We start from the raw sequence: 59,565 nt of genomic DNA on the forward strand, positions 1-59,565 counted from the left end.
AATTCTCATTAAGTATGTTAAAACATTTACAAATGTAAGCAAAATATCTCAAAATCATTTCTTTCTATAGGTTTAATTAAGCATTTTAAACCTCAAAAATTTCCAGAAGAAAAAATCAAAATTGTATTCAGAACAGAAAAGGAAATGTAACTCCGTAACTTTTATATGCAGATGAAAAGATTACAACAGTGAAAGGTAAAGGTGCAGGAACAAGTCACCCATTTACTCCAAATTTCTCAGAAGAGAGAGAAAAAAGTGGTTAAAGTGAGCAGAAAAACTTCAACCCCCTTTAATGACCCAAAAGGAATAAGGGAAAGAAGGGGAGGGGAATGCACAGAAGCATTCACAGGTATCACTGGGGGCATTTCATACACACACTCATGGTAAAAATGAGCAGACACTCACTCTCCCTGCCTTTCCTGCTTCCCTCCAAAGAATGACCAAGAAGGAAGAGGAGGGAAATACACGCAGGCAATCACAGGTCTTTGGATCCCTTCATTTATCACTCCCTGGGGCATTGGGGACACACACTCACATTCATACTGCAATCAGACCTTTACTTTACTTTACTTTTATTCATATTTCTTCATATTTATAGACCGCCCCCTCTCCCAAAAGGGACTCGGGGCGGTGACCTTCATGCTTGCTCATGCCAACCAATCATTATAAGTATTTCAGGGAACTTTTTTACAAGCCAATGAGCTCCATTTTGTACTATTATTAGAGGAACTCACCCTCCCTTCACATTTGGAAATGGTAACACACATACATACACACACATACCATTAAACAACCTTGCAACTTACTGTTTCTTTGTATGAAAGGGAATCAAAGTACATTCATACCAACTTTTACCATCAACATACTCACATTTGCACTGCAATCAGACTGCTTCTGTAAATTAATTTTACATACAAAAATCCTATTTCATTCTTTCTTCATGCAAAGCAATCATTAAAATTATTTCAGGGAGCTGTACACTAGCCAATGAGCTCCATTTTCTATTATTAAGGGATCTCGACTTCCCTCCAGGTCTGGAAATGGTTACACACACACACTTACAAGCACAGATACCATGGAACAACACTTTCAGGCCTGGGGGAGGTCCTGTCCCTTTAAATCTTCAATTTTCTTTCCTTGGGGAACATGTGGCTCATTCTCCAAGCATGGGAAAACTCAGAGAACAGCTTAAATCCTAACTACTCTCCCCTTCCCCACAGCTTCAAGCCCAAGCTTACTTATTTTGCCAGCTGGTCAAACATATCACAATCAATTCAATGCCATTCAATTCTACATGTTATTAGTATAGATGCACACCTAAGAATTTTAACAGATATTACATCAAATTAATCAAGTCCAATTACCTAGGTCTTCCCATTCAGACAGGCTTTACCTTTTTATTACCTGCTAAATGTCTTACTTTTGCTCGAAGTTATGCCCGTTGTTCTATCTTCTTAAGCACTAGATTGTTAATATCTGTCTCTGCCCTGGGGTGTTCCATTTCTAATTTGGATCTGCCAGCGAGACGCTGGCTAATTTTTAAAGATCCAAACTCTTCTATCTTGATCTCCCAGCGAGCGCGGGCATATTTTTAAATATCATGATGTATAGAGACAATGTATAGAGATGTTTGTCCACACATTGTTTGCATTCAGCCAGGGTTCTAGGTTAGACCTCCCAGCACATGCTGGCATATTTTTAAAGATCCAGCTATATGGAGACTTTCATTAACACATCGTTTGCATCTGGGTGGGGCTCTTGATTCATCTGATGGTGGCCAGAAATCAGCAATTTTGTTGACAAAATCTAAATCAAAACTGCCTTCTGGAAGCCAGGTTTCTACTTTAGGACCAAGAGAGTAGGTTGGCCAGATAAATGTGCAAAGGGTTTTTACTGAGGTTGAAGGCAAACCTTTAGTAGGAATTTCCTTCATCTCATACATGCACACACAAGGCAACACTCTCCTCCTCCCCCCCAAAGGGAAAAAAAATCTATACTTACCTGAAGAGTAAAATCTTCCAGGGCTGAAAGACATGAGAACAAGGTTCCCTCCCCCACAGAAAAGGCATTGTTGGAGGATTAGAGGTAAAGAGGGAGGGGGAGATAGCTTGTAGGCAGAGTTTGAAAAATAAAACCATCAGTTATTAAACAGATAAACTGATAACATTATAGGGATATCACAGATGAGAAATGGGATCTGGATTCACATGCTTCAGGAAAGAGATGAACAAGTAAAATCATTTAAACACACAATAACTGCAAGGATGAAACTTTTCTTATAAATGAACTTATACACATCCTAGTCATTTCCAGCACAAATCTGTTAAATTAGGGAAGGCACAAATCTTAACAAACCACGTGGTTGCATAGAAGACAGAGAAAGAGACAAACAGACAAGAGAAAAAAAGAAACTCCAACATTTTCCCTTTTCTTTTAAGTACCTTTATGTAGCCAAATTAGTTTTCCTGTATCATCTTTCAGCCAGTGACGTGTGGTGAGGTTTATGGCTGGTGAGGCTGGTGACGTCATCAGGAAGGCGGGGAATGGGACCACGTGTGCAGGAGGCTGACGCTGCCTCAGCCTCTTGCACACGTGGTCCCTTTCCCCGCCTTCCTGAGTTAACATGAAGGGGACCGCGGAGCGTCAGCCGCGGTCCCCTTCATGTTGACTCAGGAAGGCAGGGAATCGGACCACGTGTGCCTTTTCCCTTTCCCTTTTTTTTCTTTTCATGATGAGAGCAGTGAGGCTCTGCCTCCCCTGCCTCCCCTGACCGCACGTCCCTGCTTTCAGCAAAGCCTATTTGCCACACAGTTTCCTTGCTCTCTATACCAACCAAGATAGGCATGTGCCTGGCATCCCAGGCTTCAAGAAAATCTCCAAGGGAAATTCCTGTCACCCACCAGCTAATGCTTCCCATGACCCTTTACATGTAGGGCTCACTTTGGCCTAGCCGGGTGACCCGCTGTAAGTTTTCGGAAGAAAAAAAAATTCCAGGAAGGACTTTGATTCCCTCAATGAAGTATTCGGCCCCTTTCCTCGTAGGGAATTCTGCTAAGGTTTTCTGGATCCAAAAAGGTGATCCGGGGAGGACCTCTGCCCCTCTGTAGTTAGTATCAGCACCTCCTTCTCTCTTTAAGCACAATGAGCCTTTGCTTTTTTGCTTTCATAGGACAAAAGCAACAACAACAACAACAAAAATTTCCATTTTCACTTTTCCATCCATTTTCACACACACTCTTCTTTCCCTAACAGAAGGTCCTGTGCTCTGGCCTGACCCTAATACTTTCCAGCTCTCTTGGTAAAACACACAGAGGAACCAAGATCCAGCTGTGATTGGGAGAAAGATTTCATCATCACTCACGCACATGCAGGCATACACACATTTCCACACTTTGCCATGCTTTAAAATTAAATTTTAAAGAATTAAAATTTAGAGGTACTCACCTTCTTTCCAGGCAGCCTTTGAGCTCAAACTCAAAACCCCTTTAAAACCTAGATCCAAATGGCTAAGGCCAAGATAAAGTCCACCCACAGACTCAATGGGGTCTGTGCCGGCATGGGAGGCTTACCTGGGCCATATCCATTGGTTAGGCTAGCTTGGAGTCCCATCTGTGGGTCGCCAATTGATGAAAGAAATGTCCTTCTGGGTTCGGCTCCAAGTGGGGAAAAAGACACTGGAGACATGGAGGCTGCTTGGAAAGATGGTTTTAATGATGGACAGGACCACATGGCTTGAGTCCTGAACAGAAAAGGTGATCACATGCTTCAATGTTGGTGGAGAAGAAGAGAAGGGAGGACTGAGATGCTGAGTCCCTGGTTTTATGCCCTCTCTGGCCTTTGATCTTGAGCTTGTCTTCTAATTGGTTGTCAGACTCCCATGGGGCCATGTAGGGGAAACTCTCTAGGCTGCATTTTGAATCCAGGTTTGGTGAGTTCTCAGATGCCATGTGGCGAGTTGGCTAAAGGGCCAATATTATCATGCCTTAATCCCATCCCCCTGGAGCTGAAGGGGAGAACTCTTTATTATGTAAAGGGACTGGCTTGGCCACCTTAATGGCCCATTGACAAAGTGGGTGGAGGCAGGAAGGTACAGAGAGCTATTCTCTTTTTAAATATGTTTCTTCCTTTTCACATCTAGGGAAATGTAATATTCTGCCTTTTCAATATTTCCTAGGATATTTCATTTTTCTGGGAGAGGGCTGGGTGATAACTTTCCACAGAGGACAATGGAGAATGGAGAACTACAAAGGCTAAACATGAATGCCGATGCAGAAGGCTGTATAACTATTTTATATTGTTATGTTTGTCTTGTTTTTTCGTTTTTGTTGTCTTTTTTCCTCTGTTTTTAAAGGTAAAAATGTTTAATAAAAACTATTTAAAAAACAAAACAAAATGTTTTGTATGTTTTGTATGTTCACATATAAAAACAGATTTTCAATCATACCACTATAATTCCCACTTTGACATTTTTGACCCCAGCTCGTGGATACTCTGATGTTAAATCTTTGGCTTTCTTTCACAGCCCCACCCCCTGAATGAATAATCTATTCTCAAGGCACAAAAAGTGTGTGAGGCCTTTCTACCACCCACAGTTTGGATATGCTTTTCTCTCCCTTCAATAACATCTACCCACAAAGTGTTTTCATAGGACTTTATTTGAAAGGTAGATTCCAGTAAAAATCCATGCATTTGTTTGTTGCTATTATGACAGACAGACAAGTGTTTTCGTTGTTAATGTTTCTTTTGTTTTTCCCTTCAGCTATGAGTTTCTCTGTGTAGCACACTCACTGGAGTTTTGCAAGTGTTCCTGTTCTTGTATTCCGAACACTTCTTAAAAAAAATACGAAACCCACTTTATACAGAAAAACTTGGAACAGATGATACTTTCCCACCGAATAGTGTCCCCTTTCTCTTTCCACATTTTAAATGTCCTTCTTTCTGAAGAGTTTTTTTTAAAACGATATCATTGTCACAAAAAAATGGGAAAAAAATCTCACCCTTCTCTACATTTTCTAAGACCTGCCTCCGAACAAAGAATAATACATTTTCATTAAAACATATGAGGAAAAGAAATACTTCTTCTCCAAAGCCTAGAAGAAACAGTAAACAGTTCTAACTGTTTTTCAGATTCCCATAATATTAGCTACTGAAAAAACAAAGCATGTCCCTAATGAACATCTTGGCAAACTGTATTTCTATTACCCAAACAATAAATTGTTCAAAGGTTTTAGTTACTCTTCATGACAAGTGATTGATTGATAATATGCCATCAAGTTATTTTTTATTCCAAGCAACCACACAGATAGCTTTTCTCCATGACAATTTAACAGCATAATAGAATAACAAGAGTTGGAAGGGACTTTGGAGGTCTTCTAATCCAACCCCCTGCACAAGCAGGAAGCCCTATACCATTTCAGACAAATGGTTCTCCAATCTCTTTTTAGAATCCTCCATTGTTGGAGTACCCACAACTTCTGGAGGCAAGTTGTTCTATTGATTTAATTATTCTAACTTGTCTAATTTATCTCTAACCTGGTTCTTCAAATCTTTCAGTGGTGTCATGATGAGTAGCTGAGTTAAATCACTTTCTCTTCTGGCCTGGAATTCTGCATGAGTGGTCCCCAGAGTGGAAATCTTAAACTTGCTTACTAGGAAACAAACTCCATTAGATGTAGGGCTAATATAGTAAAGACAAATAGGACTTTTCTATTAATTCTGTAACCTGTGAATTCCAAAGCAAAATTCGGTGGCCAGAATGATACTAATTCACTGAACAACCAGACAGTAAACTTGCTTAGTCAAAATTCTACTGCTTCTAATTATACTTACTAACTAAGCAAGATTGCAACAGCCTTCGTGGGCTGCCTATGTAGTTTCCGCTGATTTGAATATTTAACATATTGAAGAATGTGGATCATTTGTTCTATAGTACTTCTCATTCATGGAAGAAGAAGTAAAATTCTGGTGATCCATCTTTTAATTTACATTTTCCAATCCATTTCCATATATATCAGATTACAGTTCTCCATTTTATTAATATCTATTTACCGAAACCTTCCCTGAGTCCGTGTTTTAGGGTCACTATAAAAAAATAAAAATAAAGTAAAAATAAAATAGTACCTATCTGGCACCTGACTGCCATAGGCTTTAATAATCTTGGTATAAACCAGCAACTTTCAGCTTTTGCTTTGTAGTCAGGATGTAGCCAAAATAAACTTTGGGTGAGAACATCACTAAGTGGAAGATGGGGTAGTGGTATATAAATTATACACTAGAGCAGTGCTTTTCAATCTTGGCAATTTTAAGTTCCACAGACTTCAATTCCCAGAATTCTCCAATCAGTAGGTTTGGCTGGGGAATTCTGGGAGTTGAAGTGTATGTATTTTAAAGTTGCCAAGGTTGAAAAACATTGCACTGGCCCTTATGGGAGCTCTGGGTGCTGCAATGGTATAACAAGGAGATGCAAGGTTGGCAGTGAGGATTTCCAGATTCAGGGAAAGCATCCACCAGCGAAGGAAATATGAGGGTAAGGAAGATCCTGTGTTTCACTACTGACCAAAAGTTTAATTAACCAAGTCCTATGAAACATCACAATAATTTCAATAGTCTCTTCATAAATATCTCTATGCGTATATTTGTGTCTGTGCACTTATAAATTTATCATATATGTAAAAAGTCTTCCTAGGAAGCTGATTCTGGGGTAGGTAGGACTGGGCAGAGATATAAACCATCTCTGTTTCTTTGTTTTAAAGTTCTTCCAGATGTAGAAAAGAAGATAATAACGCTAGGAAAAATCTGTCAGCCGTTCTACTGCAGCAGCCTTCTCCAACCAGCTTTCTTCCAGATGTGATGAATCATCAGATCTCCCATGATGTCGTCTGACAACCAGGGAACTACCGTTGATCATGTCTGGGGAAGGCTGCTCTGTGGGGTGGACAAGACAAACCACAGGACTAATAATTGGCAGAATGTCACTTCAATATGGACAAGGGGACAATTTTATAATACAGCAAGGATTCCCTCTTCTCCAGAGGCAGCTTCATCTCAGGAAAAGCTATGGCTCGGTCTTAAGAGTTGGGCCAAAGTCAAGGATAAAAAGGAAGGAAATATGGCAAAACTAGTGGATTCGAAATACTTCTGACAACCACTAGGGGGCAATAGGTCCATTTAGATTTTCAAAGCCACCCACCCACTTTTTTTTTTTTTTTTTACTTTTCTCCAGCACTGTTTGGCACAAACTTTTGTCAGCCCTTAATTAAACTGCAGTGGAAGAGAGGGTTTCCTTTTCCCTCTGGAGGAAACAACAAATCTCTTGATCCACACTGCAGCCCCAAATTTGGCACAGTATGCTGTGGAAGCCATTTGTAGGAGGCTTAGGAGTGGGGGCTGGGCCTTTGTCTATACTTGTCCCTTAGCAGGTTGTAGGAGAGGTCTTCACTTAGTGTGTGAGAAGAATTACCTTTCTTCCCAACGACTACAGAGCAAATAATCACAGCATTGCTTTTGGGTAGTCCAGGGTCAATTCTGGTTCTCCCCAGTGTGCCCGCTTGAAAGGACTGTGGTGTTTGAGTAATTTCTTGATCTGGGTAATAAGAATATGTGTGCCCCTTTCCTTAAAGCCCCTTGTTGAGCACAGCCCAACTCCTTCACCTCTGTTCCACTAAAATTGTGGTTTTGGATCCTGTGGTTGGGTGAATCAGAGGAAGTGGTTGGTTGAATGGATTGAGAAGGGAAGGAGAGGGAGGGGAGAGGAAAGGGAGGGGAGAGAATGAGAAGAGGGGATAAAGGAGGGGAGGAGAGAGAGAGGGATGGAAAGGAAAGACAGGTGGGAAGAGGGAGAAGAATAGAAAAGAGAGAAAGGAGGGGAGAGGATGAAGGAGCAAAGCAAAGCAAAGCAAGCGAGAAAAATGCTCACTGGATGGATGGATTTCTCGCTTCTCAACATTCTGACTTGCCTGATGTCCTCTGAACAGTTTTTTTTTCTTTCCCTTTTCTCCTTCCCATGCCCTCTCCTTTCTTAGGTCCATCCCTACACTGGCGTGGTCTTCCTGTTGAGTGTGTTGGTGTTGGAGGAGGCATCTTTACCCAGGGTACCAGTAGCTCCTGCTACCCCAGGCCCAGTCACCGTGACTGTCACTCCAGGCTCTTTGGGGAAGGTGTTGTGCAACTGTAAGAATCCTCCGCCAGTCCCGGAGGTCACCCCGGAGGTCGTTGCCCCTGTGGAGGCGGTCTCACTGGCACCGCCATAGAGGGAACTGACGTTGGCCTTGGACGGGTCCCTAGACAGTGTGTACATAGAGATGTCGGTGGAAGGGAAGCCCTTCAGGCCAACGGGGGAGGTTTCTCGAGACTGGGAGGGCTCAGTGGAGCGGGAGCTGGAACGTGACCGGCGACGGTATCGGAAACGGTAACTGGGCAGGCGTAAGATGGCTGAGGAGGAGGAAGAAGGGTTCTTCAAGAGTTCTGTGCGGCTTTTGCAATGGGCTTCGCGGTTCTTCTCAATGTATATGTTAACCGCCAGAACGCCAATCATCTCAGCCAGGATGAAAGAAAGGCCACCAAAATAGAAGGACCAGCCGTAAGAATAGTGGCTCTTCTTTTCATCGTCACGTCTTGTGCCGGGATCACCAGCATTGGCTGAGATGTAGACGATGACGCCGATGATGTTACTGAGGCCTGTATGTGAGAGAGAGAGGCAGAGACAGACACAGAGAGAGAGAGAGGGAGAGAGAGACTGAGAGCATCAGGGTTCCAAGTAACACCCCCAATGAAAACTCTGAGGCCTGAAATTCCTCAAAGTTCCATTTTATTAGAGATGTCATATTGGCACGTCTGGGAAAACCCAAATCTGAAAGTTTCCAGATTTTCCCCACCCAAAAGAAAGTTCAAGTCCCTGCCCAGCATCCACATGTCCACCACAGGATCCAATCAGGCACCCTCTAAAACTGGAAATGCCTCCCAGTCACCTCACCGCAGCTGCAGGGCAAAACAGCCTTGATTTTCGGAGAAAGAATGTTGTTATGGCTACAAATCACCCATGCTCTGTTTAATCCCCCCCTCCCAGTTTCCCGCAATAGAAAATGTGGCAGGCCAGAAGTCCCAAAGTTAAAAGACGGCTTCCAGGCCTGACAGGGAAGAGGTTGACGATGGACTGATTAAAAAAGAGAGAGCGAGAAAGAGGAAGAACCCTAAACAGGTAGTCTTTGACTTGCAACCATTTGTTTAGCAACCATTTGAGGTTACAATGGCATTTTTTAAAAAAAGACTTGCAACCAGTCTTTGCATTTACAACCATAGGTAGTCCTTGACTCACACCAATTCATTTAATGACCATTTGAATTTACAACGGCACTGGAAAAAAGTGACTTATGATAGTAGATTTTAGGAGGAGCTCCCCCCCACACACATTCTACCACTTCTTACAATACTAGATATTTATCAATTATTAATAGTAGATACTTCAGGTTTCTAGATCAGGCAGTGTTGGCCAATCTTTTCGTCACCGAGTGCCGAAACCAGAAGAGCAGCTGCTATTCTGGTTTCCGGCACGCACATGCATGCCGGCCAGCTGGTCTTTGTTCGTGTGGGAGCGCCGGAAACTGAAAGAGCAGCTGCCCGGTGTGCATGCGCCTGCCTGCCAGCTGCTCTTTCAGGTTCCAGTACATGCATGTGCGCCAGCCAGCTGGTCTCTGCGTGTGCATGAGTGCACCAGAGCCCAGAAGAGCAGCTAGCAAAGGTGCGCGTGCCCAGAGAGAGGACTCTGTGTGCCACCTCTGGCACGCTTGCCATAGGTTCACCATCACAGTTCTAGGTTCTATCATATCTCAAGACTTAAAGTGGACACCTAACAGTAAAAAGTCATTAAAAAAGCACAACAAAGAATGTTCTTCCTGCGCCAACTCAGGAAGCTCAGACTGCCCAAGGAGCTGCTGATACAGTTCTATAGAGGAATTATTGAGTCTGTCATCTGCACCTCCATAACTGTCTGGTTTGGCTCTGCAACCCAACAAGACAGATTTCAATGGACAATTAGGACTGCAGAGAAAGCTGTTGCTACCAGCCTGCCTTCCGTTGAGGACCTTTATACTGCACGAGCCAAAAAGAGGGCTGTGAAAATATCTACCAGCCCTTCACATACTGGACATAAACTGTTTCAACTTCTTCCCTCAAGAAAATGCTATTGGGCATTGCATGCCAAAACAAGTAAACGTAAGGACAGTTTTTTTTCCTCCATGCCACGACTCTGCTAAACAACTGATTCCTACAACACTGTCAAACTACCTAGTAGAGCTGTATTACTATTCCTCTCATTTTTCCTACGACCTTATCTTTTTATATAAATCCGTTGCTTGTATCTTACGACTTATATTGTTTTATTTAGTATCCTAGTATGATTGATGCTGATTGCTTATTTAATATCCTATGACTATCACCAAGTATTGTATGTTATGATTTATGAGGTATTGTATTTTATGATATTACGATCATGATTTATCATTTGTTGCTTGTATGTACACTGAGAGCTTATGCACCGGGGATAAATCCCTTGGCCAATAAAGAATTTCTATTCTATTCTATTCTATTCTATTCTATTCTGCTCTGCTCTGCTCTGCTCTGCTCTGCTCTGCTCTGCCCTGCCCTGCCCTTGTTAATGACCATTTTGCACACTTATGTCTGTTGCAGCATTCCCATGGTCACATGATCAAAATTGAGTCACTTGGCAATTGGCGTGTTATTTATGATAGTTGCATTGTCCCAGGGCAATCATGTGATCACCTTTTGTGACCTTCTGACAAGAAAAGTCAATGGTGAAGCCAGATTCACTTAGCACCCATGTTACTAACTTAACAACTGCAGTGCTACACTTAACAACTGTGGCAAGAAAGGTGGTAAAATGGGGCAAAACTCACTTAAGAAATGTTTCACTTGTCAACAGAAACTTTGGGCTCAACTGTGCTTGTAAGTCAAGGACTCCCTGTATTGCAGCCTTTCCACAGTCACGTAATCGAAATTCAGGGATGTACTTGGCATCTGGGATGTACTTACGACAGTTGACGTGTGTCGCAGAGTCGTGGGATTGCCATTTGCGACCTTCCCAGTTGACCTCCAATAAGCAAAGCCAATGGGGGAAGCCAGATTTGATTAACAATCACATGATTCATTTAACAACTGCAGTGATCTACTTAACAACTATGGCAAAACAGGTCATAGCTTTGGGTGCAGCTCATTTAAGAACTGCCTTGGTTAGCAATGGAAATTCTGATCCTAATAGTGGTCATAAGATTGAATGGCAGGACAATAGCTGCATAGCTTCAGATTACAGCACCTCCGGCAATTGTTGATTTTATTTCATTTGTATTGGCAGCTGAGAACTATCCCTTTAAGAGATAGGACAAGAACTTCTGAACTCTTTCCTCTCCCTCTTTGGCGGGAGGGAACTGGTTTTTGTTTTTTGTTTTAAAGTAAAAATAGCTTTGCTAAGCCTGTTGGGAGTGTAATATACTAATTTTACTTTTTTTTTTCTTAAAAGCTGAAAAGAGCACTGGTATAATTGGTACTTTCCCACTAATTTGGGTAGTGCAATCTGAGAAGTTTCGAAAGCTACAAAAAAATATGATCCATGGCAGAGGTGGGTTTCAGCCTGCGTTACTGCCGGTTTGTTCGCGCACCTGCATGTGTGCGCATGTGCAGTTCAATGGAAATTGTTCTGCGCATGCATGGTGGCGACCGGGAAACCAGTTCGGGGACGTGGCCAGCCTGGGTCGCTGCGGGTTCTGAGACCCAGGTTGGCAAACCACTCAACAAAACAGTAGGAATCCATCTCTAACCCATGGGTCACAGCTTGCACACTCTACTATAAATGACAGAGAAAAACCACATCGCCCCCCCCCCCCTCTCACACACACATAGTGAGATTGGCCTCTATTCAGAAAGAATTGCTGATGGAAGAGAACATTTGTAGCTCAGGGTTGGGCTGTGGGGTCCTTGATACACTCTGAGCTTGGTTGCTTCATTACCCATCTAGGTAACGTCATCAGTGCTAGAAGGGTGTGGGGTTTGCATGATTGATGATGTTACTTAGCTGGGGGACAAAATGTCTGCAAGAAAAGAAAACAGAAGCTCCAAGCTCATAGTGCACCAAAGACCCCTCACAAACTACTTTTCTTCAAGGCCTCTGATTCTGAAACATCAGCGGTTTCTATTGGTATTTGGTACTCCTTGACTCTAGATCCTGGCTTCCCTTTGGTCCTGCTGATATCTGCCAGGATGCAGATTTTGATTATTAGGGCTGTTTGAGTGGAAAGATAGAAAATTCATTACCGTTTGAATGTATACAATGGTGAGGAGTAGGAAAATGAAAAGGGCCTGGAGGTCGTTTAAAATCCTTACCTTATTTTCAGGGCTGGAAAAGGAAGAGATAGATAAATAGACGTACATAAGAGGGATGAACGGTAAATAAATAAAGAGCAGGAAGATGGAGAAAACTTGACATGTCTATGTGCATGAAACCATGCGACATATGGGCCTCGCCCATTCATATGGTAAAGCCATTGGGCTCTATGGTGCATTTATATTGTAACATTTGTACTTCTGGCTAAAGTTAGGCCTGCTAATAAGACACTCTAGAGATGTTGCAAACCAGGACATACAATTCAAAACCCTTCCATATCGAGCAGGAAAGGAATCTATGACAAACAGGAATGTTCCAATTGTCCTTTTTTCCTTCGTTTTTCCTTGAAGACGTTTCCTTCTCGTCCAAGAAGCTTCTTCAGTTCTGAAGAAGCTTCTTGGATGAGAAGCAAAACGTCTTCAAGGAAAAACCAGAAAATCCAGTTGCCTTTTGAAAAAACACCTTTGGGACAACCATGACCTGGATAACTGAGAATCTCCATAGAAACATAGGAAAGCATATCAAATCAAAATGGTTCCCCCCCCCCCCCGCCCTCCAGACCAATTCAGATAAACCAAGCATGCAATTCCAAGAATTGCCAATAACATTTCTGGTTCCTGTGGTCAGAACATAACCAGGAGGGGAAAGTGGTGATAATTGTGAAGCTGAAGTTGTATGCATGAAGTTGTACAAAGCAAGTAATGGATCAGGAGAGGTGGATTACAAGGATGAAGCATTTGAGTTCAAGAGACAAGCGTCCCGATGAACAAACTCTCTATGCCACTCATCTCTCTCTAGAGATCCAGAGAGGGACAGTTTGCATCTACTCACTGTACAGGTAGTCCTCGACTTACGACTATTCATTTATAGTGATGATAGTGTTGAAAAAAATGGCTTGGAACTGGTCCTTGCACTTAAGGACTATTGCGATGTCCCAAAGGTGACATGATTGCTATTTGGTTGCTTGGCAAAAAAACCATGTATTTATGATGGTTGCATTATCCCATTTGATCGCCATTTGCAACCTTCCCAGCTGGCTTCCAACAAGCAAAGACAATGGGGGAAGCCAGACTCACTCAACAATTGCAGTGAAAAAGGTGGTAAAATTGGACACAATCATATGAGGACTCACTTAATGACCACATCAGTTAGTGACTAAGGTTGTGATCCCGATTGTGGTCATAAGTCCGGTAAGAACTACCTGTATTATCCTCACTATAGAACTTACCTGCAGCAACAAACAGAATGCCAGCACCTAGAATAATGTTGCGCTTCGACTTGTAGACACGGCTGGCAGCTACGCAGAACCCACCCAGCAACAGCAAAAGAGCACTTAGGATAGGAAAGATGCTTGAGGCTCGTACCACTCCTGTCGAGGGAGGGGGGAAGGAAGGAAGGAGGGAAGGAAGGAAGGAAAAGAAGAATATAAAATGACGTCATAGCAACATTTTTACGCATGGGAAATTGGCAAACCGGAGACAATTTTGAGCTAGTCTTATTCATGTTGTTGGATGATATTCTGTGCATTTTCTCAAGTAAGTTTTAGTTTCATCATGTTATCAATGTCTATGTCTCCGCTCCTTCCGTCAGAAACTTAAAACCCACCTATTCCAGCTAGCCGGCTTGGCCTAATTCCACCTATCCCACCTCAGTTTTATTTTTTAAATTTTTAGGATTGGTTTTAGGGTCTGTTTTTTAATTTTTAATTTTTATAAATTGTACAGGGGTTGTTTAATTTGATTTTTATCTATGTGTATGATTGTATGTATGTTTTAAATTTATTCCTGTACACCGCCCCAAGTCCCTCCGGGGAGATGGGGCGGTCTAGAAATTTAATAAATTATTATTATTATTATTATTATTATTATTATTATTATTATTATTATTATTATTATTATTATTATTATTATAAATGCTAAAGCAGAGGTGGCCCTTTATGACCTATAGACTTCAACTCCTAGAATTCCTGAGCTAGCAGAGTTGGGTCAGGAATTCAGGCAGTTGAAGTCCACAACTCATAAAAGGGCCCCACTCCTACACTAAAGCATGGAGTCTGCACAAGCCCTTTGGAGCAGTCCTCATGAGCTACACCGGGGGTGTCAAACTCAAGGCCCAGGGGACAGATCTGGCCTGTGGGATGCTTAGATCTGGCCCATGGGGCCACCCTAGAAACAGCAAAGGATCGGCATGCAGTGCTTCTGCCAGCAAAAATGAAGCTCAGGAGGGCTGCATGCAGCTGTCCCAAGTTCTGCTTTTGCTGGCAGAGGGTTGCAGGAGGCCATCACAGACGAAAACAGATCTTGTGAGGGCCAAGGGTGGCACTCCGAAGCTCCTGCGGGGTTGCAGGAGGCTATCACAGCCAGAAACGGCACTCAGGAGCCCATTTTTGCTGGCAAAGCACTTGGACCTTCTCAGGTGCTCCTGAGAAGAGTGACATTAAGCTGGCCACACCCTCCCTGACCCTTCAGGGTCAAACACAATCCTGATGTGGCCCTCAGTGAAATCCAGTTTGACATCCCTGAGCTACACTATAAAATTTGTCTTGCATGGTATGTTACACCAAATACGCCTGAGCTAACTATGGTCTCCGTAAAGCTTGTTTCGTTAACATGGCAGGCCCCAAGCACACATGGCAAACTTACGGAGTCTCTGTGAAAAGATGACAAAAATCCAGGGACATCCAGTTTTATATTCTAAATCTCCAAATGCCTTTTTTAAAAAAGATTGGATGTTCATAATATTGTACAGTAATCACAGGATGTTCCAAACAATGTTTATTCCTTCTTGTGCCAGACAGGAATGAATAGTAAGGAACTTGTAACTGAATGTTAATGAGAAACCAAATCTTCGAAGTTGACTTGAAACTCTCTTTTTTGTACTGTATTTCTTGGGTTGGTAAAGATATTCAGATAGTCAGATGATGAGGTGGAAACTGTCTGCTCACTTGTTTTTGATATGGAAAATGTTATTTCACCCTGGATTCATAACTGGTGGTTATTCTGTTAGGATCAGTGGTGGGTTTCTACCGGTTCGGACCTGTTCGGCCGAACCAGTAGTGGTTTGGCGGCCTGGGTCACTGAACCGGAGCAACTGAGGCCTGCCATGGCCCCGCACTGGTTCTCTGGGCAGCACCATAGGTGCCGCCATTTTGTTTTTTACTTCTGCGCATGCACAGAACAATATTGCACTGTGCGTGCACATGCCGTGCGCATCAAACGTGTGCGCACACACACACGCAGCATGCCCACGAGCGAACCAGCAGTAGTACCTGCCGGAACCTACCCCTGGTTAGGATTACTCTAAATCTGGATAGTTGTGACTGCTGGGATGCAGTTTTGAGTTTTATCACTGGGCAAAAAGGTCTCCATCCAGGTTAATGCATTTTGTCTTTTGTATGATTAATCTAGTTTTATACAATTGTAACGCCTAATGAAACATTCATTTTTTAAATAATTAGCATGCACGTAAGCGAGCTGGCTTGCTGTTTGTGAATTTCCAGTCATTCACAGACCGACTGGGGAATCCTTCCCCAACCTGTTGTTCACATGTGTTGAATTACTTATTCATGGTAGCTGGAGATGATAAGATTTAGTCCATTTTATAAGTTTAGATCCCTGATAAGAGAAAGGGAACGGCATTGGCTGGTACTGCATTTTTCTTGGCAAGGTTTTTCAGAAGTGGTTGGCCATTGCTTCCTTCCTAGAGCTAAGAGGGACTGCCTCAAGGTGACTCAGCTGGTTTTGTGCCTCAGGTGTGACTAGAACTCCCAGGTTCCCCATCCCCAACCGGGTGCCTTTAATTGCTACACCAACTATCTCTTTTTCTTAATTTTGGCCCACAATAACCATGCAAAACAGCTCCATTTGCCAGCTCCATTACTGTGGCAGAAAAGGAATTGGCAACAGAAGCTGTCCAACTTATGCTAGCAAATGTTCTTGCCAGCAACAGGAGTGATGGAGATTGTTTAAATTTGCCAAGTGAGAGAAAACCCTCAGGGTTACATCCCCATTCTTTTATATCCAAAAGAATCCTGCAAACTGAATTGTTGAGACCGTTACTAAATGAAATTCTCAAAACATGACAGAACAAAACTTAAATCCTGTAGATAGTGTTAATGGAATCAAACATCCTAATTCCTTAGATTCAGAAAAAGCTGAGCCAAATCCATAAATACTCTTACTTCTCTGTTTCAAGACCGCTGTCTACATTTTAGAACTAACTGGACAACCCACTGAGTTATTTTTTCAGAGCTATTTCCTTAAACTGAGAAACAGAATGACCATGGACGGGCAAAAAAGTGGGAGCGGGAATGACTTCTGACTTCCTGCTGTCTTCCCCATTGATCTTCCTTGTGGGCAGCTGGCAACGAGTATTTGGAAATGATGATCACACAGCTGTGGCTGACTCTGTCCACACTTCAGTAGTCACAATTTTGTGAAAACAATTAGTGTGAAGATCCTTGAAATTTCAATTACATAGGAGTAATGAGTCCCAGATTTTGTATGCTTTAAGTTGGTGGACTTGAGGTACCCAATTCAAATATTTTTGCACTATGATGTACCATTTGGGCTAACTGAAGGTTACAAGCAGAGAAAGAGACAGGAAAGTATTAGTCGAATATAGATAACACCATTTTTATGGGATTTTTCAAAGGATCCTAGGATTATAATAATGACACACATAATAGTTTTTAAACACTTTAGAATAATAGGGTGAAAACACACACAGTGTTAAATCAACAGATTTTACTGTAGAGAGTCAGATTGGTTTGGCAATTAAGATAGATGGAAAATATTGAGATGGGGGAGGTTATTCTTTACAGTTGCAGAAGGTTATGGAGATAGTCTTAATAACAGTATGCAGTAAGTGTTAGGAAAGTGCATATAGTCCTTGACTTACAACAGTTCATTTAGTGACCATTCAAAGTTACAATGGCACTGAAAAAAATGACTTATGATCTTTTTTTCACCCTTATGACATTGCAGCATTCCCATGGTCAGGTGATGTGATCACTCTTTGCCACCTTCTGACAAGCAAAGTAAAGGGAGAATCCAGATTCACTTAACAATTGTGTTATTAACTTAATAACTGCCGTGATTCACTTAACAACTATGTGAAGAAAGGTTGTAAAATGGAGAAAAACTCACTTAACGAATGTCTTACTTAGAAACTGAATTTTTTGGGCTCAGTTGTGGTTATAAGTCAAGGACTACCTGTGTGAATTTTGCCAGTAAAAACTGGAAAGCATGAAGAAAAAACTCAGGATTCTACACCTTGATTCTCTTTGGTATGGAAAGGGAAAAGGCAGATTGGGTCTCTTGTGCGTGTAATTAGTCTATGAATGATGGGCCAGTGATGGCCTTGTTTCCCTTCTATCTCCTTGCCACCACAAGAATAAACTGACCAGGGAAGTGATGCTAGTGTCCAGGAGCAGAATATGACCTATCGTTTCCTTCTTCAAGTGATGCTCTAAGCCTGTGATGACGAACCTATGGCACGTTTGCCACAGGTGGCCCACAGAGCCCTCTCTGTGGAAATGCGAGCCGTCACCCAGCTCAGATCCACCGTGCATGAACACACGCCTCCCGCCAGCCAGTTGATTTTCAGGTCTCTGCCGCACATGCAGGAGAATGCACATGATTGCAGAGGTGCGTGGGGGTAGCGTGAGGGAGGGGGCAGCACTGCCTCCTCCATGCCCCGTTTTTGGTCCCAGGAGGTCTCAGCGAGGCCTGCTAGGCCCAAAATGGGCGCAGGGAGGGTGCGTCCTCCCCTCCCATGCCCTATTTTTGGTCCCAGGAGGCTTCAGGGAGACCTGCTTGACCCAAAACGAACTGCAGTAGAGAGGGTCACACTCACATGCGCAGGGGGGGAAGGCCATGCAGGGGGTGGTTGTGCACGCATTGCATTATGGGCGTGGGCTCTTTCGGCACGCAAGGACAAAAGGTTAGCCATCACTGCTCTAAGCTCTGAACCCAAGGCTTTTGAATTGCTTTGTGATTTCTTCATAGTCTAAGGCTGTGATGGCGGACCTATGGCATGTGTGCCACAGGTGGCACGTGGAGTCATTTCTGAGGGCACGCGAGGTGTTGCCCTGTCAGCCCAAGCACACATGTACACGCTGGCCAGCTGATTTTCGGCCTTGATTTCCAGCCGATTTTCACCCTCCGGAGGCTTCCCTGAACAGACTTTGTTCCCGAACTTCCGGTTTGCATATTGGGCTGTTTTTTGCTCCTAGAAAGCCTCTGGAGCCTGGGGAGGGTGAAACATGGATCTACCGGGCCCACCGGAAGTTGGAAAAAGGGCCATTTCCAGCCTCCAGAGTACCTCCAGGGGGGGTGGGGGAGGCCGTTTTCACCCTCCCCAGGCTCCAAGAAAGCAGTGGGGGTGGGTCTGCAAACTTTTGGCACCTGAGGCAAAAAAGGTTCGCCATCACTGGCCTAAGGCAGTGGATGGATTTCTTTTTTGGGCTTTTTTGGGGGGATCGGTGCTGATTCTGGCAACCACTTGGACTAGTTCCTGCAGTTTTCATGGCAAGGTTTTGGAAGTGATTTGCCATTGCCTTCTTCCTAGGTTTGAGAAGAAATGGTTGGCCCAAGGCCAAATGGATAGCTTTGTGCCTAAAGGCAGAATTAGAACTCCCAGTCTCCTGGTTTCTAGCATGGTGCCTTAACCACAACATCAAACTAGCTCTTCCATTACATAGGTTTACATTTACTTCAGTTGCTGTCTGACTCACAGGCAGGGGATAGAGATGGCTCAAGCCAAGAAGCAAATCAAAATTTGACTTCAGAACTGTTGCATGAAATAGAGGAAGGGATATAATGAAGGCTCATTATGGAGGCTCCCCTTCCCCCACCACTCTTATTTCAGTTGCAGGTCAATTTTATGCATTCATTCCTGAATCTAGAGAACCTTGTTTCGTGATGAATCTTCAAAAAAAAAAAAAAAAAAGGAACATTCACATCAATTTGATGTGCAAATTTGTACTACAAAAGCTGAAATATGGCTGTGGTTTGATTTGCCTATTAATGTTTGGGAAAGAAGTATTAACAGGTTAACAGAGTTGGAAGGGACCTTGTGGGTCATTTAGTCCAACCCCCACCCCATCCAAGCAGGAGACCCTATACCATTTCTGACAGATGGCAGTCCAGTCTCTTCTTGAAAGCTTCCAATGATGAAGCTCCCACAATTTTTGAAGGGAAGCTGTTCGATTGGTTTATGTTATGTTATGTTATATTATAATTATGTTGGCTTTCATGAAAATGGGCTGAATATTTTCCAACAACATATAGGAATTTTTTGCATGATATTCTCTGTGTAATTGTGCTGAAATACAAGCAATAACAGCAATTATTAATTATCCCCAATTTTGGTATCTCCCACAGTGATCAAAGTATTGCCTCTGCAAAACAATGCGTGGATGGATATATTTAGTTATATTGGATCCATTGATTGATCCATTGATTGATCCATTGTTTGATCCACTGATTGATCAATTGATCCATCCATGCATTCATACACCCATGCAATTTAGAGCAGTGTTTCTCCACCTTAAGAACTTTCGGATGAATGAACTTCAACTCCCGGAATTCCCCAGCTAGCATTCCCATGTTGACTGGAGGATTCTGGAAGTTGAAGTCCACACATCTTACAATTCCCAAGGTTGAGAAACACTGCTCTAAATTGATTGGATGGGCGGATAAATGGATGGATGGGTGAGATTATATATGCTGATTTAGAAATTACCAAACTCCAGAAGTCTCAGGCTCTATTACAACGTTAAAGCAGGAGACAACCAAGAAGATGCACAGCACAAAGACAAAAACTGAACTGGATAACATCCCATAGCGGCTGAGTCCCTACCCTTCATACATCCTTGGGGAACAGCCTGGTTTTCAACATTTTGAGCATCTTCAGGATTGGAACTGTATGGGGGATAATGTTACAGCACCACAACAAGAAGGCACCTAATTGGATGGGATTATATTCCCTTTGGGCTTCAGTATTTTTTTTACTGTCTGAAGCAGATTTCTTAACAACCATGGCACAAAAGGTCATAAAATTGGGCATGACCCACTTAAATCTGTCTTGCTTACCAATAGAAATTCTGGTCCCAATTGTGGTCGTAAGATGAGGACTATATGTAGTTACCTGAAAACTTGACATGCTCTTTAAACTGCATTTTAAAGATTCACTAGCAGGTAGGATAATATTGATTATATTACATGGATGTTATATTCCTCACCCTGCATAAATAGTGAATAAAAGTGACATCTCTGATAAGAGAAGCTCAACTCCTGGTGATTTGTTGAATAAAACCACCCAATTTTCTTGGCAACTTTTCAGAAAAGATATGATGCAGGCACTTCCTGGAAAGATTTTCAACTTCCTTGTCTAGGTCACACTGAAGTATTAATTAGCTTTGATCTTGCTTAGCTTCCGAGTCAAGATAAAGTCAGCAGAATACAGATTAATAATTGCTAAAGTGTAAATTTATTTACCCCATTTATTTACCCAAACCTGCCTAGACATTAAAGGATCAGAAAGCAGGCCCTAAGATCTATCATTAGTAAAGTTCTGATGAGCAAATTTATTCCCCTCTCAAAAAATCAGAATTCTTTTTTACTCAATCTATGATTCAACAATCACAGATGTTGAATTATTTTCCAAGGAGGATCTAACAAGCACTTTTCTGCATTGGGGGAGGGGGGGGGCAACCCTAAAACAAAAAGTGAGTTTTAAAGAAAACTTTCCCAGTTGTGAAACTACTGCACATAAGCAGGCTTCTGATGTACCCAATCAGATGTTTCTTATAACTGATGCTTGTTTTGATTGTGTTTTGCAGGTATATGCTGAGGTTTTGGATACAGAGATGTATTTTTAGAATGTATTAAAAATGCATTTTATTGTTATACAGCTTCTTTATAGATACGATGGAAAAGGGTAACTTTTGTCCTGCATCTGGCAATATACAAGGTCTTGCTTTTTTTTTGCTTTTTTTTTTGTATCTGGAATTTAGCTCTTAGGTCAGTAGCCTAAAATAATAATTATTTTGCAGTTGACTATGTAAGCATATTATCTCTCGCTGACCTCACCATTGGTTAACTTCCTCTGCAAATATTGATGTACCTTGCTTTTTGACCAGGAGGCAAAATTTTAATATTGGAAGACTGCAGGAAAGGGAGGGAAACCAAGATGGGAGCAATATGGATCTTCCCCTTGTCCTTTGGCATACAGAAAGCAATTAAACGGCCACTGTCGTAATTTGGATGCCTTACTCTGGAGCGTAATTCACATAATGAAGACGCCAGCCCTACTTTCGTTATTTGGGGTGGTGTTGGTAGCCATGCTGGTGGAAGGTGGGTGGTGGTGGTGGCAGAAGGAGTCCCATGAGAAGTTGTACTAGAGTACTCAGAAATTTGAAAAAGCTGCATCTATGCTGCTGTGGTTTCTTTATGCTTTGCCAGGCATTTCTTAGCCCCAAAAGAGGATCCTTCTGTGCAATATGACAGTCTCCAAAGACATCTTCACTCCTTCACCATTAAAAAAATAATCACATCCCTTTTATAGGAAAGGAAACCAATATATCTTAAGGGCTCACTAGCCCTGCGGACTTTACTCCGCTTGTTGGTGCAGCGCCCTCTCCCTATCCCATCATAGAGAGGAGGAGGTACTCATCTCTATTTTCAAGGTCATGAACCAGTGCTTTACGAAGATATTTCCACAGACATGTGATCAGCTGACATCAAGGAGCTCTGTTACCTTCCCACAGAACCGGTATCTATTTACCTACTTGCACTTACCTGCTTTCAAACTGCTAGGTTGACGGGAGCTGGAGCAAGGATGGGAACTCACCCTGTCACATGGCGCTGGGGTCTCAAACCTGGGCTGCTGGCTTTCCAGCTGAAAAATCCAGCATCTTAACTGCTGAGCCGCCACACCGCCCTTTCCCTATGGTGGGGATGCCATAAAATTCCATACATTTCAAAGAACAACAGTGACAGGGCATTGCCGAGGCCAAGATACAATAATGAATAAGCCGCCTATTTATACATACGTAGGAGGTACTCTGCACTGTCGTGATCATAGTCTGTGTCCTCTGGAAAATGGTTGATTTTCACACACACTCCTCGCTTCAACCCTGCAAACAGGAAGAGACAAATTACCAGCTGTTTGGGGATTAGAGCACAGCGTTAGTTGGCATCATGTTGGAATTAACCCCATGCTGGATTGCCAGTGATGCTACTTTCCTTCTCATTCCCACTCTTACAAGAGCATTTCTCAGCATGATGGGAGCAACATGCCCCATATTTGGAGGTCATTGAGTTACAGAAGGTCATTTGAACCATCTTAGGCTAATTTGCCAAGCATGATCTATATCTCATGCCAGGCCTTTACTATTAGACGCTATCCCAGCCACCCTACCGCCCTTGCAATGGTTGACTGTGACACCAGGAACAATTAGTATTTAGCACAATCCTTTTTGAAGAGCTTTTCAGTCAGCTATTTCAATGTTTCTCAACCTCAGCCATTTTAAGACGTGTGGACTTCAATTCCCAGAATCCCACAGCCAGGAAATTTGACTAGGGAATTCTGGGGACTTGAAATCCACACATCTTAAAATGGCTGAGGTTGAAAAACACATGCTATATCGTCAGTGGGTGCTGGAATAAGATTTATATAGTGTGTAGTATATGTGTGCTACCAATTTTGCATCCATAACATTTAAGTGTTGCTGAGCCCACTCGCAAGAAGACTTAAAGGTTCCAGATGATTAACTCTGGTGGCTTTAGGGTGGGTTAGAGAAATGCCTGGAGGACTGGAGCGGGTAACAGATGCTTAGCTGAATCTCAGAGAGGCAATGGGATAAAATTTCCATAGGTTAGATGGCTATGACAATAATGTCATGGAGCAAAATCTCTATTTATTTATTTATTATTCACATTTATAGACCGCCCCCTCTCCCGGAAAGGACTCTATGCCCCTTCCAGCTCTTTTCACAAGAAAGGATAGAGCTGCTGTTCCATTTAGTGTTTTGAAAAAAGAAGAAGAAATCACTTCAACCCCATACTCGAGTGTTTTATTTAATCAATTCCTGAAATTGTATTAATCACTCTCTGTCTATTGTATCCCTCCTCAACTGAAGGCCAACCAGCATGTTAAATTCAAAGCTGCAACTAGTGGAATTTACGGTACTGTATCTAATTTGCTTCTTTTAAAGGCCTTGCTTTTTAATGGCTTATGCCTTTTTAGCTAAAAGCCAGCAAGATTTCTTCTACAGCAAATGCAAAACCAAAGTTGTAAAACCCTAATTAAAGCATGTATTAGTAAAGGAACTGAAGAATACTGAAAATAATTTAACAAGCCAGATTAAATAAGTGCTTCTTAATGTAATTGGGAAACCATTGAAATGCCATATTTAGTGATTGCATCTTCTGTAGGAGAAGGAAAAGAAGGGAGAAGGTATCTTATGCCTGTCAGATGTTTAGAATGTCAATACCCATTAGTCCAGCTACAGTGATCAGAGGCAAAGGATTATGGGCATGGAAGTCCAAAACATCTGACTGATAAGAACTATATCCTGTTGTGATATGCATAAATTTTCCCTTTCTTGAGAGCATCCAAAGGTGTTGGCCTTCGATTCCTGTAGTCATAAACCATGTCAACTAGAAGATTATAGAAGTGAAAAACAACACTTCAAGAGATAGTCCTCAACTTATAGACTGGCTGCTTAATGACCAGTCAAAGTTACAATAGACATCCCCAGAGCTATTTATGCCCCATTTTCAAAGTTCGACAGCTGCACTCATGCACAGACACAGGTCATGTCCCAAAGGTGCTTCTTCAAGAGGCAATTAACAGAATACTAACAGAATAACAGAGTTGGAAGGGACCTTGGAGGTCTTCTAGCCCAACCCCCTGCTTAGGCAGGAAACCCTACACCACTTCAGACAAATGGTTATCTAATATCTTCTTAAAACCTTCCAGTGTTGGAGCATTCACAACTTCTGAAGGCAAGTTGTTCAACTGTCAGGAAATTTCTCCTTAGTTCTAAGTTGCTTCTCTCCTTGATTAGTTTCCACCCATTGCTTCTTGTCCTATCCTCAGGTGCTTTGGAAAATAGCCTGACTCCCTCTTTTTTGTGGCAGCCCCTGAGATATAGGAACACTGCTATTATGTCTCCCCTAGTCCTTCTTTTCATTAAACTAGACATATTCAGTTCCTGCAACCATTCTTCATGTGTTTTAGCCTAAAGTCCCCTAATAATCTTTGCTGCTCTTCTCTGCACTCTTTCTAGAGTCTCAACATCTTTTTTACATTGTGTTTGATGCAGTATTCCAAGTGTGGCGTTACCAGGGCATAATGCTTGATTCTATCCCTCTGTTGATGCAGCCTAGAACTGTGTTGGCTTTTTTGGCAGCTGCTGCACACGGCTGGCTCATATTTAAATGGTTATGCACTAGGACTCCAAGATCCCTTTCACAGTTACTACTGTTGAGCAAGGTACCACCTATACTGTACCAGTGCATTTCGTTTTCCTTGCCTAAATGTAGAACTTTACTTTTTTCACCATTGATTTTCCATTGAACTAGATTTCTGGTTTTTTTTTTTTTTAAGACATTTCGCTTCTCATCCAGGAAGCTTCTTCAGTTCTGAGAAGATTTTCTTGTATGAGAGTTTATTGGATGAGAAGCGAAATGTCTTCAAAGAAAAACCAGAAAGTCCAGTCTTGAAAAAGCACCTTTGGGACAACCGTGACCTGGATGACTGAGTATCTCCATAGAAACCATGGTCATGTGATTGTATCTTGGTCACTTGGCAACACGTTTCCCTTTACTGCTGTTTGCAGTTCTCAGGTTATGTGGTCATGATTTGTGATGTTTGCCAGTTTAAGCATTTACTTCCAGTTTCTGGCAAAAAAAAAAAAAAGCCCATTGGAGAAAATGAGTTCACTTAAGGACTGTGTCATTTGTTTAACAACCGCTGGGGAAAAAAATAATAATAATAATCCGGTCCGGTGACGTGATGCCTTGACTTATAACCACAATATCTTACAATCAAAATTCCAGGCAGAGTGATGGTTGTAAGTCACCTGTACCAGATAAGAATATATTGATTTAACCTGTACCAGATAAGAATATATTGATTTAACACCTTAATCAGGGAATTAAGTCCGTTCTGGAGAAAATGGATTTTCCCCACAGCAGAGGGATGGCTAAAAGGAAAGTAGAAAAAACTACTGGGTCTACCCTCATGGAGGCTCACAACACCGAAAGGCAAAGTCAGGGTGAAAACACAGGTTCTCTCAAAGTAGATGTGTGTGGGCAACGTGGCAGCCTGTTTACTGTTATGTAGGTGAGGTGAGGAATTCAAGAGCAAGACAGTGCTTTATATGAATAACATATACATATTTATACTTAGTATAATGCCTGTCATAACAGCCAAAATGTGTTGGCTTGTGGATTCAAAGGTATCTACAAGACTTCCCTGTCAGATCACTTCTGTAATATCATCTCAGCAGTTTCCCCTATGAATAAATACCTGCATGCAGGTATGGGGAACTAGCGTCCTTGATAATCTCAGCAATCTATTGGTAGTTGAATCTCCACATCTCATCGTGGCTGTCTTTGGGGGTGTGGGGTGGAGGTGGGTTGCTTGACTATATTAAGATAAAGGTAAAGATTCCCCTGCACATACGTGCTAGTTGTTTCCAGCTCTAGGGGGCGGTGATTCATCTCCATTTCAAAGCGGAAGTCCCAGCGCTGTCCGAAGACGTCTCCGTGGTCATGTACTTGGCGTGATTAAACCCTGAAGGCGCACCGAGCGCTGTTACCTTCCCACCAAAGTGGTTCCTATTTTTCTACTTGCGTTTTTTATGTGCTTTCGAACTGCTAGGTTGGCAGAAGCTGGGACAAGTAACAGGAGCTCACTCCGTTATGCGGCGCTAGGAATTTGAACTGCTGACCTTCTGATTGACAAGCTCAGCATCTTAGCCACTGAGCATCCTTCCTTGACTATATTAAATTGTGCTAAAAGGTGGCAGATTGGAGCAGAACGATGGTAACTGTTTTTCCATTGCAAGACACAAATATTTGAACCGTCATCCTATTAAACCTACCTCTCACCAAAGGCTTCTCTCCATCAGTTGCAATTAGGCCATGTTCTATGCTAGAATCTGGAATTTGTTCAGTTGCATTTTACTGACAATCCAGATGGTGGTAATTGGCAACCTGTTGTTGTCAGATGTTTTCTGTTAATTTACCCATCTTTATTCAGAGCTTCCATCTTTTCCCAGGAATCAAATACAATTTGGGGCAGTTTCCCTGATGTGGATTAGAAGAAGCATTATTGATGGTTTTCAAAACTATTGTGCCTTTAATTGCAAACTTCCTCCTTGTGGTTTCTGCTTGATTGCTTCCTGTTCCAAATGGAACTGCAATTTAGATGTCTATTAATCAGTCTCTCTTTCCCCTGAACTCTAGGAGTTTTGATTACTGATTTCCTCTTTTTCTTTTATGTTCTTATAGTAAAAAGAAGTCTCAGTAGAAAAAAAAGTAATTATTTAAATTCTCTTATCCCATGAGGAGCAAGACCCAATTTATTTATGAGGATTCATCAATTATGCTGATGTTGTACAGTATAGAATGCAATTAAAAGCAGGAGCTGTGAGGTGGGAACTTCTAATTAAAGGTATGCTGGAGACTTTTGCTGACTCAAACTTACTTAATATTATAGAAACTCGTGAACACAAGCTCTTGCTGCATAATATGGCACTAGGGTAAATGTAAAATAGAACTACTGTTTTAATTCTGCTTTCAGTTAATTTAGGGGAAAACAATGCCTCCCAGTGTGGAAGCAATATTGGTTTTTACACCAGCTAATCAGTGCATAATTGCAGTGTTTAAAGCTTTTGTAGTTTCTTGTCTTCTGCCTCTAGTCTTTCTCTTTTATTGGCTAAATTCTCTAGTAAAGAAATTGTCTCCTTGGAGAACCTGGCCATTAATTGCTCCATGTTTGATGTACTGTAATATGAAGGGTCCTTGGTACTCTCATCATCAGTGCTAGCAGCCATAGTGATGATGATGATGATGATATTAGCTAGTTTGGGTAATGAAACATCTGCAAGAAAACCACCAAGCTCAGAGAGCAGCAAAGATCCCTGAGCTCAACAATGAGCTACAAATATTCTTTGTCGGTACTGTAATATCCTGTGGTAACCCTCAAGTCTACCTAAACTTGCTTTCCCACAATTCTAGGACGTTTCCTCTCTTGAACCTGTTTCAGTGAGTGGATGACTTACCCAGAGGTGGGTTCCTACCGGTTTGACCCGGTTCGGCCGAGTAAGTAGTAACTCAGCCTCCCACACCCCCGAACCGGTTCTATTGGTGGCAGTGGCATCATGATTTTCGGTTCTGAGCATGCACAGAACAACCTTCATTGCAGAAATTTAATTTTTCTCCTTTTCTAACGTTGTGTGCATGCGCAGACCTTTTGGGGTGAAAATGCGCACACGTGCAGAGTGCATTTGATGTGCGCGTGAGTAAAGCGAGCATGTGCGCACAAACATTTTTGTGCGGCAAACTGGCAGTAATGCCGGCAGCAACCCGCCCCTGGACTTACCTTCTAAACAGCATATCCGCCAAAGACCTGAATGGGTGAGTCCTCCAGGATCTTTCTTGTCTTTCTGGGGGGTTTCCTCAGTAGAGATATTAGTGGTATTGCAAATGAAGGCACGAGCATATAGCCAATAATCTGTGCCAATGGCGATGATCATGAGACCAAAGGCAGCAAAGGCCCCCACAGTTGTGAGTAGAATCTGGACACCTTTCTCACACCAGACCATCCTCTCTTCATTCCAGCGCTTAAGTGACTCCAGCTTGGCGGTAAGAAACGACGCCAGTTGTTACAATTGCAAGCAGCAGAGGCAGTGGTGATTATGGATGCTTTGCCTACTGTATCTAATCTCTTCCAGTAGGCAGGATCTGGTCACCAAGTTCTTTTGAGAAATGAGAGGAAGAGAGAATTTTCTCTTGCCTAGAAGAATGTGATGAAGGAACCTTTATACGGAGTAGATTAAGGAAGATTGTCTTAGCAACGCCTGCAAAGCTCTTGAGATTCCTGCGAATTAAGCTGGTGGAAGTTTCCTTTGGGTTTCTTCTGAAATGTTGTATCTTGGGTGCCCCCTCTTCAGAAAAGGAGAACAGATGGACTTCAAGGGAGGTTTCAAAGAAGATACAGGAACATCAGAGGCAGTTTCTGAACAACTTCCAAGAATTTTAGGAAAGCATATGGATAATGTATGAAGAAATTTTCAAAAATGATGCCGATGAGATTTGTGGAGGACACAATTGGAAGATGAAGGTCGGATATTCAGCAGACTATGAGATGCTGGGAAATCTTTGCAGAGATGGAGCTTCCAGATCACTGCTATCAAAATACTGAAGAACTAGTGGAAAAACAGCTGGAAAGTAACCACAGGACATCTACTGTTGGAATACCAGATGATTATCATGAAATATCTAGATATGAACTACAGGTTTTGGAAGCCTACTTTCTCGGAAAGCTAATGAATCATCTACCCCAGTGTTTCTCAACCTTGGCAATTTGAAGATGTGTGGATTTTAACTCCCAGAATTCTGGGCATTGAAGTCAGAGGTGGGTTGCAAATTCTGGCGCTACCAGTTTGCATGCGCTCGTGTGACTCTTCTGCACATGTGCAGAAGCATCCGGGTGGGTGGGAGGAGCCTCCCGCAGCCACCATTACCGGTTCGCCCGATCTGGGCCGAACATGGAGCAACCGACCTCTGGTTGAAGTCCAGACATGTTCAACTTGCCAAAGTTGAGAAACACTGATCTAGCATGTCACTAAGATTTGGTAGCAGGAAGAAGCGGGAGAGGGAACAGATAACTTTTAGATTTCTTTTTATGTCTACTGAAGAAGCTTTACAAGCCCTATGGAAAAAATAAATATTCAAAAACACTTCATGGTGTTTGCTAATTTTTTTCATTCACCCTTCAGGAAGTTTTCAGAAATGACTGAGAATACACCCAATATCCTTATGTTAAGTCTACATGGTTTATTTCCTTTCTTTCTTTTCTTTACCTGTTCTCTACTTCATGATTTCCGAATATAAAACATTCTAAATTCCAGATGTGGCTTTTCAAGTTGAAGCTCGCCTTGATTTAAGCAATTGATAAATCTATTGCTTGCCACTCGATAAGCAATCAGCCTGAAATATTATTTCTGAGCAAATGGGGCAAAATGAAGAAAAATAATGAGTTGAGTGTAAAAGAGATTATCATACAGAAAGAGTTCTTACCCCATACATTGCTGCAGTGCTAACTACAGGCATCCTGATCTGGCATGAAATGCTCTTACTTTTACTACTGGTTTGGAATTGGGTGCGTGCACGTGCGCAGAACCTTCTGTGCATGCGCAGAGCCCCCCGCCGCCACCACTACCAGTTCGCCCAAACTAGGGCAAACTGGCAGAATACCACCTCTGATCCTGATCCTTTTAAACATTATTTATTTATAAATAAGATTATGATTTAAATCCTTCGCTAGTACATGTAGTCCTCAACTTCCAGCCATAATTGTGCCCAGAATTTCCATTTTTAAGCAAGGCAATTGTTAATTGAGCTGTATCCCATTTTACGACCTTTTTTTTTTGCCAAATCACTGCAGAGGTTAAGTGAATCATAATTTACATCATAATTTACATAATTTAATAATTTACATAATTTAATCATAATTTACATCGTTAAGTAAATCTGGCTTTCCCCACTGACTTTGCTTGTTGGAAGCTGGCTGAGAAAGTTGCAAATTGTCATCACATGACTCCGGGATATGTGCAGCTGCCTTAAATTGATGCTAATTGCCAAGCACCTAAATTTAGATCACATGAACATAGGGATGTTGCAATGGTTGTAAGTGTGAAAACTGGTCACAAGTCACTTTTTCAATGCCATTGTAACTTCAAATGGCCACTAAATGAATGGTTGTAAGTTGAGGACTACCTGTAGTTTTGAGTTGTAGAAAAACATTAGAATGAAAAGTCATACAAACTGTAGAGGTAGCAGTAGAACCAGGCAGTAAGAACAAATGCAACACAAAAGCTAATTAAAAGAATCCCAAATATTATTAAGAAGCATGAAAATAATAGAATGTTGGGATGGATTTTGCATGGCATGTAAAAGGATAATAAAAACTACACCAGGAGGGAATTGTATGGTTTTGGTGCCACTGCAGAAAAGTCCCTGCATAAACACAAAGATGGATGCTCTCAAATCAAGATTTCTAAATCACAATTCATTAGTAGGGATTTTCGATCTGGGTGGCCCCCATTGACTGTGCTGACCAACACTTGTAACCATTTGGAGCAATAATGGAGAGGAGGTTATGATGTCTAACTTATATTTGTTGATGAGAATTTGAGTTTATATTTTCCTATTTGGATTTTTTCCCAACATTCTCCATCATATTTATGTGGCTGCAGAAAGGAAAATACAATATGGTATATTTTGCTTTCTATAGAGCTGTGGTGGCGCAATAGTTAGAATGCAATATTTCAGGCTATCTCTCCCACAGTCAGGAGTTCGATCTTGATTGGGTCAAGGTTGATTCAGCCTCCCATTCTTCTGAGCTCGGTAAAATGAGGCCCCAGATTGTTGGAGGATGATATGCTGATTCTTTAAACCACTTAGAATATGTGCTGTAAAGCACTTTGAAGCGATATATAAATCTAAATGCTTTGTTACATGCAAATAAGCTGACAAGCTGATGTTTAAAATGAATCAACAGAAGTATCTATCCTGGGTTTTCCTTTTCAAATTGCCAATACTTTGCAATTGGTCACCACTGATGGACTGGTGACTTTGCATCAGGTTTATCTTCTTTTCACTTATTTCCTGAAATAAGACTCAGGATTAAATCAGCCTTGCAATTTTCCTAAATTTCATTTAATATCCCCCACTGAAGGAAAACCTCACACAATTCATATCATTCAGTTTACAGAGAGAAATTAACTAGACTAGATTATTTCATAGGTTGAAGACATCACTATATCCAAAAGTAAAATAAATTTATAAAAATATTTTTTTTATCGAGAAATTGATTTACTATTTATTTATCCACCCTATCTCTATAGCCACCGATCTCAGTGGACAGAATTTAAATGAAAACAAGAACAATACTATAAAAATTACAACACAAGCATCCAAGAAACAACAATTCAAATCATCAATACAATCAAGAATTGGGTTCCTGGACAAAATTATCTTCTGATTTTCTTGGTGTGGGAATACAATCTCAGCCATATTAACATTAATTGGGTTTGTGATGGTTAGTTTGAACAATGACTTAGTGAGCTATAACTACCAAGGCTGACGGCTTTACCCTGCTGGTTGGCTGAAGGTTTTCTACAGATCTGTTTAAAATAAAATGTATCTCCTAACTGTATTACTTTGAAAGTTGCTGTCAACATTGAGAATTGCTATCTGCACTATTACCTCTCTTCCCGACCAGACATCTGCCTTCTCTCCAAGGTAAAAGGTGAGAAAGCCTACCAGATTTTACACATCTGTATAGACCCTTGGGCAATGTTAGAATAAGGGGAAAATACTAGTTTAACCCTGGAAAAGCCAAGGATGGCTTAAATTTGTGTTGGCAAGAGATGAGAGATAAAGGTTACCTTACTTGCAGTGTATAATATCTTCTATACATCTAGCCATCACTAGCAACTAACACCAATAATGGTAGAATTTATATCACTTTAAAATGGCTAGTTGATACGATGAAGATACTATAGAGCACTAGGGGGGACTGGCCAAAAGAAACACCTTGCACTTAGCAGAAAAAGATATTGCCAATCTAGTATCTTACCATGTTTTCATAGTATCACCCATCTAACATCATTTAGGCTTAAGTAAAAAATGGCCCTTAGTTAAGAAACCTAAAGTAATGTAGAAAGGATATGTCTCTGACATGCACATAATATTTTTCTTCATCACAGATTATACAGAATTACTACATATGTCTACTTATCTAAAGAAGATTAACCTAATGTCAGGGAGCATAATAATATTTTCCAATTATATTTACAACAGTGGAAATTTCCAGTTACAATTCTATAATACAGCATTATAACTGTTAATTGCTATAATGATGTACAGCAAGTTTCTGGGTTAAGAACATCCTGGTTTAAAGACTACCCATGGTTAAGAATGGAATCTATTGTAGCAAAATATGAGTTAAATGCACAATGATTCAAATTAAATACACAATGGTTCAAGTTCATTATACAATACTATTTATTTTATACAGTATTATACAATGATGCTGTTCAGGCTTGTATACAAATTTGACTTAAGACAATCTTTGGGACTGGAACCTATTGTTAAACTGAGGACTACCTGTATTATATAACTATTATTTTATTTATTATCTTTTTTCCTGTTTTTTTTTTTAATATAAAAACACTATCTCTAGTTTTTGTATGTACAGTATCTGCATTATAATTATTTTTACATTTCATTATTTTTTTTCCTGTTATTTTCTTACAAGCAGTAACAAAATACATTGGAAAAAGTGGAAATTTCCACATCAATCCATTTTTGCAATTATAGTAAATTGAGATTACACATGTAAAGACTTTTACTTTTCTCAAGTAGTATGACAGGACCTAAGAGGGCCTTTTAGAGAAATATACAGTAAAATCTTTGCTTCTAATTATTCTGTTTCTACATCAACCTCCAATAGATCTGAAGCTACGATAATTATATTTCGGGGAGGGGGGGTGTATGTCATTTCTGCAGAAATTTAAGTTTTAATTACCTTGCTTGTTCTCATAGTAAGTTAGATTATATTATAACAGTATTTTGACAAGCTCGGGAATTAACTAAAGGACAGCCATGATGAGAAATAAGCATCAGTGTGCTTATATACTTCATGGTAAAAACTCTCAGTACTATTAAACCACATATTTTGAAGCAGAGCTGTTAAGAAAATCAGATCTAAGACACAGCAAACACACCATATAAGAGAGGCCTTACTTACAATTACAGCTGAAGAAGAAATTGAACATAAAACATTCCAGGGTGAAGATACAGCATATGAGGCAACTTAAATGCTATGTTTTTAGCATAAACCTATAACTTAAGTTCACAGCCTAAAAGGAAAAGAAATCCCAGCTATATAAAGTTTTTACTCTGGATTCTACCTCAGCAGAACCCAAAATGATGAGACATGAATCTGCAAAAAATTTTGAAATCCTAAAAACTGGGTGTTTTCCTCTGGCTGTACTGTACTTGAACAGTACAGTAGATGCCTCTCTCTAATATCACCCAGATACTAGAATACATTGCAAACCTGCCAGGATGTAAATGTATGCAAACATTAAAATCCATATGGTCGTTTTCTAGCTCCTTCCCTCTCTAGGAATTAGAAATAAAGGGAGAAGCTTGAATTGGCATTTGGGGGGCTATCGGGTGTGGGAACGCTTGGAAAGAACTTCCATTGCCTCTCCTTCTCATATCATACTCCAGGATCCAGTCCAGCCTCCAAGCAGAAGCTTACAGGGAGGAAGGACATTGTAATGGTAAATGAGAAAAAACTTAAAAATAGGGGGATGGTGCCTAGGGAATGGTCAGATAAGAGAGAGCTTAGCCTGCAGCTGTATAATGGGCAGAGAAAAGGGTTTACAAGACACCCTCCCTTAGCCTCCTAGGTGTAAAGGAGATGATGGAAGATTTGCGCTTTCAGACCTGCAAAGTTATGTTAATTTAGCCTTATTGTAAAGTAGAATTAGCTCATCTGGTCATGTTTCCTGTCTGAGCTACTCAGGAAGGCTGACATCAATTTTGCAAGCCTGAAAGTACAAGTCTTTTGCAATCCCCTTTACAGCTTGAGAAGTTAAGGACGATCCCTTCTGAGCTGTTTCTGCACCCATTATGCAGCGGTGGGCTATGTCCTCTCTTATTTGACCTTTCCCTAGGTAACATTTCTTCTCCCTCTTTCTCAGGTTCTATACCATTACAACAGTACAAACTCATCCTCCTGCTCATGTACTCCGAAAGCTTACTTCAACCTGTGATGCTCTGATTCCAAAATTAATATTGAGCCATCATAGCCAGTAGCCATTGTTGTCACTCTTTGTTTAACTTCTAGAGCTAAGGAGAAATTCCCTGATGGAACAATTAATCAGTGGAATGGCTTGCCTCCAGAAGTTATGGGTGCTCCAACACTGGAATTTTAAGAAGAGATAGTTCAACCATGTGTCTGAAATAGTATAGGGGTTTCCTGCCTGAGCAGGGGGTTGAATTAGAAGACCTCCAAGGTCTCTTCCAACTCATTCTGTTATTCTCTAAGTGTCCCTCTCTAGGTCTCCATCCATCCTTGTGGTCCTTCAGGGATACCCAGAGTCTTCTTGGCTATTCCTTTCTCTGAAACTAAAAACAGCAGCAAGAAGATTGTTAAACTTTAGATCCGTACATCACTTCTGAATATTGGTAGTGGAAGTCAAACAAGAAAGGAGACATTTTCGAACTGAATGTATACTTTAGCCTCTGCCATTTTTCTTTCTTATTAAGATGTGCAAGATGCAACCTAGATTACTGTATAAATACAGCTTGGCTAGTTTTGCTATCTATGAAATAACCCAGTTAGTATAACCCAAAAGTCAAAGTTTCGAAAGCATTTGTAAATCCCCAAGATTTAGATTCATTTTTCCCCAGTTAACCTTGACTAACTGGGAAAAAATGAATTTAAATCTGAGGGATTTACAAATGCTTTTGAAACCTTGACTTTTTCGGGACCAGATTTCCGAAACTGAACCCTATGCTTGTATATACCTGGATCATGTAAAACTCTAGTAGATGCATCCTCAAATATGCTATGTTTGATTTGTATTAATCCTGATTAGGATTTATGTGCCTAAGTGATTTATGGAACCCCAAACTGGTTAAATTATATTTCAAAGTGTTATATGAACCCAGTGGTTAACTGAATGCCATTGGTTAACTGAATGCCATTCTTTTCCTATGTTTAAATATGTAATCTACACGGCACCTGTTTCTACCTCTTTAAATGCTACGGGGTGGGGGGGCATTCAGAAGACTGTAAGCTCTAAATCCACACAAAGGAATGTGACAATGATTGTGCCAAGCAATAAAACATTTTATTAGGAGTCTTTATGGGAACGTTACTATAGTACTGAGGAAACAAAGATGGAAGGAATGGTAAACTTGACTGCATTATCCTAAATGTGTCTCCTCTTATTTCTGTTTTGTGCAGCCACACATTATTCCAAATGTCCTGGATATCTAGAGTGATACCACTTAGCGTTCCCATCTGATGTTCCAGTGGGACATCCATCTGCAGGGCACTAGGTTGAGGAAGACCAAAGCTCTATTTGTGATTCCATCTCTCTTGCTTCGTGGGCTTCCCTCTTCTTAAGCTTGCCAGGCTTAACCTGCAGTCCAGCAGCTGTACACCAGCCTTGACCGAATCCAAGATCCAGAGGAATCCTCTTTTATTCCAGAGTTTTTGCTTCTACATGGTAATGAAGTGGTAGCTCAGAGCCCCCAACCTACGGTCTCTGTTCTTTTGCTTGAGTGCCCTGGGTGGGTGGGAAGCAATCTATCCTAACAGTATCCATGGATACCATTTATAAAATGTTGGTTACTGCTTCTAATTTTTCTACCTCACAAAGAGCTTTGAGGCCTAAGGAATAATCATGGATGATTAGGAAAAGGACAGAGGTACAGGTACTATAACATCACTGGTGACCTTGATGCCGGAGCTGTAAAATCAGGAATTCCCTTTTCTATGGTAGACAACTGAAATGGATAGCTTTCCTCAAATGGTCTAGTTATACATTCTATAATTAGGAATGATGGATCGATAAACAGTTTATTTCTAGTTTTTCCCATAATATTTTCTACAGCGTCTCTATAATTTAATGGACTTCAATGTAAACTAGGGCAATATTTTCTTTTCTATCATCTTTTGATTCACTTCTGAGACAGTTCCTACTGCCATAAATATCCTGCCCAACATAGTCAGAGCTGGGTTGTCTACGTTGGTTGCTTTTATTCACTTCCTCCGGGTATTCCGTGCAATTAATTGAGTCCTTTTCTTTGCTTAATTAGAACTTTGCTTGAGAAAACTAAACAAAATAAAGAACATTTGGTTTCATGTCCTGAAAAGCAGAGTAATTTGAAGGACAGATGGAGTACTTGAGGACAGATGAACGAGAGAATCTTGGCTTGGAGAGAGGTCAGAGAGTGATGAACTGGAAGAAGGAAGGAAGGAAGGAAGGAAGGAAGGAAGGAAGGAAGGAAGGAAGGAAGGAAGGAAGGAAGGCTAAGTAGGGGAGGATGGAAAGTAAGTTTTGAAATGGCTGAATACCAAATGAAAGGGAAGTATCAGGAAAGAAATACTATGGTTGCTAAAATGGAACTGGATATTTTATTCAATAGCAAATTGTATGTGAAAATAACATGACACTTAATTAGATGGACTGACAGACTTGGGTGATAGACCTTGAGACAGTGAGACATATTTGACCTTACAATCCTTCTCTAAGGGGCACTCAGAAAATCTGGTTCAGTTTTCTATATTCCTTTTACTGGTGATTGTTTTTTAAGCATGTCCAATAATCATCATTATCACTATTATTAATGGTCCTCATATTGAATTCATGTTCTGCTTTATCATAATTTATAATTGCCTTCCTTTGGAGCATTCCAAGCAACTTGTAACTGTTTCCATGTATTTTCAGGCAACTGAATCCTACTAAAATAATAATCTCGGAGTAAAGTACTACTGGTGTCACAACAGAAATCAAGACATTGAACCAGGATTAAAAGAAATACGCTTCCCAAACACCATTCTTGGGGATTTCTGAGGTGCAATTCTCCATTCCAGGCAGAAATTTCCATCTTCCTCTAGTAAAACATTTTTCCCCCCAGTTTTCCATATACCTTCTCTCTCTCTCTTCCTCAAACACGTTGTTTGGCATCAATTATTATCTGCAACTTCATAATCAATTGCTAGCATTAGAATGCAGAAACTCTCTTAAGCCACTGCCTGGAAATTCAAGGCCCTCAAAACTGGACAAATAGAATCCAGCAACCAATCACTTACTTCTTATTTGCTAGTTCCAACAGAAGAAAATATCTGTAGGTCAGGGTACAATTGTGAAGTCCTTGGTGCTTTCTGAGCTTGGTTATTTGCCTGCAGACTTTTCATTACCCAACTAGGTAACATTATCAGTGCTAGTGAGAATGGGGTTTGCTTCCATTTTATATCGTATGGGTTTTGGCTACTGGAGACGATGTGTTCTGACCTTTTTGTTTCCTTCTTAAATTTTTAAAATGATCTCTCAGCAGGGATTAATACCAGGCAAACAATCAAGCAGATTAACTATTGTCCAATCAAGGTATTTCCAAGGAGAAAATGACTTATTTCTATGTATCTAGCAAGAAGAAAACTGCCCCACCCCCGATTAATAAGGCAAGGTACTGTATATAAACAGGGCACAAACCCCACACTCTCTCACACTGATGATGTTGCCCAGTCAGGTAATGAAATGTCTGCAAGGAAGCAACCAAGCTCAGAGAGCACCAAGGACTCTCCACCCATTTGCTTGTTGCAATTCCCGTTTCCATCAGCTTGGAAATTTGGTCCTCACCTTTAATTGACAGAAATCCACAAAGAGCTTTCTGTCTTGAGACTCCAGAAATCCTTCCATATATAACTTCTTGTTGATTTTCTTTCTATAGAATTGAGGAATCCATAGCTCAGTTGGCTCTCCCCAGATAAAGGAAATCTAGGAACGGCTTCTCCCGTCCTTTTGTAATTTGGCACTGTGTATTTGAGGAAGGATCCCCCCCCCCGTTATCTGATCCGCTGTTCCAACAAAAATCTCTGGGACAATTAAAAAAAAAACACTCAGATGTCCAGAATCTTAGACACTATTGGCAAACCTTTGCAATATACAGCCTTGACTCTGCCTGCAAATATTTTGGAATGGAGGCCTGTAATTCCCTACCTTACGGAAGTGTGATTCTTCTAGCTTCAGTGCAAAATGCTAGAAAGAATGGGCAACCAACTAGCAACATCACAAACATGGTCCAGTCTAATCCTAGGGTATTTCCTCCTTCACGTTTCCAGATGAATTCCCCATTCATTCAACAGCTGCTCCCAACAAGCAGCTGTTCTTGGTAAGGCCAAAACCCCCGCAGCATTGTTTAAATTTCCATCTATCTCTTGAAACCATGCTGCTGTGCCTAACATGAGAGACATTTTTCTTGCTTCTTAAAGGGACCTCGGAGAGAGGGGGGGAGGGAAGGAGGGAGGGAGAAAGGAAGGAAGAAAGAAAGAGAAAGAAAGAAAGAAAGAAAGAGAAAGAAAGAAAGAAAGAAAGAAAGAAAGAAAAAAGAAAGAAAGAAGGAAGGAAGGAAAGAAAGAAAAAGAAAAGAAAATGAGAGGGTGCAACAATAAATAAAAAAGCAGTGCATATAGTTTATATCTTTCTTGGCTGCCTTCTTTTATCCTGTTTACATTCAAATATCGGGAGAAACTCAATCCATTCAAAAGATACTCATAAAGACACAGAAATGTAGCTAAAACCAACCAGAGAGAACAGCAAAAGGGATGCCCATCAGTAAAAACTGATTCGGACAGAGCTGTTGCATATATGCTTTAGCAAAAGCTGGCTAGAGGTTATCGTCACCTGAATAGAAAGGGTGGTGAAAGCAGTGCCTGCAACTAGAAATTCATTCTAGAAATTGGATAGTTTTGGTGCAGAAGGGGAGGGGAAAAATCCTGATATGGTTATAAAATTATTCCTATAAATCAGAGCAGATCCATTTCCCCTTCCCGTTCTCCCCAAGTGCCTCCCCTCTACCCCTTTTGCAGCACAGAATGAAGAATATTGAGATGGAGAGAGTGAGTGAGTGAGAGAGAGAGAGACATAGCAGCTTACCTTGCAAGCACACCACCGAAAGAGTCTGTTTTCCAAAGGTGTCACCCACTGGGGGAGGTGAGAGACAGCTTCTCCTTTTGTCCCCCCCACCCAGCAGTGGGTTGGTGGTGGCACCAGCCAGAGAAGATCCTGCGAAATGGCGTTTTATGTCGAGGGGTATTTTGCTGTATAGGAGAGAGATGCTAGCATGCTGTTATTATGTCATAGGGAGAAACCATTGGAGGGAAAGCAGAAAAAAAAAAAAAGAAGAAAGCAAGCAGCAAACGAAAAAGGCTGGTTAAAGCAACGGAGAGGCACATCGGGCTGAGACGGAGTTACGTAGCGATGGGGACAGTCTGGGTGATGCCGGTACATTGTGAGGCATTGTGTGTATTCTGCACTAGGTCACCAGCCTCCGCTGAGGTGATGTGTGTGGTGGGAGGCATCTCTCCAGCGTGGTCTGAGCTGTGGGGAGCAGATATCTGGGTTCATTAGATGACTAAGTATGAGTTTGGGGAACTAACATTCAAGAGTTCTTCTGAGCACAAGCAGAGTGCCTGCTAGACTCCTCTGGGTTTTTCCTTCTGCTTCCCCTTTCCACACAGGCACTATAAACCTGGAGTGACAACCTTAAGCAGGATAAGGCAGGTTTACAAATTGCTACTTCTATGCTGCTAAGTACACATATAGTCTTTGGTTTACAATCTTAATTGGGACCAACATTTCCATTGCTAAGCACTCAAATTTATAAGCTTTTTTTTTTGCATGGTTGCTAAGCAAATCTCCGTCGTTAAGCGAAGCCAGTTTCTCCCATTGACTTTGCTTGTTGGGAGAGGTGGGGAAGGTCACCAATGATGATCAAAAATACAGGCCAATTGCTCAAATTTTAATTGCATGACTGTGGAGATGCCCCAATGGTCATAAGTGCAAGGACTGGTCAGAACTTATTTTTTGAACATCATTGTAACTGTGAATGGTGGCAAAACAAGTGGCTGTACGCCAAGGACAACTTGAATATGGCATTTATAACATTGCCCTGTATGTCAAGCATTATTCTCAGTGACTTAATTTTGTGACTTTTACACAACTCTATTGCCTATCATTGTGCTTTCTTGCTGTATATTGGGTTGAGGGAGCAACATACTCATGCATGCTTTGTATGTGGCATGTCATTTTGATCATATGAATGCATGCTAAGTTAATAGGTCTATGACAGGTTGCTTACTTTCAGATAAGATTGCTGTGAGCACATCGCATTATTTCTAATCCCAAAGGTGCTTTCTCAAGAGGCAAGTGGACTTTCTTGTTTTTTCTTTGAAGACATTTCGTTTCTCATCCAAGAAGCTTCTTCAACTCTGACTGGATGAAGAAGTTTCTTGGATGAGAAGCAAAACATCTTCAAAGAAAAAGCACCGTTGGGACAATCATGACCTGAATGACTGAGAATCTCTATAGACATTATTTCTAGTGTTTATATGGATGTTTGTAAGCTACTTTCTAAGGGACGTGGTGGCTCAGTGGCTAAGATACTGAGCTTGCCAATCAGAAAGATCGGCAGTTCAGCGGTTGGAATCCCTAGTGCCACATAACAGAGTGAGCTCCTGTTACTCTAGGACAGGGGTGGCGAACACGCGGCTCTCGAGCCGCATGCGGCTCCTGGCCAAAATGAATGCGGCTCTTTGCCTCTTATCATTATTTTGTATACTGTGGCTCTTTGCCAAGTTTGGATTTTGTCCCTTTCGGTGCTAAACCCGGAAGTACGGTCTTGCCCCGCCCCTGGCGATGCGACGACGCTTGCCTGCGCTCCACCAGCTCGGCTGGGAACGGAGACGTTTCTCTGCTCAGCAATGTCTTCAGTGGAGTGGTGGCAGCCTGGCAGGCTGAGCCTGTGTCCCTTTCAGGCGCTCCGCTCCGCTGAGGAAACGTCTCCGTTCCCAGCCGAGCTGGTGGAGCGCAGGCAAGCGTCGTCGCGTCGCCAGGGGCGGGGCAAGACCGTACTTCCGGGTTTAGCGCCGAAAGGGAGCGCGTGATGTGGCTCTCTGACTCTCACAGTTTAAAATTTTGGCTCTTTTTGTCGAACTTGTTCGCCACCCCTGCTCTAGGAGTTCAAAAGCATATAAAAATGCAAGTAGAAAAAAATAGGAACCATCTTTGGTGGGAAGGTAACAGCATTTTGTGCACCTTCGGCATTTAGTCTTGCTTGCCACATGACCATGGAGACGTCTTCGGACAGCGCTGGCTCTTCAGCTTTGAAACAGAGATGAGCACCTGCCCCCTAGAATTGGGAACGACTAGCACATACCTTTACCTTAAGCCATTTTACCTTAGTAAAGTACACCGCAGCCATCTTAGTAAACCACAGCCACCTTGGCCTTGAGATAGGATGACTATGCCTTGGTTGCTTTTGCATGTGACCTAGTGATAACCACTTGGGTCCTGCAATATATTTTTTTGTGTGACTTCTATAGCATCACTAGCGTCTGATTGAATTGCTGCAGGTGAGATTAAGAGGGAGCCCCTTGACCAGGCTTCCCCATATTTGGCTTTTGTTGAGTAAGTGATAGGGTAACCAAACAGGGATATGCCCTGCCATATTTAGGCAATTATGAATAGAAGAGACTATTTGTAGTTCAGGGTTGTGGGATCCTTGATGTTCTCTAAACTTGGTTGTTTTCTTGCAGCTATTTCGTTACCCAAGTAAGCAATATCATCAGGGATAGATAGTGTTAGACACCAGTGCTAGACAGTGCTTCTAGCACTGACAATGTTATCCTGTTGGGTAATGAAACATCTGCAAAACAAATTGCAACCAAGCTGTTAAGAGCACCAGTGACCCCACAATTAGAAAACTATGCCGCCTCATTTAAATATAGAATTTATGCTCTTTCATCTTCATAACAATTTAACCTGCTCTGTCTCTGGTGCAGGTAGTCATCAACTTACAACCACAATTGAGCTCAAAATTTCTGTTCTTAAGTGAGGCATTTATTAAGTGAATGTTGCGCCCATTTTACAACATTTCTTGCCACAGTTTTTAAGTGCATTGCTGCAGTTGTTAAGTTAGTAAAAACGGTTGTGAAGTGAATCTGGCTTCCCCGTTGACTTTGCTTGTCAGGAGTTCTCAAAAAGCGACCACAGGATCACGGGACACAGCAATCGTCATAAATATGAACCAGTTGCCAAGCATTTGAATGTTGACCACATGACCGTGGGCATGCTGGAAAGGTCATAACTCTGAAAAATGGTCGTGTCACTTTTTTCAGTGCTGTTATAATTTGAACGGTCATTAAATGAAATGCTGTAAATTGAGGACTACCGGTATTCTCTTTCTTGCAGCATGAGTAACCATTTAACTATTTAAATAGCAGATCTGTCTGGGAGGAAGGTTCCAGGATTTTTCCCAGTGCAAAACGTGCCCCTCTTTTTTTTTTTAGTAATACCCAGATTTCTACTCCATGTCCAAAACGTTCAAGAAACTTCATAACTTATGGAGGCCAAGCCATTTTATTCTAATTATATGGAAATAATATTCCATACTATGTTGACGTGGTGGCTCAGTGGCTAAGACGCTGAGCTTGTCGATTAGAAAGGTCGGCAGCTTGGCAGTTCGAATCCCTAATGCCACATAACGGAGTGAGCTCCCATTACTTGTCCCAGCTTCTGCCAATCTAGCAGTTCAAAATCATGTAAAAACGCAGGTAGAAAAATAGGAACCACCTTTGGTGGGAAGGTAACAATGTTCCATGCGCCTTCGGAGTTTGTCATGCCGGCCACATGACCACGGAGATGTCTTTGGACAGTGTTGGCTCTTCGGCTTTGAAATGGAGATGTGCACCGCCCCCTAGAGTCAGGAACGACTAGCACATAAGTGCGAGGGGAACCTTTACCTTTACCTTACAGCAGGGGTGAAATTCAGCAGGTTCTTACAGGTTCTGGAGAAGCGGTAGTGGAAGTTTTGAGTAGTTTGAAGAACCGGCAAATACCACCTCTGGCTGGCCCCAGAGTGGGGAGGAAATGGAGATTTTGCAGTATCCTTTGAATTTCAATTTCACCACTGCCTTACTGTGTTGTTCTTCCTTTATTTCATCAAGTCGAGTAGTGTAGGTCCGCCTAATTTCAGAGAGTGTTGCGTAATCACAGGGGACACTGTGATCAAGGACCCACCTTTTCTTGCAGGGTCTCCTTTAAAGATGTGGGTGGCTAGGAAGACAGATGGCGAAAGAAGGACTTCGAATTCAACAAGACACAGATTGATCAGTGTTTTGCAGGCTAGAAAACAATAGCGCTTGAATTATGCCCAGAAATGAAGATGCAAGCAGTACAGAGTAAATGGGGAATTTATTTCCTTCCACATATTGCTGGATTACAATATCCAACCCAACTAGTATGTCCAAGAAATTTCCAAGATTTCCAAGATGCTGGAGATCTGGGAGGCAGCAAATTCCCCATGTCTGCAATGTAGTTTCAGCACTCACGTGGTCCTTCTCCTACCCACATCAATTCAGCGTTTCTTCAGTAGAAGAAACTCATTTTTTGCACTTCAGCCTACACAGTCCAGATTGAACTTTTTTTTATAAAGCAAATGAATGATAGAAGACTCTGAAATGGGATGATTATCTGCAAGAACCAAAGGTAGGTTATACATTACATTCATCCTAGTTATGTCCTCCCTTTTGCATTATTTCAGTTTCTATGATCTCTCTTGCATTCTTCTGGATTGCATCCTACAGGGGAGCAGATGTGTCCCACCCAAGTGTCCTTCTTGGCAACTCTCAGCTTAGAGGGGGCCTCTCACCCTCACATTTCAGTTGTGTGCAGAGACTGACCATTTAATGCAGCATGCGGAGCTACAAGGAGGCCACAAAGAGCCATTATCTCAGCAATATCTCTTTATATCAGCCATCAAGACACATTGGCAATGAGAAATAAGTCAAGACACTGGGTTATCATCAGTCACCACATGACATTCAGCAAAGTTGGCTAAGTATGCTACTTTGTAGAAGAAGATTGTGTTCAGCAATGTGGGGAGTAATGCATTTTGCAGAATGGATTTTATATTGGACTGTAGTCCGTTAAAAAAAAAAAGTGATTGTTGGGCTAATCCTCAGCCGATGATGATAATTGGAACCAGAATTGCCATCTCAGTCATAACACGTCAAGTCAAATAACCACATTACTTAGCAAAGGCAGTTCTGGCAGTCTCCCATTGTTAAGCAAGTAGGTCATGAAGCGAGGACCTCAAGGGATCACGACTTCTAACTTCCTGCCAGCTTCCCCATTGACTTTACATTTGGGAAGCTGACGGGGAACATTGAAAATCACAACCACCTGACCACAGACCACGCTGCAATGGCTTCACTGAACTACCACTCCTTCAGGGCTGTTGTAAGTTTGAATGGTCACTGAACAAGGGTTGATAAAGAAGGACCACCTATATTACTATGTGAGATGTCATTGCTTTGTACACTATCTTGCTGTCTCTCTTTTGAGGGCATACTAGAACATGGTGGCTCAGTGGCTAAGACGCTTAGTTTGTTGATCAGAAAGGTCGGCAGTTCGGCGGTTCAAATCCTTAGCACCGTGTAATGGAGTGAGCACCCGTTACTTGTCCTATCTTCTGCCAACCTAGCAGTTTGAAAGCATGTAAAATGCAAGTAGAAAAATAGGAACCATCTTTGGTGGGAAAGTAGCAGCATTCTGTGCGCCTTTGGGGTTTAGTTATGCCGGTCACATGACCACGGAGACGTCTTTGGACAGCGCTGGTTCTTCTTTTTTGAAATGAGCACTGCCCCCTAGAGTTGGGAATGACTAGCATATATGTGCAAGGGGAACCTTTACCTTTAGGCATTACTGCAAAATCCCATATCATTGCATCATCTCTCACTGAGGAGTGCTGTACAACCTCATATTCTCTCCCAAGTGAGGAGAACCCTAAGGGGCTGCCACAAAAAAAAAAAGGGGGGGGGGAGGTGTCAACCTATTCTCCAAAATATCTAAAGGCAGGACAAGAAATAGATGGAAAGCAGGAGAGAAGCAACCTAGAAATAAGGAGGAGTTTCCTGGCAGTTAGAACAATTAATCAGTGGAACAACTTGCCTCCAGAATTTGTGCTGCTCTAACACTGTAGTTTTTAAAGAAGAGATTGGACAACCATTTGTTGAAATGATATAGGGTTTCCTGCTTGAGCAGTGTGTTGGACTAGAAGACCTCTAAAGTCCCTTTCAATTCTGTTATTCTGTTGTATTATTGTGTTATTCTCTAAGATTTCTCAGGGTAACACTGCAGATAGCTTGAAAATGGCTACGTGCCTTTGAATATTTCCTTAGGATTGTGTGTTGGGATGCTTCATATGGCGTTGCATGGCGTTGATTTTGCTTTGTGGGCTCTTCCCACTTTCAACTCTGTTCATGATGCTGGTTGAAAGGCACTCTACAGGAGGCCAATGCAAACTGTTCTCGGCCTATGAGGAACTGCCTGGTCCATTGATGTCATTGGGCACCGAAGTGGAATAGGAGTAGGAGCGTATCACTTCATTGCAAGTTATGGGGATCCTGTCCACCCACTTTGCTGCTGAAACTGTTGTGCACAGTGCATGGCTCAGGACTGTGCCTTGTGTTGGTTTTTTTTGGCACACGCAAACGCATGTAGGCTCAAGACACAGCCAGAAAGCCAGCCTAGGCTTCTGCTACCTCCCTTCCCCCGCTGCTCCCGTTGCCATGACAACACAGAATGCTGTATCTCTGTTCAGCAGATGTCATCGCTGACAACTCCACCTCTCCCCACCCAGAAGCCTAAGCCGGAGGGATGGGGGTGGGCTGATTTGGAGGCTAGGATGTGAACCCCCTTTCGCTGGGTTTCAGCAAAGGCATTTTGTTGTTGTTGTTTTTGAATGTCAGGACTCATCATCCCAGGAACTGCACATATCCCACTAACACAACAGCATCCAAGCAACAATACGGTAATAGCAACCTAAATTGTAGCACACGTCAATAGAGAACACATCAGATGATTTCAATGGAGACCTGAACATATAATCTTGCCATTCTCCTGAAATTTAACATGCGTCTTGTAAGAAAGAACTCACAATCCACTAGTAGTGGAGATAGTGAAGAATAATCTAAGCAGAGTAAAGTAAACAGTAACAAAGTTGGAAGGGACCTTGGAGACCTGTACTAAGTTTTTGAAATGCCGAACTGCCGACCTTTCGGATTGACAAGCTCAGTCTTAGCCACTGAGCCACCTAGAAAGTTTGAGAAGAATCTGGACCAGACCCGGGCATTACACGGGGTCCCCCACCGAAGCCATATCTGTCCCTGTCCCTGTAATTCCAATTGGAAATTAGAAATCAAATGCAAATAAGTGTATGCCATGCACACAATATAGGTGGCCCTCGACTTACGACCAAAGTTTGCCCAAAATTTCTGTTGTTAAGTGAGATAATTTTTAAGTGAGCCCCCCCCCCCATTTTACAACCTTTCTAGCCACAGTTGTCAAACCACTGCAGTTGTTTAAATCCATAACACGGCTCTAAAGAGAATCTGGTTTCCCCATTGACTTTGCTTGTCAGAAGGTCGCTAAAGGAGATCCCATGACAAACCCACCCACCCCAGGACACTGCAGCCGTCATAAATATGAGCCTGTTGCCAAGCTTCTGACTTGTGATCATGTGATCAGGGGGATGCTGCAATGGTTGTAAGTGTGAAACACGGTCATAAACCACTTTTTCAGAGCCATTGTAACTTTAAACGGTCTCTAAATGAATGGTTGTGGGACTATTATACAATTGTGTTGCTCCTGAACTATTGCAATATCCTATGTGTGTTGTTTAGAAACTGATCAGACTTCTTCTCCTAGCTTATTTTCTTCGGATGTTTCATTCCTCTTAATTTTTGCTATTTGCCATTAACTTAAATTATTTGCCCTTGACTTGTGACCACAACTGGGGCCAAAACTTTAGTTTCTAAGCAAGAAATGGTTAAGTGAGTCAGGACCAATTCTACAACTTTTTTGTACAGTTGTTAAATGAATCATCTGGTCATTAAGTGAATCTGGCTTCCCTCATTGGTTTTGCTTGTCAGAAGTTGGCTAGAAAGGTCACAAATGGTAGTCACATGACCCTGGGACATTGCAAACATTATAAATACATACCGGTTGCCAAGCACCCAAATTTTAATCATGTGATCATGTGGATGTTGCAGATGGTCATAAATGCAAGGACCAGACATAACTCACTTTTTCCTCGGCTGTTGTAACTTGGGACAATTGCTAAAGGAATGGTTGGAAGTCAAGAACTATCTATATAATCATAAACATTATTTTATTTTATTTATTTATTAAACTTAAATGCCGCCCATCTTGCTTAGAGCTGGCTAGGCCACAATCATAAGAATAAGATAAAACATTAAAGCAACAAATATTAATACTAAAATTGATTTAAAACATTATGTGCTAGCTTGACATAAACCCACTGAAGGTAAATCTCAGTTGAGTCATAGCAACTTGACTTCCTTTTTGGGGGGGGAGGGAGGTTGAAAGATTTCACTGCTTATCCAAGTAGCTTCTTCAGCTACTGAGGAAGTTCATTAGGGGGACCCCACAAGTTCACTACGGAGGCCACACTTAATGGCCCACCTAGGAGAAAGGATTTAGGAGCAAGGACTCTTAATGGATCTCTGTCTACTAACCTGAGGAACGCATTCAGATTTGTTGTTAGTTGCAAAGCCATGTCCGATCCATCGCAACCCCATGGACAATGTTCCTCCAGGCCTTCCTGTCCTCTACCATCCTCCGGAGTCCATTCAAGCTCACGCCGACTGTTTCAGTGACTCCATCCAGCCACCTCATTCTCTGTTGTCCCCTTCTTTTTTTGCCCTCCATTGTTCCCAGCCATTAGGCTCTTCTCCAGTGAGTCCTTCCTTCTCATTAGGTGCCCAAAGTATTTGATTTTCATCTTCAGGATCTGGCCTTCTAAAGGGAGTCAGGGTTGATCTCCTCTAGGACTAACCGGTTTGATTGCCTTGCAGTCCAAGGGACTCGCAGGAGTCTTCTCTAGCACCAGAGTTCAAAGGCTTCAATTCTTTGGCGCTCAGCCTTCCTTATGGTTCAACTTTCACAGCCATACATTTTAACTGGGAAAACCATAGGCTTCAGTATTTAGATTAGGTGAGAAATAAACCGCCTTGTAGGACGTATATGGGGTCTCCCTAACCAACTTGCTCAGCCTGAAGAAGGGACTTGAATAAGCAGCGAAATGTTTCAAACCAAAAAGAAGAGAAATTCAGTTGCCATGACTCAACTTCCATCCAACCCTACATGGACAGCTGAGAATCTTAACCGACACAAATCCCACTAGATAAATATGCTCAGAATCACAGCTTTATGTTTATTCCTTCCATAGGATCCATGGGAATTGTAATTCTGTGGGAATATATGTAGAGATATTTCACTGTACGTTACCCTGTTACTCTGACCATCATAAATACACGCCAGTTGCCAAGTTTCCAGATTTTTGTCACATGGCCATGGGGATGCAACAATAAGTTTGAAAAACAGTCATAAGTCAACTTTTTCAGTGTCATTGTAACTTCGAGCGGTCATTAAATGAATATTTGTAAGTTGAGGGCTACCTGTATTTATTTAATTTCTATGCTGCCCATCCCACTAACGCGGAGATGTTGAGCAGCTTTTGCTCTTCTTTGGCTTCAATTTCAGCCCATGTTGTCCCATCCGGAGGTCCATCTCCAGACATGAAAGAGCAACCTCAGTCGCGGGAAGAGATAGAAATTCACATATTATGTACCTGTTGGATGAGGGGATTGTCAAGTGAGTCACATCCAATTTTACAAACTCTTTTCGCCATGGCTGTTAAGTGAATGTCAAACGCTGGAGAAATCAGGAGATTCAAACAGTTCAAATGAGATAAAGATTTATCGCAAGATTAATCCCTCTGCAAGAATCTGACCAACTGGTAGCTAAGGGAAATGAGCGGGAGATAAGAGAGCCATTCAAGATGAACTGGACTTAGATCTCTTGCGGGTGCGCAGGGACTCGTGATTTATGACATGTTTGACCCCTCCCTCGGGCTCAGACTGCCTTATCTCCTACAGTGAATCACTGCAGTTGTTAAGTGAATCCAGCTTCCCCCACTGCATGTTGGAAGCCAGCTTGGAAGATCAGAAATGGTGATCACATGACCCTAGAACAGTGATGGCTAACCTTTTTGCCATCGCGAGCCAAAAGCGAAGGGAGTGCAGAGGGGTCATGCATGGGCGTTCCCACACCCATAATTCTATCTGCATGACCCCCCTGTGCATACATGTGTGACCCCCACCCTCCCCCTGCTTTTGGCGCTTGATGGACACCAGGGACGTGCGGTCAGGGGAGGCAAGGGAGGCAGAGCCTCACCTCTCTTCATGAAATAATAGTATATAATATTATATACTATATATATATATATATAATATTATAATATTATATACATCTGCCCGGCCGCGCCCGGGAGCTGCGGAGGCAGAAATATTGTCGGCGCTCCCGGATGACGAAGCCACGAAAGCAACTGGGGGTCGCTTTCGTGGCTTTGTCATCCGGGAGCGCCGACAACATTTCTGCCTCCGCAGCTCCCGGGTGCGGCCGGACGGATGTAGCCAGAGCAACGCCGAGGCGGTCCGGGCGGACGAAAGAGCGAGCAAGCGAGCAATGGAGGTCCTTGGTTACTCGCCTGCCGGACTGCCTCGGCGCCACTCTGGCTACCTCCATCCGTCCGCGCCCGTGAGCTGCGGAGGCAGAAATGTTGTTGGCGCTCCTGGATGAAGAAGCCACGAAAGCGACTGGGGAACGACGAGAACCTTCCTGCCTCTGCTGGACTGCAAAGTCCAGCAGAGGCAGGAAGGTTCTCGGCGTTCCCCAGTCGCTTTCGAGGACTGCGGAGCACAAGCCGGCGGAGCACACTCAGGAAGGTGGGGAATGGGATCACGTGTGTTGGAGGCTGAGGCAGCCTCAGCTTCCAGCACACGTGATCCCATTCCCCGCCTTCCTGATGATGTCACCAGCCTCACCAGCCATAAACCTCACTGCACGTCACTGATGGACACGTTTTGGCCCTGCCCAGGCTCCAGAGGCTATCTAAGAGCCTGGGGAGGGCAAAAACGGCCTCCCCTGCCCACCCAGATTCCCTCAGGAGGCTTCAAGAGGCTCTCCTGAAGCCTCTGGATGGAGGACGAAAAACAGTCTTACGGGCAACCCGGAGGTCTGTTCCCGAACTTCCAGTTTGCTCTCTGGGTTGCTTTTCGCCCTCCGGAGGCTTCAGCAAAGCCTCTAGAGGGCGAAAAACAGCCGAAAATGAAGGCCAAAGTCAGCTAGCCAGCGCGTGCATGCACGCTGGAGCTGACAGGGTAATGCCTCGCATACTCCAACACATGGCTCTGCGTGCCACGCGTGCCACAGATTCGCCATCATGGCCTTAGGACATTGCAATCATTGCAAATACACTCCAATTGTCAGGTGCTCAATTTTTGATCACGTGTGTTATTACTGATTGTTGTAAGTGCAAGGACCGATTGGTAAGTCATTTTTTTCAGTGTCCATGTGATGTTGCATGGTCGGTAAACAAATGGTTGTAATTGAATGATTACCTGTAAAATGAGATCATTTTCTATCTACTTGCATTTCTGCGTGGGATCTTTGAGTTGCTTCTATATTAGCTTGCCTTTTTTTTCTTCTTGTTTAGCACGAATGCCTCCCTACTTGTTCTTAACATGAATTTCCTCTTGAGAGGTTGAAGCACAGCAAACTGGATTCCCATTAGTGGGGGGCTCTCATTTCAGAGTTTCTCAAGTTTGCAACTTTAAGATAGGTGGATTTCATATCTTATTTATAATATAAATGTAAAACAGAGACTCTGGAAAAGGTGCAAAGAAGAGCAACTGATGATTAGGGGGCTGAGGCTAAAAAGTATGAAGAACAGTTGTAGGAATTGGGTATGTCGATTTTAGTGAAAAGAAGCCTTTGCAGGAAGCAACTTCATTCGTTCTGGTCGGTTTAAATTCTGAAGCTCCATTTTGACTCTGCTCGGTGTGGTCTTGCAAAGCTAATTGGCAATTAGGTCTTTGGCAGTGTTTCAAGGGTGATTTATTATTTATTTATTTATTTATTTTACCGTGCTTCTAGACCGCCCCCTCTCCCAAAAGGGACTCGGGGCGGTGTACAGTCCATGCAAAATATATCAAAATACAATAAAAAGTTGAATATGTACAGTTGGAATGGAGGAGGTTAAAATGGAATTAAAAGAACTGTACAGAGCCAGTATATAAATATAAATTTAAATTTTAAACCCCTAAAACACACACAATAAATTAAAAACAATACCCCTAAAATAACCAGTTAATAGTACATTTGCCAGGAGGAACAGTTGTAATTATGCCAGGCCTGCTAATCGGAACAGGTGAGTCTTCAATTTTTGCCGGAAGGAGCGGAGGTCAGTAGTGGTTCTGATGTCGGGGGGGGGGGTCATTCCAGAGGGTTGGGCCCATCACAGAGAAGGCCCTACTCCTTGGTGTCGCCCGTTGGCATTGCCTAGTGGACGGCATCAGGAGAAGTCCCTCTCTGTGTGAGCGAATTGGCCGCAGGGATGTATGTGGGAGGATGCGATCCCGCAAGTAACTAGGTCCCGTGCCATGGAGCGCTTTAAAGATGGTAATCAGCACCTTGAAACGCACCCGAAAAACCACAGGTAGCCAGTGCAGCTCGCGCAGGAGAGGTGTTACGTGGGAGTACCTCGTACTCCCCATCACAGCCCGCGCGGCTGCGTTCTGAACTAACTGCAGTCTCCGGGCGCGTCCCAAGGGCAGCCCCATGTACAGAGCGTTGCAGTAATCCAGGCGGGACGTCACCAGCGCATGAGTGACCGTGCGTAGGGCATCCCGGTCCAGTAGGGGGCGCAATTGGCGCACCAGGCGAACCTGGTGGAACGTCCCCCTTGCCACGGCTGCCACATGGTCATCCATTGACAGCCGGGCATCAAGGAGGATGCCCAAATTGCGCGCCCGTTCCACAGGGGGCAATTGTTCGCCCCCTATGGCCAGCGATGGAATCAGCTGGCTGAACAGAGGTGCCGGTAGCCACAGCCACTCAGTCTTGGAGGGGTTGAGTTTAAGTCTGTTGTCCCCCATCCAGACCCCGATGGCTTCCAAACACCGGGACATCACTTCGACAGCCTCGTTGGGGTGGTTTGGGGTTGAAATATACAGCTGAGTATCATCAGCGTAGAGGTGGTACTCAACCCCAAAACCACGGATGATCTCACCCAGCGGCTTCACATATGTGTTGAACAGGAGAGGCGAGAGGACCGACCCCTGTGGCACTCCACAAGTGAGCGGCCTCGGGGTCAACCTCTGTCCCCCTGTCAACACACATTGTTTCCGGTCAGAGAGGTAGGAGCCGAACCACCGCAGAACGGTACCTCCGACTCCTATCCCCTCCAACCGGCGCAATAGGATACCATGGTCGATGGTATCAAAAGCCACCGAGAGGTCTAATAGGACCAGGATAGAGGAACAACCTCTATCTCTGGCCCTCCAGAGATCATCGACCAACGCGACCAAGGCTGTCTCCGTGCTGTGCCCGGGTCGGAAGCCGGACTGGCGTGAGTCTAGATAATCGGATTCGTCAAGGTGTCGTGGAAACTGCTGCGCCACCACATTCTCGACAACCTTCGCTAGAAAGGGAAGGTTGGAGACTGGACGATAATTAGCTAGCTCTGTTGGGTCAAGTGAAGGCCTCTTAAGTAAGGGCCTCACCACCGCCTCCTTCAAGGCGGTTGGTAAGGAACCCTCACCCAATGAGGCATTCACCAGGCCCAGAAGCCAGCTTGTGGTTATGGGGGATTTCAACCTGCCGTCGACGGGAGCAGCATCTGAGGTGGCTCGGGAGTTCATGGCTTCCATGACAGCCATGGGCCTGACCCAATTAATCCAGGGCCCCACACACGAAGGCGGCCACACACTGGACCTTGTTTTTGTATCTGAGCAGTGGACGAGTGATCTGGGTATAGGGAACTTAGTTGTTACACCCCTGTCATGGTCAGATCACTCATGTCTCCAGCTGGACTTCCCTGGCGCTACCCCCCACCGCGAGGAGGCGGGACCAGATGGTCCAAGCTGGTACCGCCCCAAGCACCTGATGGAGCCAGATAGGTTCCAGACGGAGCTTGGGCCATTACCTGTAGCCCTGACCCGCGCTCGGTCGAAGGACCTAGCGGCCGCCTGGAATAGGGCGGCTGGGGCCTTGGACCGGGTTGCGCCTTTGCGACCTCTCCTGCGGCAGCAACCCACCCAGGCTCCTTGGTATACCGAGGAGCTGAGGGTGATGAAGCGCTATAGGAGACGTCTAGAGAGCAGGTGGAGGTCCTCACGCTCCGAATCTGATCGAACACAGGTAAGAGCCTATTTACGGACCTACCTTGTGGCATTAAGGGCGGCCAAACGTAGATATTGCGCCGCTCTTATTGCGTCCGCGGATAACCGCCCTGCCGCCCTGTTTAGGGTGACCCGTTCCCTCTTATCACAGAGGACGCAGGGGGCGCCCTTGCAGGGCAGAGCAGAGGAGTTTGGGGAATATCTGCAGGACAAAGTCGCTCAGATCTGGAGCGGATGGGCCCCCCTCAGTGGACCGGACGGGCCGCCAACAGCGAGTCTTGTGAGACCACCCTGGGAGGAGTTTGATTCTGTTGCCCCCGAGGATTTGGACAGGTTGCGTGGACGGCTGCGACCCACCACATGTTTAATGGACCCGTGTCCCTCCTGGTTGGTACTGGCATCTTGGGAGGTGACCCGATAAAGGTGGGTGCTTATCAGCCTTATTCTGAAAGACTTTGGCAGACTTCTGTCAGACTCTTTACAAACTATTTGTGACTCATTACGGAGTGTGAATGAACATAATTCACAGCCGTTGAAATAAAAAGGGTTTTTGGGACTAAACGTGCACCTTTTACTGTCTCAGGAAGCCTAGGTCAGAACAGGGGCTGCCACAAAGAAGAGGGAGTCAACTTATTTTCCAAAGCGTCTGAAGGCAAAACAAGAAACAATGGATGGCAACTAACCAAGGAAATAAGCAATCTAGAACTAAGGACAAATTTCCTGCAGGGAGAACAATCAGCCAGGGGAATGGTTTGCCTTCAGGGGTTGTGGTACTCCATCACTGGAGCCTTTTAAGAGGAGACAGCCTTTTTTTCTGAAATGGTATAGCATTTCCTGCTTGAGTTGAGGCTTAGACTAGAAGACCACCAAGGTCCCTTCCGATGATGATGATGATAACTTTTCAAACTTGGCGACTTTAAAATGGGTGAAATTCAATATCCACATTCTGACTGGGAAATTCTGGGAGCTAAAAAGTGTGAAGTTTGAGAAACACTGTCTCACACTATCCTGCTCCCCAGCTCCTGAGCTCAGTTCTGCCTTGTCCCACTTTCCATAGGTGTCTCTTTCAGAAAACATCATTCTGACATGTTTTTATTTCGTGTTCAAAACCAGAAAAAAATGTGCCTGCAGGTGTCCATTCCTCTGCCACTCACCCCATCAAGCATTCAATATTTTGGTGAACTCCCCAGCCAAATGCACACAGAATTAAATCTCAAATGGGTGGGCGATGCAGGATTTGAATGCCTCTTTTCAGTTCTCTGATGGGTCAGTCAGGGAGAACAAGTGTTGATTAACTTGTGAATTTGGTGGCAGCTAAGGAGTAGAAAGTATAGATGGTGCCTTGTAGCTGGTTTTTTGCTTAAAGGATGTTGCATTTCCTTTACAAGTAAGATCAGTTAGATTCTGATGATTGAGTAGGGTAATAATCATAGCAGCTACTCCTTTGTGTCTGTTAGCTATGTGCAATATCTACATATCTGCAAAATGTTTTTTATCTAAAGATAAAATATTTGAGGGCGGGGGTCTGGATTCTTTCATTCTTCCTCCAGACTTTGTGCATCCTGCTGCAGTGTAATTTTCTGAAATAGCTTTGCAGAATATCTATGGAGATTCTCAGCCATCCAAGTCATGGTTGTCCCAAAGATGTTTTTTTTCAAAAGGCAACTGGGTTTTGTTTTTCCTTGAAGATGTTTCATTTCCCTGGATGAGAAGTGGAATGTCTTCAAGGAAAAAAACAAACTCCTGTTGCCTTTTGAAAAAAACAGCTTTGAGATAGTTTTGCAGAAATAAAGTCGTTTTTAATTGTGCCTTTATTATTTTTATAAATAGTTCAAGGCAGCAAAAATACGCAACACTCCTTCCTCCTCCTATTTTCTCCACAACAACCACCTTGTGAGGTAAGTTGGGCTGAGAAACAGTGAACGACCCAAAGTCATCAGGCCAGTTTTCATGCCCAACACAGAACTACAACTCACCATCTTTCTGGTTTCCTGGTGCCTTTACCACTAGATTGCCATATGCCTGAGGAAATATGGAATATTTTGAAGTTCTCTGGAATGTTTTGGAGGCACACTTTACACCAACTCCTTCTCTAGATTAGATAATATGTGACTGAAAAAAATGTATTAACTCAGCACATGACTAACAGGCAGTTGTGGGATTCAACTGTGGGCATGGCTTGGTGGGTGTGGCTTGGCGTGGCTTGGCGTGGCTTGGTGGAAGTGGCAAGGGAAGGATACTGCAAAATTCCCATTTCCTCCCCACTCCTGGGGAAGGTTACTGCAAAATCCCCATTCCCTCCCCACCAACCTGCTTTCCAGCACCATTCTCCTGTGCAGGGCAACAAAAGCAGACCCAGCCGATCAGCTGGGACTCGGCAGGCAGCGAATAGTTAGGGGCGGGGCCAGCCAGAGGTATTTGCTGGTTCTCTGAACTACTCAAAATTTCCACTACTGGTTCTCCAGAACCGGTCAGAACTGGCTGAATACCACTTCTGCTAACAGGCAAATGCTTTCTTTTGTAAATATTGCTGGACAACAAAGATCTTGCTTTCTGAACAGTTTTGGATGTAGCTGATAGATTTTTGTCTGCTAATTGCAAAAATAACCTGTAATTTAACCTATTGTACCATTTTATGGAGTCTTTTGTTTCTATACTGTGGCAAATGTACACCCGTCAATACTTGTGGCTCTATTGAACACACGAAAGAAACAGATGAAAACATGGAGCTGCTATCGAAGCACATGAGTACACCAAGTACAACTGGGATATCTGTGGAGAACTAAAAGCAGTGGCTCTGCTGTTTAGAATGCAGTTTGGATATACCAACTCCTGTTGTATCTACAAATGGGACAGCAGTGCAAGAGAGTCACTTTACATTAAAAAGAATTTGGACCACGGCAAAAAATTTTCACAGTAATACAATACAATAGTAGAGTTGGAAGGGACCTTGGAGGTCTTCTAGTCCAACCCCCTGCCTAGGCAGGAAACCCTATACCGTTTCAGACAGATGGCTATCCAACATCTTCTTAAAGACTTCCAGTGTTGGGGCATTCACAACTTCTGGAGGCAAGCTGTTCCACTGATTAATTGTTCTAACTGTCAGGAAATTTCTCCTCAGTTCTAAGTTGCTTCTCTCCTTGATTAGTTTCCACCCATTGCTTCTTGTTCTACCCCCAGGTGCCTTGGAGAATAGTTTGACTCCCTCTTCTTTCTGGCAACCCCTGAGATATTGGAACAATGCTATCATGTCTCCCCTAGTCCTTCTTTCTCTTAAGCTAAACATACTCAGTCCCTGCAACCATTCTTCATATGTTTTAGTCTCCAGTCCCCTAATCATCTTTGATGCTCTTCTCTGCACCCTTTCTAGAGTCTCCACATCTTTTTTACACCGTGGCGACCAGAACTGAATGCAGTATTCCAAGTGTGGCCTAACCAAGGCATTATAAAGTGGTATTAACACTTCACGTGATCTTGATTCTATCCCTCTGTTGATGCAGCCTAGAACTGTGTTGGCTTTTTTGGCAGCTGCTGCACACTGCTGGCTCACATTTAAATGGTTGTCCACTAGGACTCCAAGATCCCTTTCACAGTTACTACTACTGAGCAAGGTATCATCTATACTGTACCTGTGCATTCTGTTTTTGTTGCCTAAATGTAGAACCTTACTCTTTTCACCATTGAATTTCATTTTATTAGATAGTGCCCAATGTTCAAGTTTGTCAAGATCCTTCTGTATCTTAAGCCTATCTTCTGGAGTGTTGGCTATTCCTGCCAGCTTGGTGTCATCTGCAAATTTGATGAGTTCCCCATTTATTCCCTCATCCAAATCATTGATGAAGATGTTGAAGAGTACTGGGCCTAAAACAGAGCCTTGGGGTACTCCACTGCATACTTCCCTCCATGTAGATGCAGTTCCATTGAGGACTACACGTTGAGTGTGGTTGGTCAGCCAGTTATGAATCCATCTGGTGGTGATGCTGTCTAACCCACATTCTTCTACTTTATCTAGTAGTAGGTTATGGTCTACCTTATCAAAAGCCTTACTGAAATCCAAGTAAACTATATCGACGGCCAGGGCCGGATTTTCCTATAGGCTAACTAGACTTCAGCCTAGTGCCTCAAGATCAAGAGGGGCCTTTTATTTTTATTTATTATCCGTGCCACATTTTTTATAAAGGTTAGTACCAATTACAACATGTTTCATTTAATATATTGATATATATCACAGTAATGATGTATTTTATTATCTCTCATGTAATTTACAAACTTAAAAATGGGAGGTGAAAGGGCCCCATAAGTGGAATAGCCTAGGGCCTCTTTTCATCTAAATCCGGCCAGGTCGACGGCATTCCTCTGGTCCACTAATTTTGTCACATTATCAAAAAATGCAATAAGATTAGTCTGGCATGATATGTTTTTGACAAATCCATGTTGGCTTTTGACTATTACTTTGTTTACTTCTAGGTGTTCGCAAATTCGTTGCTTGATTATTTTTTCCAGAATCTTTCCTGCTATTGAGGTCAGGCTGACAGGTCTGTAGTTTCCTGGATCTATTTTTTTCCCCTTTTTTGAAGATGGGAACCACATCAGCTCTTTTCCAGTCCTCTGGTAGTTCCCCAGTGTTCCAGGATCTCTGAAAGATATACTTCTGTGGTTCTGATATCTCGTCTGCTAGTTTCTTCAGAACCCTGGGGTGTAATCCATCCGGTCCTGGTGATTTGAACTCGTCTAGGGTAGACAGGTGCTCACTTACCATTTTCTTCCCTACTTCAATTTGTGTTCCTAATCTGATTTTTGTGGTGCTGCTTTTGATAGGTTGGACTGTTTTACCCCTTTGTGTAAAGACAGATGCAAAACATGAGTTAAATAGTTCTGCTTTCTCCCTGTAGCTTGTCACCTTCTTGCCACTTTCTCCTAGCAATGGACCAATTGTTTCCTTAACTTTTTTCTTGTTTTTAACATGTTGGAAGAAGCTTTTTTTGTTAATTTTTATTTTGTGGCAAGCCTTTCTTCATTGTGAGCCTTAGCTTTCCTCACTTCATCTTTATAGGCTTGGGCTATTTGCTGATATTCTGCCTTAGTTATGTCCCCCTCCTTCCACTTTTTATACTTACCTTTGTTGTTTTTCAGTTTGTCAGATAGTTCTTTATGCAGCCATGCTGGTTTCTTTTGGGAGCTGTTATTTTTCTTCTTCATTGGTATTGTGCTAGACTCGGCTTTTGTAATCTCATTTTTCAAAATATACCAAGCTTCTTGAGTTGTTTTCCCCTTAAGGATTCTCATCCATGGAATTTTTCCCAAGCTCTCTCTAAGTTTATTGAAATTAGCTTTCTTAAAGTCCAAGACTCTAGTTTGACTTGGTTCTATTACTTGTGTTTGCATAATGTTGAATTCCAATATTGCATGGTCACTTGCCCCCAGGATTCCTATGGCTTCAACACTTTCTATCATTTCCTCTCTGTTAGTGAGAATTAAGTCCAATATGGCTGATCCCCTTGTTCCCTTCTCTACTTTTTGGAAAACAAAGTTGTCTGTCAGGAACCTGTTGGATCTTCCACTGGGTGCAGAGTTTGTTTCCCAGTTGATGTCAGGGTAGTTAAAATCTCCCATTACCATTGTGATGTGCTTCCTACATACCTTAGTTAGCTAACTAGCAAAAAGTTCATCTACTTCCTCTGCTTGGAAGTAGATGAACTTTTTGCTAGTCAGCTAACTAAGGTATTTGTATTTTTGCCTCTGTTTCACATAAAACTCAGACTGATAACATATTTTGTGAAAGTGATAAATAAGGA

The 59,565-nt window shown here is 42.6% G+C and overlaps 1 protein-coding gene across 1 annotated transcript; it reads right to left on the reverse strand.

Moving 5' to 3' along the window:
• Nucleotides 1–4,643: 4,643 nt before the first annotated feature.
• CACNG8 (calcium voltage-gated channel auxiliary subunit gamma 8) lies at nucleotides 4,644–28,886 on the reverse strand. The gene is made up of 4 exons (XM_081969682.1): nucleotides 28,013–28,886; nucleotides 22,449–22,532; nucleotides 13,620–13,760; nucleotides 4,644–8,676 (listed from the first exon to the last, which is right to left on the reverse strand). Exons 1-4 carry the CDS (start codon nucleotides 28,233–28,235, stop codon nucleotides 8,030–8,032), a joined length of 1,095 nt encoding a protein of 364 aa, XP_081825808.1. The 5' UTR covers nucleotides 28,236–28,886; the 3' UTR covers nucleotides 4,644–8,029.
• Nucleotides 28,887–59,565: the final 30,679 nt, after the last annotated feature.

This window comes from Natrix helvetica (assembly GCF_964273705.1).
Source record: "Natrix helvetica genome assembly, chromosome: Z".
NCBI lineage: Eukaryota > Metazoa > Chordata > Lepidosauria > Squamata > Natricidae > Natrix > Natrix helvetica.

Bases quoted from the DNA above. Each gene is read 5' to 3' on its own strand.
- CACNG8 (XM_081969682.1), bottom strand. From the start codon at position 28,235: ATGGTCTGGTGTGAGAAAGGTGTCCAGATTCTACTCACAACTGTGGGG. The intron at 13,761-22,448 runs GTATGTATAAAT...CTCCCTCGACAG, and splicing joins CAGTGCAGAGTACCTCCTAC to GAGTGGTACGAGCCTCAAGC. The intron at 8,677-13,619 runs GTAAGTTCTATA...TCTCACATACAG, and splicing joins CATTCTGTTTGTTGCTGCAG to GCCTCAGTAACATCATCGGC.